At 40.0% G+C, this 72089-nt stretch overlaps 1 protein-coding gene and 1 long non-coding RNA gene across 5 annotated transcripts; one reads left to right on the plus strand and one right to left on the minus strand.

The window, feature by feature from the left end:
* The first annotated feature begins 1043 nt into the window (after positions 1–1043).
* Positions 1044–5108, plus strand: LOC136179275 (uncharacterized). Its single transcript, XR_010666450.1, has 2 exons — positions 1044–4380; positions 4641–5108. It is a non-coding gene; the product is annotated as an uncharacterized lncRNA (long non-coding RNA).
* Positions 5109–6642: 1534 nt separating this feature from the next.
* Positions 6643–47836, minus strand: klhdc8a (kelch domain containing 8A). Of its 4 annotated transcripts, XM_020632689.3 has the most exons (9): positions 47493–47836; positions 44594–44655; positions 27572–27998; positions 27010–27220; positions 23686–23850; positions 23322–23540; positions 13852–13953; positions 12709–12857; positions 6643–8368 (listed from the first exon to the last, which is right to left on the minus strand). In XM_020632689.3, exons 3-9 carry the CDS (start codon positions 27734–27736, stop codon positions 8315–8317), a joined length of 1065 nt encoding a protein of 354 aa, XP_020488345.2. In that variant the 5' UTR covers positions 27737–27998; positions 44594–44655; positions 47493–47836; the 3' UTR covers positions 6643–8314. The 4 variants fall into 4 exon arrangements, with proteins under 4 accessions (XP_020488345.2, XP_065811403.1, XP_065811402.1 ...); XM_065955331.1 differs by lacking the exon at positions 44594–44655; XM_065955330.1 differs by lacking the exons at positions 44594–44655; positions 47493–47836 and adding an exon at positions 29514–29734.
* Between the last annotated feature and the right edge of the window lie 24253 nt (positions 47837–72089).

Raw genomic sequence — 72089 nt, forward strand, 5'->3', positions numbered from 1 at the left:
AATGAACACCTCTAGAGCAATTGGCCTAAAAACACGAGCAAAATACATTAGGAGTGTTGCAAGAGAACTTGATGTAATCTACACTAGCTTGGTTTCATATAAAACCTGGAGCAAACTAAAACATACTGTGGACAATCCTGGATCTGAGGAAAAAGTCTGGATGTTTTTTAGAAATGTTTCTTAAGGTTCGCTGAGTATTTCTATTGCCAAATGTCATTCTTAGGTGGCCTAAACTTTTTTCTACAAATTAGATGTGTTTAATTTTAATGTTTGCCTCCTAACTACCAGTTGCTGACAACAGTTATTCAAACAATCATGAAAAGCCTAAACTGTTCACAAAGCATGCTGTACACTTCTCGTAGACAAACATCCACAGTTGACAAGCTCACTATTAGTTCAGCTTAAGTTGTGTTGTAGCACTACATTAGCTTGATAAGCTAAACCTGTAGTGGAAATGAGCAAAGAGGAGAGGGACTCAGTCGAGGATCTGAGCTGTCTATAAGTTCTCCCAGAAAGATAACCACTAAAACTTAAGTGGTTGGACAAGACCGGGGAAAACCAAAACTGTAACAAGCTTCAAACAAGCTAGCTCCCTAATTTTAATAACCAATGCTGCCGAGCAACTGACTACACAGGGAAACAATCGAAACTATTCAAAACCAAAACAAAATTGCCACCAGGCCAGCCATGAAAGAGAACCACGCAATGCTGGTTTAGCAAAGACATACTGTATATACATAGCACTGAAAAACTACATTCTGAGTTAAACTATAGGAAATGCTGAGCAGATCATGAAGACAGGTTCTTGTGTTGCTTCTGCGGATTTAAAATCCCTACACACTGAGCAAAACACTGAATGACCTCTCATTACCTCTGATGGTGAGGTAATGAGTCAGAGTGCTGGAACACAAGGATGAATATATAAGCTTCCTACACCTTGTCTTAATCAGTATTAGACACACACACCTGTGCCTGCACTGAGATGATTCCTTTACCAAACTCAATAAGAGGTAAGTGTAAGGCTGTGTCTAAAACCACATACATGCAGCCCACTACATACTCAAACAGTACACACTGTATAGTACACCTCATATTATCCTGACGGTTAGTTCAGTAACATACTAATGCGCGTTCTCTCTGCATCACACAACTTCATCAATCACAGATTTTTGTTCTGAGCAATGTTAAATAAGTTAGACACAGAAAAGTGTGACTACCAACATTTTCCAGAAATAAAGCTGAAATTGAAATTCAGAAAAAAGGACTCTAACTGATGACATCACTGGATTGGAGATAGAAGAAAACCTGTGTCTTTGAGAAATGTACTTAACTGTGTTGATGTGTGTAAGCCTGTCCTATAGTCTGTGGATGTGTGGACGTACAATGTAGTATGGGTTCCTTATGGTTAATGATCCTCCTGTCTCCTTTTCCAAACCAGGAAGTGAGGTGAGAACGGAAGACAAAACAGTGCTGGGCCCCGGCAACGTCTCAGCCGAGTGGATGTCCCTGGCAACGGCCGGGCGGTCTGTGCCAGTTTTTGGGCCACTTCTGTCCCAGGGCTTCTTTGAGGGTAGAAGAATGTCGGGGGGAGATTTGGAAACCTTCCCTCAGCTCAGGATGAATGGCTGTCCACCAAACACACTCCCCTGGTCTCTTTCTCCCTTCTTCTACTGCCGTCTTCCTACACACAGCTGAGGAGCAGAAAACTTGAACAAGTCTGAATTTGACACTTCTTCTCCTCGTTCTCAATTACAAGCGGTAGTGAGAGTGCTGCACCAACATCATCCAATCACGTCATCCCTGCTTAGAACAATGTTGATGAAAATCTTGAAAGTTTTTTGTTGATATTAGAAATTGAAAATTTAGGGGCCAGAAAATGTACTGTGTCTTGAATGAAATGTACTATCTTATTTAGTCATTATGTTTCATTTCAAGACACTCAAAAAGTACATTTTGCTTGCACCATTGCAGAGGGATGTAACTCTCCATGCCAGCAGGCGGGGGTAGTCTGTTGTTATGATTTGAACGGGAATAAAGTCTGATAAAAAGTTGAAAATGGTACTGGCGTTGTCAGCCCCTTTCAGTGGAAAAAGAAAAGAAGAGGAGGAGGCGACAAATAAGGAGAAACCGCACTAATGGGTGAAAGCATGGATACTACAGCGGCGTGCTCAAGGGGCTTTCCCGAACCTGTGTCGAGTGCTGGAGATAAATGAAACCTCCACCAAATGACATTCAGGATGTTTTTGCTGCCGTCAAATGTCAATATGGGTCAAATTTGACTAAAAAAACAGCATGTAAGAGACATGAAAGTAACAAAGAAGACAAAGCACCAGCCAGTGTGGTTTATTAGATTACACTTTACCAGCCAATAATGGTCAGTTGACAATAAGTATGTTGATAAATTAGCCGCTTGCCTGGCAGATTATGGCAGCCCAATCTTAGCATACACACACACTGACATGATGCTGCCTGATACTCTGACTGGTTGTGGGTTGTTCTTGGTTATATTGATGTTGTCAAGTTCCCATAAATCAGCAATTGCACTTTGGTGACAATATTATCAAACCAATGAAAAATATAAAGCTGAGAATAATCTGGTCGCACTTGTAACCAGAAATCTGTGAGATCATCATCTATTTACAAATTATCTTAATCTCCTTTATAATGTAAACCTTGTTTCTAGCTGTTTTCACACATGCACTCATGAATATTTCTAGAACTTAAAGAGCTCATATTATGCCCTTTTTGGGGTTCGTATATTTAATCTATGTATCTACTTTTGTGCGTTCACAATAGCTAAAGTCTGAAAAAAGTGTCCGTTTTCATGTACTGCTCCTCCTTGCTCCCTCTACGCTCTGAGTCCGTCAGCTGCACTCTGTTGAGCCCACACTGTTAGATTGGTCTGCCGATCCGCTCTGTCATTATTGGTCAGTTGCTCAGCACGCGTCTCGGAAATTTCAACATGAGCTGCAGGGCTTGCCACAACGAGCCAATGGGCTTAGATCAGTGATCTCACACTGACAATGACAGATTTTTATTGAGGGGGGCTAGAACCGAGCGTTACATGTGGCTAATGCTGCAGCTAACAGGAGGAGGTAGGAGAAGTCGCATTTCCGCAGACTTTTAATTTTTGCACATAGATGTTCCTAAACATGCACAGGACACTTGGAAAACACACTAAAGAGCATATAAAACCAGAAAAAGCAGAATATGGGACCTTTAAGAGTTGCTTATTCTCATATGTCCTGTACTTTCCCTGATTGACAGGCTTTTCCAGACTATCACCGCTGCAACAACACATCTGCTCACCACAACTTGTACCCAAAATGTAGCCATTTGGATTCCTGCGTGTTACTCAGCCCACACATTTTGAAAAAATTCACGAGTTTTGTGCATGTGTAAAAACACCTTTACTTACTGTTTGTAATTATAACCCTCAAAAACACATAGTACAGATGAAAAGTGGATGTTCTGACCTGTGACCCCTACAGGCTTCTTAAAATGAATAACCCTTGTACAGCCCAAATGTTCCATGTGGAAAGACATTACTGTCAAACATAGAATATATGATTGAAAAGGTAACTTATTCAGAAACTTTGCAGCATGGACAACCTGCTGTCAATGACAGAAAACTCAACTTGTGGGACGTTAGACTATAACACACAGCCATATCGATTAACTGCTCGTCATTATATGTGTACTGGCGGGACGGTGTGGGTATTTGTGTGCGTGTGTGTTGTATGAGTGGGTGAAGAGTAACTTCTCACTGGCAGCATATGGTTCACCCATTAAACACAGCAGACATCTAAACCACATCATGGAAAGAAAGAAAAAGTGGAATAGGAAGTCAAGAATAGTTTAGTTCAGGTTAGACAGTAGTGTTATAGAATGACCGGCCTTATGAAGCATCACACTGTGCATGTGTTAGCCTGTTAGCCAGACACTGCTAACCTCTGACAGAGTATTCAGTATAGTGTTACGATTAAAAATAGTGGTTTCCTGTAATGCCACTTGACGCAGGTGACTCATGATCTGTGTAATTCCTGCAAGTTTTATGTCAATTTAAATGTTGTGCTGATAAAGAAAGCATGGCAACATTATAACGATCTCTGAAATGAACTCAACCGGAGATTGATTTAAAGATTAAAGATGTGTTTTTTTTTTTGCATGTGCTTGTACTTATCTGTAGACTTTTTGTCAAACAGAAAAAAATGTTGAACCACCGCCATAGACTGTATACACATGGACGTAATCTCACTGACTTGACATGCTTTTTTTTTTTTTTTTTTTTTGCAGACTTCAACGAAATCACCATATTGGAAATGTTGTCTCAGACTATGTTTCAGTCAAACAAATAAAATGCAAAGAGGTGGAGCTAAGGTGAGTTTAGGACCCCTCACAAATGACTACAAAATACCCACCTGTCATTTAGATCAGTCACATCGCCTAATATGAATAACTCTTATACTTCATAAAACTAAAATGGCTGAGTTATAAAATAACTTCACAACCCGTACAGCGTGTTCTGATCACGAGATGTGCAATGCAGGCCGAGTTCTTTTCTTGATCCAAGCTGAAAACATGTTGATTTTTGCTGTAAATATGACCTTTTTTTGAATGAGTGTATATTTGACTTCCAGGGCTCTTTTACAGCCATCTCCCAGTGGACACTCGAGGAACTGCAGTCCACATTTGCTTCATCGGAGGTTGCAGCTTGACCACAGCATGAGTCTTCTGTTCCACTCATTTGTGAATATGTCCAATAATGCATAGCACGGCTATAAAGGCAAAAAATAGTCATAAAAGTGTTGGAGTCCCATTGTCCCTTCGTTGGCCAGCTTGGTTTTTCGCAGTGTCTTTTTTTAAGTCAGGTCTTGCCTCCTAAGAAAACCTCCCTCTCCCCTGCTCGATATAAAAGGACATATAAATAAGAAACACAGATTTCAGGGGGCAAGGCTCTCCTGTCATTTTATTGAAATGTCTCAGGAGTCCATGTGTGCGAACAACTCAATTCTAGTCTGCTGGTTGGCATCATCAGAGCGATACAACACGTTACCTATTGATATATTGTAGCTTGTATTCTAAATAAAAACGAAACGTGTATTTTTTATTTCATTTCGTTTTTCTGTTTTTACTGTAAAGCCCAAATTGTATGTCCCATAATTCTGCATATTGAGCTGTATGGATGATTCAAGACGCCCTGTGTGCTCTGTCAAACCAACAGTCATGCATACAGGTGCAGTGTAACGCTCCAAGAAAACATAGAAAAATGTGTAACTTAAAATGTCAAGAATGGGTTACTGGTGGTGGGGTGGTTGGTGCATCATGTGCGGAGACTGCAGTCCTCCAGACGGGCAGCCCAGGTTCCAGTCCAGCTTGGGTCACCTTTCCTGCATGTCATTCCCCACTCTCTCCCTGATTTCTGACTCTATCCACTGTCCTATTTCTACATAAAGGTCACAAATAGCCCCCCCCCCCCCAAAAAAACACGTCAAGAATGTATCATCCAAGAAATGTAACAAAAAGCTTTTTCCTCAAGATTAAAAAACTAGCTGATATTCACTACAAATATAGATTCGAATTAAACGTTTTTTCTTCAAAGTATAAGAATTAATTAAAACTGCGAGCGTCAACTTAAATCTTTATACTTTTGGATAAGTAACCTTAGATACAAAAATTACAGTCTGAATGTGAATGCAATGCATGAGGATGAGAAACCTCAATTTGTCATAAAATACCTTTCTCTTTGCATTTACTACTTTCTAACACAGAAAAGTTGTGTAGTAGTGAAGATCTTTATTTTTTATTTTTTACTTTAATGTTGAGTTTTTCAGTCCATAACTGTCCCCTGGCTCTGCAACTCTCTGCTGCTGTCCAGGGCCATTACTAGGACCGAGTTAATGTGGAAAAAAACACAGCGAGGAATAGAGTGGCCACAGAGAGCGGTCACAAACACTCAGACAACCTCACTCGAATGCAATAAAATCCTTTTTAGACTACACAGCGTCTAAACTTGGTGTCGGTATGTTTGTATGGGGGTGGGAGTCATTTATAGAGTAAATTACGATCTCTCAAAGGAAGGAGAAAAAGCCTCAAAGAGGAAGTGAGTTGAGATCAGAAATAATCAGAAAATAGCATTATCTTAAGATACATGTCAGTCATCACCAAAGCATTTTGAGTGCAGCAGTTATTGCTTTATTAGATTAACATTATCTAATTTTATACATTTCTGCAGCTTACTGCATAAATGTGTACAGATGCAGACTCATTCTGGTTATAGTTAGTGTGTATGGAGATAATGTTGCTTATAATACAATACAAATATACTGTAGCACATAGAGGACACAGGAGACTCAAAATCAAGGTTTTTTTTTTTTTGGTCCAGGTTTGGCTCTTGGCGTATCAGAGGTCCTGTTGTGAAGTCTCTTCAGGACTTCAGAGAAGGGCCAAGACTGATGCACAGACGCAATATCAAGATGTCCTACCTCGTACCTTTTTATTCTGTCAAGGCTTTAACACTGTGTGCCCTCATCTTCCCTACAGAGTCACTGTCCTTTTCAAATGTGATGTAAAAAAAAACACTGAAACTGTTAATATACATTAAAGTGATCACCAAAAGTACTGATAAAAGACTGCAAACGGTAATATCAATTCAGTCAGCTATAAACACAATAACACACGTAAACTGACCACTGCTTTATTAAAACCAAGATCACCACATGCTTAAACCCTGGGCTGCACATGTCTGTTGGCATACTGCTTTATTTTGTTTGTACAGTGAGTGGTACAAACACAACATCTTGAGTTGACCCTTGCATCCTATCCAAAAGGAAACTTGTGCTATGGTAGGCATAATGTGATAGTGTAAGATAAGGAGAATAAAACTAATGTTCCCCTGACAGCAGTTCTCATTAAAGTCACGGAAATGAACAAAAGTACAACTTTCAAAGATAGAAAAAAATGAATTTCTTTTTCTGTCTTTTTAAAGTAAAACAAATGTATGCAAGAATTAAAAGTCCTGATTTAAATAACATGCAATAACATTGAAATACTGTCAGTTTATCAGACATCACTGAAGAAGAAAAAGAAGCTCGAAGAACTGCCTCATCAGTATAAACACATGCCTGCAGTGGATTGATGTGTGATTGCTGCCATCTAGTGGCAAATAAGTGTAACACAAACAACAAATCAAATGTATTCCACTAGTTATGACTAATCACATACTTAATATATTAATAATATCAGAACATGATAGGGCTGATCAATGACTGAGAGGAACAAAAACGATGGTTTCACAGCTTGGTCACCTGGTGCACGACAGACAGAGCCAGACAGTTAACAGTTAAGACATTATCAATCGATCAACTCTCTCTGTCTTAAGAAAAAACAAAAAAATGAAAACCTGAGTGAGGTGTTATGAACTGATGATTATACAGCACAGCACATGTTGCACAAATGAAAGAGTGAAAAAAAAAAGAGAAGTCGTATATTGCTTGAAGAATAAAATGTGCTCATCATCAGAGTCGAACTGGATCCAAATGTTTACAAGAGCAGTTTGGCAACGACTTACACAAACAACCTGTTATCATTTATACACTTTCTATACATGTATGCATGAATCAAATCATACCTAACAGACCCACAGATGTTCACTATCACACTGCGGAAGAGTGATAGGACATCATTCTCAGTGTCATTTTTTACAAAAAATTATACATGAAATAATTGAAGGTTACACCGATCAGTGTAAATCTCTTAAGTGCAATATCTGTTAACAGTACAGTTTGTCAAACCTCCATAACCCAGCTTCAATGGTAATAAATAATACACAAATATTGCAGTCATGTTAAATTAATTTAAAATCTTACGTTTAAATCACTAAATCTACATATGCATTTTTTTAAGCAAGCTGAATACAAATAAACACACAACTTAAGACATTAAACCGCACATAAATTGCATAAATGCATTAAGTTAAGTCATCCATATTCTCTGTCCACATGACATTTAGGCTACAAAAAAGTTATTTCTCCGTGTATGCACTACAACGTACAACGCAGAAGTGTTGTCACATAGCAAAAGTATCAAGAAACATATTGTTGGTATAAAGAAAGAGCCAGCTCCTCCGTTGTGCTTCTGGGAGCTTACATGTGGCTCTCAGTGTCAGTAAAGCCCAGCAGGGGGCGGTGTTACATGTTCCATTACATCAGAAAGTCAGGGACTCAGGCTCCATCTCTACAGTCTGATTCAGGAAGGATTTGCAGAAGACGACGTGGAATCACTGATGTGCTGCATTCATCTGGTGTTGGTGTGGCTACAGATACTCTTCTTCCTTTACGTACAGAATCTCATTGGCTGAGCTGGGGACCTGAGAGACAGGGAGAGGAATCAAGGAAGAGTTTACCGTCAAAGGTTGGCGTCAAAGAACGCAGACTGTTAGGGGGCTGATTGGAGGAGGTGTTTATTACAGCTCACAGACAGGTTATGTATGGTGCTGTTGTTTGTTTGTCAGCAGTACCACACAAACACAAAGAAAAAAACAAATCTGCGTGCCTAATTTTCATTAAACTTGATGGAAAGGTGAAGCACGGGCCAGAGAAGAACTCATTAAAAATTTGGACCAGAACTGACTCACAAACAAGCAATTATTGTTGATCCAACTCATGAACGAGTCATTATGAAGACCAGATTGAGTACTCTGGTGTCTTAATAATAGTGTATCAGACTCACAAACAATTCATCCAGACATTTAAAGTGATTGCATTAATTTGCATATTGTGTAGACCAGACTCTCTGAGTTCACTTCTGGTTCAAACTTCTTATCAGGACACATCACAGCTTACATGATTCCTTATAAAAGTTATAATACTGTTCTAAATGAGTGGATATATTTGATACTTCTACTTAGTTATAAAAGACTTTAAAAACAATATTCAATAAAGATAAGATTATAGTTAAAGTAGAGATGCAGACCCTGGGATAAGCTGGACCTTTGAACTGAATGCTAAATGGACTTGAGCTTGTATAGTGGTTTCTAGTCTTCGGACTACTCTAAGCGATTTTACTCCGCAGAGTCCACCAGAAGTAACTAATCACATTCATACACATTCACTTGTGGTTAGGTGACTTGCCCAAGGACACATCGGACATGTGGCTGCAGGACCTGGGGATCAAACCCCCAATCTTCTGGTTGAGAGACGACCGACTCTACCAACTGAGCCACAGCCGCCGCCATGAATCATGACAAAAAGATGAAAATGCACAAAGAGGCTCCGGATGTTAAAAAAAAAGTTAGATTGTCTTGAAGGCAAATGTGTTGCTACTCATCGGGGAACACTTCAGCAATCATCACCTGTCATCGTCTGAATATAATAATGCCTCTGGAGACTGATTCTAAATTTTTGGGTGATTCCTGTGAAACCGGGGTCTGGCGTTTATCTTTCCCGTGTCATGTTCAGATGGCAGATCTTAAACGCTGTCATTTCTTGGTCCATACTACTGAGTAGGGCCTGTTCCTCTTTTGAGTTTCAGTTCAACAGTAGAATAAAAAGTTACGCAGCGACTTCACTCTGGCTCACTTCAGTGGTCTGAGCCCCAAAAAGAGACTGATTTTTAAAAATGTAAAAAGTCGATATGTAAGCTCCGTCGGGTCTTTCCTCAAGAGGAGAAGAAAACAACTTTTAAAATGTGTGTTTGTTGATTTGAGGTCGGATCGATCATTCTGATGAATTTCTGGCGGTCGGGGAATCTTAACACTGATTGGTTTTCACGGCAGATTTGTTGCACAAGTTTGATCCACAATGTGTTGTTGGCAGCACTTTTACGCAGATATCTGTTTAGAGAGACAGAATACTGTTGATGGGAGCTGGTCATGTGGATAATGTTCCACCTGTTTTTCTTCTGTCCACATGGACTCTTTCTCCTGCATACAACAAAGCCTGCTGAAACATAACTGGTCAATACAGCTCAGACTACAAATGTACAACAAACAGAAACCACAACACTTCCAATGCTAAAAATCAAGACCCCTGTGTATAAATTCGACATTTTTATGTAGAATCTGTGAATAAAGATACGTTGCTTCCTAGAGGTCTGGAAAGTTTATGAATAGTAAGAGGATTAAACTCAGAACCTGCAAGTTAACTCATGAGAAAGCTAAAGATCAGGGCCTAAAAAAACAAACTGGCAACCAAAGTTACATCGCTTTCCACATCTTTCGCCTCTAGGATAGGGCAGAGCTTGGCAGGATGAAATGCGGCTTCAGCTGGATTCAAACATAAACCAGTGCCAGCATGGTGGTGCTAAGAGAGGGAGGAATCTGTATACAGTCCCAAGCCAGATAAAGTATCAAATCTCCTGTTAAGAAGGCCAGGAAAAGTTCATAAGAGAGTGTTGAGAAGGCATTCTGATTAGATTCCCAAACCACCTTAGCAGGTTGCTTTTATTGTGAGAGTAAAGAGGTTTAATATTTTGGTCTCTTCTCAAAAAGCCCTGAATAAAGACGATGTTTTCAACACGAATTAAAGAGTCAATCAAAACCTTTTGCCTTCACGCTCAGCTTAATCTTCCTCTCAAAGGTGTGGTACAACGCCTGCATCACAAATCCAGTTGGCAGAGCCCAACACCCTCTGAGAATGTGTTGAACATCTTCTCACTTTGGTTACATAAGGACCAGACGGCTAAGGCACCCTTTACTCTCTTTGCTCCTATTGGACCTGAGGTTCGAAAACCATCAGAGCCTCCATCACCAAAACCAAAACCAAAACCAAAACCAAACATCACCCCCATAAAACACTACCCACATGACCTGCTTCATTATTATCATTACTAACATTGTATTATCATACTGTATTATTATTATTATTTAGCATCAATATATATATACATATATACTGTACATTCTATATATTTTATTATATTATTATACTAGTCTATATTATATAACATTTCATTATATTACACTATATTGTTCATATTGCACTACATTATATTATATAACTGCACTCTGCATTACTGTGGTACAACACTGTCTCTCTTCTCTGCTGTTTTACATTACTTGCTGCTATTTATCATACCAAGTCACTTTAATCACTTGTCACTTTATCTTGTCATTCTCTGCAAATACTGTCTCAATTCTCAATTCCCCCCTGTTAACTTCATCATTCATTTTGTGCTGTATATACCCCCTGTTTTTATTTTTATTTGTATTTTTATTTATCTTATCTATTCTGTTTAATGTATATTTTGAGCTTTCTTGTCTGTGCTGCCGTAACGCCTGAATTTCCCCTCTTGGGATCAATAAAGTATTATCCTATCCTATCACAGCAACGTGGCATATGCCTTCCCAGGGAGGCTGAGCAGTGTGACACACCAAAAATTGAAGCAAACCCTCCGAATCCCCATCAAACATGGGAACCACCACCCCATCTGCCATTTTAGAGCCCCAGTGCCTGAGACAGACGGCTGAAAAAATGATCACAAATTCAATCTCTGGAGTAAGGCGATCTATTCCCACGTATACGTTTGAATCAACATATGTTAAAATGTGGTGTTTTTATAGCTTATGTAGGGTCTGATCAGGTTGAAATCAGGTTTGTCATTCAGCCGCCCCCCTTGAGGTTTCTTCTGCCTTGCCCACTTCCCCCTGCAGAGTCCTTAATCAGCATCCTTTCCATGACCGCGCAAAGAGAAGCTTAAGATGAGTGGATACTTCCATCTGCTGTTCAGTCAGAGATTTCCTCTCAGTGACTCACAGCTGTCTAGAGACATCACTTTTCTGCTAAAGAGAGATCTCAAGTTCATGCACAAACTTGTCAGTTTCTCCAACATCTGTCTTTCACCTCACAGCCTGCGCAAGTCCAAAACAAGGACAGTCTAGCCTCTTTCCAGGTTTCAAACGAGCTCAGCTTACAAAACACTATTACTTCTAAGCATTTTGTGGGGGTAAATTATTTTTTTGCTGCAATTTATTTCATAAATCAATCTACTACTTCTACATCTACTTCTATTACTACTACTGCAATAATTCCAATCCCAATGCCTGTAATCCCTATAAATATTGGGTCAACAGGCCAGTGGATCCTTGTGTTTCATTTTGGGCTGTGCCTTACTACGCCTCACAGCTCCAAACCTCATCACCAGACACTTTCAAAAAAAAGCTCTCCTTCTCCAGGTTTGCTTTTGAAAAGGCACACCAGTGTCCCTGTGCTGCAGCTGCTTTTAGAGAGAGTCTTGGTGAGGTCAACAAATGGTCTCTCTAATTGGACAAAAGTGCCTTGGGAGACCCTACTTCGAGCTATTGTCTCTGACAACACAGCACCCTGCCCCTCTAGTCTGAAGACTAGAAAAGTGCTATATACAGTGAGTCCATTTACCATGAGTGACAATTCAAAATTACAGCGATGATCATTTTTTAACATATCATTTAGAAGAATAGTTACCATAGTATATTCACACTAGTCTAGTTGTTGTTATAATTTTTAACAGAACATATTTCAGCGTGATACTGTTCATAACTAGAAAGTAAAACCAACTGTCAAATAATTTCATTGTGCAAGGATGGGTCAGATTTGAACAGATGTTTTCTCACAATAAATCATGCAGTGAGCCAGTCAGTCAGTCAGTCAGTCAGTCAGTCAGCCAGTCAGTCATTGGTGAGACTTTCTACACTGGATACAAACAGATGTTTAGGTATGAGTTGATGTGTACCTGGTTGACTCCTCCCACCACCAGGAGGCGGTCTCTGATGATGATGTAGGTGGTGGAGCATCGAGGAAAGTTCATGGGAGCCAACCTCTCCCACTTCTTCTTCTGTGGATGAAAGGCGTCCACTGTGTCCAGTGCTGAGGGCTCATGACCTTAAAAAAAAAAAAAAAAAACACATACAAGCGGTGAGTTTATGTGGCTGGCGATCATATACTTTCCATCTCCATGCTGAGAAAAATTCCTCAATTGGGTTAAGGAATGGGGAGTAGGGGGAGAGGAACTCCATCAGCATCCTGTTGTGTGTCGCAAACCATTGCCTGATGATGTTGGAGCGATGGAAACGGACACTGTCCCAAACTATCACGTACTTTGGCAAGTCATCTCCAATCTGACCTCCTCCTTCCATTGTCAGACATTGTAACATTGTGTTGTGCTCCGGCTATATATATATATATACACACACACACACACACACACACACACACACACACACACACACACACACACACACACACACACACACACACACACACACACACACATATACTTGCCAGTTGATGGTTCATGAGATGCACCTTTGAGCTATTTCAGAAAACTGGTTAATCATTGCTTGATCTAATGCTTCACACATTTCCCTTTGTTAGAGAAAGTCAAGATTCACCTGGGAGCAATTTACCAATTCAGGACAGATTTAGAATAAAAGTCTAAAGGAAATGTATAGAAATATGCTTGACATATTATGACAACTTGTTCAACCATTTTGCATGTAAAGACTTATGCGATGAACTAATGCCTAAATGTTGTGGGGGGGTGAGACTATTCAACAGAGACCCATTATAATACATTTTGATCAACGTGACATAAGCAATTGATAATGTAGGAAACAGCAGAGAATTGTACATAATCACGTGCATGGATGTACCAAAGCGTTTGCAACTTGTTCAGAGAAATGAGAAACTGCTTTTTTGATGTGCACAAGTGACACAATGATGTGAAGAGTGAACAAGTAGTTTTGAGAATTCCAATTCTGATCTGAGACATGTACCAAAGCGACTGAGAAAAACTGTAATGGATACAGCAAAATTCATTCACAAACAAAATACAATGTGCAAACAAAATGTTTAGTTTTGAACGTGTCACTCTTACCCAGTCCTCCTGCTACTACCATTCTGCCACGCAGGTAAGCTGCGGCAAAGTCGGCTCGCTTAGTTTTCATGGGCACCGTCTCCTCTGACTTCAACCATGTTGCTACAGAAGAAAAAGAAGAAGAAGAAGAAGAAACAAGGTTTGAAGGGAGCAGATGTGTGTTTGCTTGTGCACAGGCTGAAGGTGAGGTTAGTGGCACTGTTGTCTTCCTCTGGCCGGACATGATGTTGCTGAGCTTGTTTTCAGAGTGTGACCTGAACACACAGGTCCCCCACAAACCACCTGAAGCCAGGACATGTACAGTGTATTTACACACAGACACACACACACACACACACACACACACACACACACACACACACACACACCTACTCCCAGACACACACGGCAAGGACAGACTAAGGTTATAACACATCCAGACTACAAATAAAGATAGAGAGGGGACAGGAAAGTTGGAGTAAGGGGTCAGACTACCACCAGGAAGAGAAAGCACTTCTGTTGTAAACTTGTCGGCTCATCATTTTCAAACTTTTTGAATTTTGGCTCGTATTTAAATGAGTAGATCCGAGGTCTGAGATGCCACTTTGACCTCTAAAGTTGGACAACGTTTGTTAACATAAACAGAATCAATCCTAGGTTGGACTTTAAACTTATATTCTAGGTAGATTTGAGTCTTTACAGTATTATTTTCCCACTTTCCTATGCTGCCTAAAGATATGTTTTGTTGAGGATTAGGGGGTGCAGTGAAGACACAAATGCAGATGAAAAAAAGGAAAATGACATTTTATTACTTGAAACCTGGGAAAAGCACATTCAGCGGAGACAGTGTTTGAAGTGTAGTTCTTCCAGAAGAAGACCCGATTCAGAAACTACAAATGTTTCCACAATTTCCAGTTTTGTGCTTTTTCTAAGATTCATTCTTTTAAACACACATCATTGTGCAATAATAAAGTTGAACCTTCAGATCCCACCTCTCTGCTCTGATAACCCGTCCAACCAGACGTGGTGTCTAGTGCTGAGGTGTTGACATGTTCCCTGAACAGTAATACTGTTACCGCCAATATAAAAGCCCCACTACAGGGAGCTGAACCCAGACACACACTGCTGCAGCCATTAGCACCTGCTATTCCCACAGTATCAGAAATGAAATTAAAAAAAAAAATCTGTCTAGCCGCATGTGTGGAAGGTATTATAATTAGAATCTAATCTCCCTAATAACATGACAGCAAACACTGATAAAGTGACAGTTTTCCACGCTTGTCTGCTCACTAATAGCTGAGGAACTCCTCAGAAAAAAAACCCCACATTTAAATCTTAAGAACATTTCTCTTCCCCCTCTGCAGAAGTTTTTGTGTTATTTTAGGTTTTGAGTTTTTTTTAAAGTCAAAGCAGGGGGCCTCATGACAGCCGAAGAAACATAACTTCATTAGAGGGGGAGAGAGGTTGAAACAAAGATAGAGTAAGAACAAGAAAGGTCTCGCTTCTTTACAGTATCTATCTAACCTGCCTCTGTTTCTTTTCTGCTCGATCCTTCTTTTTCTTTATCTTTTTCCATTTTTGTCTTCTATGTCTGCTCTCTTCCTCATTTTCCTTCTTATTACTTTCTTTTCATTCCCTCTCTCTGTGTTCCCGTTCCCATCGCCACTGCGTTCCCCATCTCTAACTCATTTATTCCCAGTGTTTTTCCTTAAACAAGAGGCAGAGACAACAAGGCTGAGACAAACACAGAGAGGCAGACAGAATGAAAGAAAGATAAGTAGCCAGATGGTGAGCCTTCCTGGATGTTGCAGCAGTGTGTAATGAAGAGCTGTGTTTTCATTTCCAGCCTGTTTGAATTACACAGAAGAGGACAGAGTAGAGATCACAGCTGGCTGTGCACTCTGCTGTGCTCTCCTACCAGAGAAGGAAATGTCCTGTCAGATGTTTCACACTGGTGTGACACATACATCTGGGGAGCACTATAAATATATCTAAATATTTAGATGTACTGGCAACCTTTTGTACAATATCATTTTATATTCACAGCCAAAAGGATTTCTGCACAGCAATGTGATCATGTGACATTCAAGATATGCCAACAGTCTGACATTTTGCATCAATTCCCATCATGTCATTCTCACCACAGCTTATGCAAATTGGCAAACCAGTATTTTTAGATGATTTAAGCACAGCCACAACCAAAATAGACCTGAGCTTGTATATTATGTATGCTTTACACCACATGTCATACCTACCCATTCACACACTGATGGCAGAGAGATGGCTATGTAGTGACCATCAGAAGTAACTAATCCCATTCATACACCGCAGACGAAGCAGGGCGAGCAATTTGGGGTAAAGTGTCTTGCCCAAGGACACATCAGACATGTGGCTGCAGGAGCTGGGGATCAAACCCCCAACCTTCAGGTTGATAGGTGACCAACTCTACCAACTGATCAACAACTGCAGCTGCCCTACTTACACAACTGATCTTAATAAAACACCAAACATGAGTGGTTGAACCTGCTGTGATCTAATGGTGTGGCTATAAGTGGGATATGTGTAAGGAGGATAAGAACAGCAATTTCAGCTTTTCCGTGTTAGTCCACCACCTTGGTTTGGACTAAATATCTTAACTATTGGAAAGATATATTTATTATATCATGCTATCATGCAAGATACAAATGGATGGATCAGCTATGGCTGGATTGCACGGCGATTTGGAAAACATGTATACATGTATCTGATGCTGAATTGTAAAAAAAGAAAAAAAGAAAGACAAGAAAGACTAAAGTGTGATGAACCCCTGAGTTTTCATCCAGTGCCATGATCAAGTCAGAACTGAAAAGTCTCCAAGTTCTTTGGTTTATTACCAAAGATCTGCAATAATAATCATTTACTCTTCATCCCTGGCTGGATTGTTTGGTCTAATTAATACATGTAAGCATGACAACACTGTTTTGGGGAACATAGTAAACATTACACCTGCCAAGCATCAGCAGGTTCCCAATGGCATTGTGAGCATATTAGCATGCTGACGATAGTATTTAGCTCAAGGCTGTGCCTAAAGCTTCACGGAGCTGCCAGCATGGTTGCATTCTCCTAGGTGTATTTAAACTTGCAAACAAAGAAAAGCAAAAGAACACATTCAAAATGAAACTGTCACCCCGTTTTAAGAAGACATGTCCTGGTCAATTGAGGCTGTCACCGGCTGATGAGTTAGAATTGTTGAGTTAGAGTGTTTGCTGTTGATACATAACATTTAAACTAGAGTTAATCTGATTTCCTAACCTTTATAGTTTCTCCCATAAATAACTCCCTACCAGACATGTGGTTATGCTGTGATGAAGTTTAGTTCTTTGAAAATAAAATGCAAACAAAGTGGGTGCAGAACACTGAAACACTTTTTTTTTTTCCTGAACAGTGCTTACTGTGTTTCAGGCAGGATTTACCTCCTTAAATTACAGTTGTGTCTACACATCACACCGCAGACTTATTGTCCCATCCTCCGAGGCTTCCTCTGAGTTTCAACTGCAGACCTTATTCCTATTTGCTTTGGAGGGGATTACACAAGTCTTTGAGCCAAGACTGTCTTTGTAGGATGCAGAAAAAAAACAACACCAGCGTGCATTATTCTTCTCTAGAGGGAGATGGAGGAGAAGAATAAAGAGATGGCGAAAGAGAGGGGGAATACATTGAGGGATAATATAGACAGAGAGAGAGAGAGAGAGTGACAATAGAAGGCGGGAGATTCACTGAAGACTGGCCTTTGTAGTTTGTGTGGGAGTCATTTGGTCCACAGCTCTCCTCTGTAATTGTCCATCCTGATTAAAATTAGAAATGGTGATTGGTTCTCAGCCTTTGATGGGTAGTCGGTATGTAACGTGTGATCGCTATGAGCACATTAGTGCCACACAAATGAACCTTTTCAACAAAATGCGACCATCATCTCAGGACATTTATTATAAATTCATATCAGCAAACAGTCACGAACAATTTTTTTTCTATTGTCATTTCTGCTTGATTTCATCCTCTTTGAAGTTCTTTGGATCTCAGACAGGACATAAATCAAATACAGACAACTTGAGGGTATGTTTGTTGTTAGTTGGCCTCGGGGGGGGGGGGGGGGGGGGGGGGCTGCATCATCTGTGTTGTTTTTATATTGCTGTCTTGGTCTACATGCTTCAGAGACGTTTCTGATGTAAGTGTTTCTTCTTTAAATGCAGCCAGAACAGTTGAATTCATATTTCAGAGATTTTAAAGGCACAGTTCACCTGAATAATATTAAATTATTTGGCCTGGCCGAATAGTTCCCGGCACTAAGAAGCGACAGGAGTCAAAGGTCTAGACGTGAATCGAGAACTCAAGATTCTGGTGTGCAAGCTTACATTTTCCCAACAAGTCTTTTCACCAACAAACTGGTGTGATGTTGAACTGATGTTGAACGACTGTGGCTGGATTTCACCACCACCTGAACACAGATGGAGCAAACTGTGAGCCCAAATCAATCTCAATTAGGCGAGACCAGCAGGTGAATCTGTGTCCATCGGGAAGGTAAGACTGTAGTCAGTGACTTCAGAGCAATTTAACTTGGAAAGGAACGCAGAGCAGAGAACATCAACATTACAAATCTAAGCCTATTTATATATTTGTATTTTTTCTTCCATTGTCATATTTGTGTATTTCTTTTGGATCATTCTATTTTACTTTTATTTCATATTTTCATATTAAATCTTCTCTGTGATTGTTAAAGATCTGCTTTAGTGATTTAAACATTTTAAATTTGTTTTTCTCTGGCTTGATGCTTTTGATGTCTTGTGTGAAGCTCTTTGGATTGCCTTGTTGCTGAAATGTGATATAAATAAACTTGACTTGACATTATTTGGAAAAACCAAAGAAATAAGGAAAATGTATCACAACAGATTTTTTTAAAAGTGCATTGAGAAGCATATTTTACACATGGATACTTTTTCTGCCTTAGTAGGCAAGCAGGTAATTTCCACTTTCCAGATGAGAGAATAGAAGAATTATTAAAAATAAATGCACATCTGAGTTGCCTTTGGTTATGACTGTGCACTAACAAATGAACCTTTATGAGCAGAAATAAACATGGACATTTCTTAGCTAGGTTTCTTCCTCTCAGGCTACACTGAGTGTCCTGAATCTTGTTGTTGGAAGTTGTTTGGGCCCGACAGGAAGACGACAGGTATTGTATTAAGCAGTGTATAATGGAGTGTGTGTGCTCATTGACAAGAAATGTGTTTTCATTAATCATTTTAATTTAAATGTATATTCTTCTAGTATAATAGAGATGATTTTTGATTATCATAGAGTCCTAGGTTTCTGTAAGTGGGCTGAAAGTTAATGTTGTGTGAGCGCATTAATAAGCCAGCAATTAAAATTGAATTTCTCATTATTTGTTATATTACAAAACCATTTATTTTCATTTTAGTATTCTGCTAAGTATGGAGTTTGCATCTACCTGAACTCAACAAAATGGCAAAAAAAAACAAACAAACTTGTTTCTCTTTTGAACTTTCTTGTGCTCTCGATCTAGACGGCTCTGCCCAGGATGGCACCAAGAATAGTTTCTTTTCTTTTTTTACAGGATGCGATAGCACAAAGAAGTTCTGTGGGTGGGTATGATTGGTGATGACAGCTCGTATGGATGAGGGGACACTGGTGCTAACAGTTGAGCCTTCCTAAAATGTTGTGGTCTAACTTTTTAAACACGCCAAGGAGGTTCTCCCTTTATGAACCTTATTGATGTGTTGGATCTTGTCTCCCGTCACGTTTAGGTTGTGGGGGCCATCGGGGCCTATTTGGTAGAGGAGATAATATCAGCTTTATCAATGCCTGGAGCTTGAGCATGAACGGAGCCTGGGTCTGTTTAAGTTAGCGATGCTGTGGTAGCCTCTAAAGGCCATGTGGTTTTAAGGCTGTCACAGTAACTGCAGCGATATTAACAAGACAACCGCTGAGCATCACCGCACGTGAATCACCTCACCCCACCTCGTGTTCAGATGGAAACAATAGCAGCTGCACTGGTACCTACATCGAATTATTCACAAACAAATTCGCTAAATTAATAAACATTGTGTGATGCGATAATACACTATTGAGCCAGCCTGAACCAACGCAAGGGAGAATTCCTTCATCCCTCCGTGGTCGATTATTTAGTGCATCAGTGGAATTAAACCATTGGGGTGAATAATGGGGGAGGTGTTCTTCTCTGAGCGCATATCCTTCAATTAGGGAGAAAAGTATGATTTGATTATTTTGAAGAAATACCAATACCAAGTTTGCACCGAGCAACCTTTCTTAGCAACATCTCTGCCACTGTGATATGGTGACGAAGTAATTGGAGAGCCTGGACAACCATCCCCATGAATGAATTATAATGAGAGGAAACAGAATTTATTTTATATTGTGTGTGAACTGATCCTTCATACAATTTCCAAAGGCAAGGTTTTTTTTTTTTTTTTTACTTGATAATTATCATTTTTTTAAGCTCGACTCTTTGGGCTTTCAGTCGGACTTGCCGCAGCTTGCCAACAGGACTGGAATCAACACCTAACAGGCGTGCATCGTAATAGCGCGATACGGAATGGAACTGTAATATAATATCACTCTGTGACAGCAGATTGCAGGACTGTGTGTTTGTGGAGAGATATTGCTGCGGATGGATAATAAAGCAATCTGTTTCAGGAATCTTGTAATTTAAAACGCTCCTCATCCCCCCCTCCCCACCCACAACCCCCTCCTTAGCTCATCTCCCATCTCATCTTCACCAAATTAGATCGGAGAAACGGGGTACGGCTGCCTTTCCCCCCCCCATGTGTGTGCATCCGTATACGCGCATGCAAGCTTGTGTTTGTGTGGTCAAAGTTGTTTTTCTCTCTTCTGTCTTCCTTTATCGCTCACACACAAGGCAAACTTTCTCCCCATTATCATACATTAACATAATCACTTGCATGTTCTCCTTTATTTGGCTTCCATTCAGCCAATCTCGAAGTGTGACCGTATATACAGCTGTCTAAAATGAATTATCGATTTTTTTCTTTCTCCCATTTCTCCCTCTGGCTGCTCGACAATTTGTTCACCTGTTACTCTGGGGTATCTTTTAGACAGCCCCGAGTATAGGATAGAGGGATATGTCATTTCGCTATGTTTGTGGGAAACGGTGTGTGCACGGAATCAAGACAGGGATAAGCTCAAGCCATATATCTTCATCGTGGGGTCAATGGTAATGAATGCTTTGTGTGACAGCTGAGTCAAATGAAGATGGATACTGATACTGAAGATAATGATACATTTACTTTTAGGAAACAAATACAAAATAATGGCTGCAAATACTTTATGCTGTTATGAAAATCTCTGCAACCTGAAAATAATGACTTCTTTTTGGACTGCAGAATGGATGGACAGCTCTTTATTTCATTTAAAAACCAGCAGCAGCTGTGGCTCAGCAGGTAGAGCAGCTTGTCAATTAATCATAGGGTTGGTGTTTCTATCCCCAGCTCATACTGCTCACATGTCCAAGTGTCCTTGGCCAAAACACTGAACTCCAAATTGCTCCCAGTGGTCACAACGATGCCTCAATGTCAACTTGCAGCCATCAATGTGTGAGTGTGCTGCGAATGGCCAAATAAGAGGCAATAATAGTAAAGGGCACTGTACGTCCATAATGCCATCATTTACCACTTTAAGCCATAGTGTTTTGTTATTTCTGAAAGTAAGATGCAGTAGATATCTGAGGTGTGGGCTGAAGTCAGGAGGTATTTCGCCAAGTTAACCATAAACTCTTAACTAACGCTAGCGACGCATTCAGAGTCAGCTTGGTTAAACCTATATCCAAAGTTCTAACTGGACTATTTTATCTACATCAGTGCTACTAATTCTGACTTATTTGGCATCTGTGGAAACTTCAGAATATCACAAAAGACAATTTAAAGAACCTGCTGTGTGTGCATTTATTTGAGTTATAATTAAAGGACTAGGGCTCAAGAGTTGGGGAGTTGAAAACGTGTTAGCTCTACAGCAGGGATGGGCAACTTTGGTCACAGCAAGGGCCACATTCAATTAACTCTCACTGCCAGAGGGCCAAATTGTAGTACACAAAAACGATTACAGTCAATTATGTCTCAAATTTAACTCAACACATACCAGTGATCTAATATTATTGTGAAAATTTTTCTGGTTTTCATGATTTCATGGCAGATTTTGTCATGTTTTCTTCATGTTTCTAATTAGTTGATATGTAAAAATTGACCTGAGGGCCACGTTGAGGGTTGATGGGGGGCCGCATGTTGCCCACCCCTGCTCTACAGGCTAGCCATTAGAAGCAACATTTAAAAAATACAGTTTTTTACTCAGTTGGAGTTTTACTTATCAGTGTTCCTGCAGAAGTTGTTACTGTGGGTAGGAGGAAGGGGGCATATTTGAATGTATCAGAATATTGGAAAGATATTGGGATATAGTATATAAAAAAATACCTAACAAGTAACTGAAAGAGTACATTACCTCAATAAAAACACATGAAGCGGTACAACAATCTGTTACTGTAGGGACACAATACGAGAGAACATCTCTCTATCTGTACCTCTTTGTTTTCCTGCAAAGCATTTGTTTATCTGTTTACTATGAGACAGGAAATATGGAGAGACAGAGTGGGGGATTACATGCACCAAAGAGCATCAGGACCAGGAGTCAATCCTGTGATGTAGACTGTCACCTCTGAACATGGGGGGGGGGGGGGGGGGGGTCTGCTCTACTAAGTAAGCTAAAGCAGTGTTTCCCCAGATCAGTATTCCCCTAAACATTCTCACATTGCTTGTATGTTTTTGTCATGAGAAATGAGCGTTATGTGTTTTTCAGGTTTTCCATTAAAATGAGTTTCCACACAATTCTTGTTAACACCATATCTCAGGAAAGTCCCAAGAGAATATCTTCAAATGTGGCTCGATCCTCGTGGGATCTGATTAGAATATTAAGGTCAAATGTTAAAAGGTCAAAGTCAATGTGATCTCTCAATCCCATTTCGGGCTTATGAGTTAAGAATTAACATGCTAATTAGGAAGAAGTTCCACACAATTGTCTAATAGGACAAAATTAAGAAATCATGACATTTATACCAAAATTGTCAAAGGTCAACTTTAACTTGAATCATAATGTCTTGGAAAATAAAATATTTCTGATATCTCAGGAGAGCCTGGAGGAAAAATCTTTAACTTTGGCAAAAACAGACATTTGGAGTCAAAAATGGGTTGATTGGAATTTGGTGGTTAAAGGACAAGGTCATGTTGGCCAAATTGTAATGATCACGTTCTCTCAGCAATGCCTTGAATTATAATTATTATTATTATCCATCTGGGAGACTACGTCCTTTGTAATCAATTTTATGGATAATCTCTCCTCGCCCTCTAAAAGCTGATCGATCAAATAAATCCCAACAATTGTCCAAAAAAGAAAAAGAAAAAGTGTTTGCATACCTTGGTTGGTGTCAAAAATGTTGACATTCTTGGTGAACTTGGAACTCTGGTGTCCTCCTCCCTGCCTCAGTCCTCCGAGCAGACACAACCTTCCATTTGGGTCCCATATGACACCCCCATACGAACGTTTACAAGGCATTGTGGGAAGTGTTGTCCAAGAACGTGTCTCTGCATCGTACACCTCAAAGGTCTTCACTGGTCTCTTACACTGACGACCACCTAAAGGGTTGTGTTCATGTAATGAGTTATAACTGTGCACATTCTTGTAGATTAACATTAAAGTCAGGAGATATTATTGCTGTTGTTCAACACACAAAGTAAAACTTCACATTACAAATGCACGCACACTGGTCTGTTTGTATACCTGCCACGTAGAGCTTGTTGGCCAACAGATGTGTGTTGGCATCGTAGCGAGGAGTCGGCATGGGAGGAAGAAGCGCCCACACGTCCTTTCGAAGGTCATACTGCTGCAGGATGCTGCGAGGGAGCAGGTCAGCACCCATTCCCCCCACAGCCAATGCACGGCCATCTGTGAACACACACAAACACACACATAGACACACACACACACACACACACACACACACACACACACACACAGAGAACACGGAGCATGATTAATAGAAGTCCAAAGTTCTTTTTAATATTCTATAAATCTCTTTTACCAAATAAAAAAATGGGGGTGGAGGGGGGAGGGGGGGGGGTAGCCTGTTGCTTTGTGTTTTTCAGCCTTTTATTGACATGATTTATGACATCATGAGTCACCTTCTCTGAGCTGTGCTGAATGAGAAGCTTGTGACGAGGCAGGAGACTGTAATAGACAAGTGAAGGACAGCGAGTACAGCAGCAGAATGTAAAATGCACGAGTCCGTGTCTGGCACTTTGGCATGACACCTCTTGCATGAGAATGGAAGTGGGTGGAAGTGTTTACAAAAGGGGAAAACAAGTCTTTACTGTAAGAGGAGAGATACAAAAAAGAGCTGCTGGGAAATCTGCATTTTTATTGCGTTTTTCTTAAATTGTTTTTCCTGTACACAGTAAAACATTAACCTAACCATACATCAGTGCATAAATACAATACAGGAAAAAGTTCTCCAAATACTTTGTAACCATTTAGAAAAAGCCCATTACCTGACATTTATTACCTCATTATTTATTACCTCATTTCTGGGAAATAAAGATTCTAAAATAGTCAATAAAAATGGCATCATTAAGTCAATTTGGTGACTGACTATCCATAAAGAAATACCATATTTGTTTTAATTTGGCCCTATGGATCATTTTTTGTCAGACCATTTGTCCTTTTTCAGCTCCTGAGGATGTGTATGGGGATTACCCTGCAGACAAAGGACTGGGGATTGAGGATTGGTCAGGGAGATGGAGAGGGCAGTGTGATGAAACCTATACACGACCAATAAGTCTGTGGGTACAGAGCATCAGTCTGCGTTCCCGCAGACACTGACGGATGATCCTCTGGGCTGAACACACACTCCTCTAGGGCTGGAGAGACGCTCCCTGAAAATATTGTTTATTGATAAAGACTGCTGGCCTGATCGTAGAAAGTGAGAATATATCTGAGTATCAGAGCCAAAATGACATCAAATGAGAAAACTCATTAAGGACTTAAGGAGTGTATTGAACTTTTGTTTAAACTGCTGTTCCAACTTTTCTGAACTTGACTCTGGAGAGCATTTGCTGTGATCATGTTCTCTACATTAACACACAGGTACTTATTGATACTATAACTTATTAATACTTAGAATTTGTCATTTGGTTTTGTTCTTATTTAAGAAGATATCCTTCATTAATCTCACAAGGGGAAATGACTTTTGCACTCTGTTATTGAGACATGATACACAAACATAGGTGCACAGACAGGAGCTTATGGACGTGCATTAATGGAGAGATGTCAGAGTGAGGAGCTGCACATGAAAGAACCCGGGGGTTTCGGTGCCTTGCTCAAGGGCACCTCTGCAGTGCTCAGGAAATGAACTGGCACCTCTCCAGCTAACAGACCAATTTCCAGACTGTTCGTGCCAGGAATTGAACCGTCTACATCCTGATTCCTGACCTAAGTCCCTAAAGAATGTTATATTCTTCATATTCTTCTTTTCAGTCGCTAATTCATCTTTCATTCATCTCTGTCTCTTTCCTGGCTGGCTTTGCTGATTTTGTGCGTTTTCTGCTTAAGAATAAACCAACAGGATTTCGTCACAACCTAAATCAACCAATCATCCTGCCCCAGTCAAACTTCAGATCTGTTCTTCTCTCTGCTGCTGTCAGTTTTCAATGTGGATCATCAAAAACCCTTCTCCAAACCAGCTGCTTCGTATCCATGTCATCAGTGCCCAGGTTAAGTTCTTCAGATTTCTGTCAAGCCCATTCATTGTCTATTGTGTTGCTCCGCGCAAGAGCGTATCTGTGCGCCGCAGAGTTGAGCGCAGCGCAGGGTCCTTGTACGCAGGGCGGAAGTAAAAACATTTTTAACTTTGGCAGCAGCGCTCTCTCTGACATCACCTCCGCGATCAGATCACACACACACATGCACACCACGTCCTACCTGAAAGACCATTAAGAATGAATAAACCTGTATTTAGTGTTGCACTTCCAAAATAAATTGGTGAATTCACAAGGGACATATTCTCAAAAGGGAGGGGGGGGTCAGTCAGCCGCAGGGGGAAAAAAATGACCTTGATGATGTCATCAGAAAGTGGTCAGACTGGGAAAAACATAAACCATGGAAACTGGCATGGAGAAGTCTAGACAGAACATACAGATGCTGCAATAGACTGTGTACTATGTGAGGCTATATGTTGTGTGAAAATGAACCTTAACTGGCTAAACACAGTATTGATAGCAGTGCTGTATCAAATTACTTTAATAATGTGTTGAAGGGATACAATAAAGTAGAACGTATACTCGACTAGGTGAGGTACTTTAGGCTCTTAGCAAACTCAGTTAAACTTATAGACATACCATAGAGTAGTACATTGCCCTTGAAATGATTTTTAATCGAACAAATGCTCCATATTTTGTGTTAGAACTAGATCATTTCATTATCATGCTTATTTCAGTGCATGAGGTCAGTAGTTTATATTAATTCATTTCTTCTCTCTGTTTCAGACACTCTCTGTCCTCACTTGTTTCCCTCCTGTGTGATTTTCTGTCCTGTCCTTGTTTGTGTCTGCTGCATTTGATGAGCCTTGCTTCCCTCAGTACAGAGTCTGTGTGTTTCTGTTCCCTCACTGTCACTTTCTCTTTGTCTCCGATGCTGTGTTCTTTATATCTACTGGTAATGATCTGGATTTTCTGGTTGCAGTTGTTTCCTGCCTCACTTCACTCGCTCTTTTTTGCTTTTCTAACAAACAAACCTATTTTGGAAAGCAAAGATTGATTTACTGCAGCAAGTTTTTTTTTTTCTCCAGTGTTGTGAATTTCAAGCCTGCCCTTTTTCCTCTGCGAGCAGATTTATCACATTATTCATGCTGACTTGCTAAATAACATTATACATTTGTTACTGCATGCATGAAACATAATCAATGCATTTCATGTTTGTGTCTGATTTTTTTCTGAACAACAAATTGGAGCTGGTAAAAGTCAGAAAAGGTCTCATTCATATGTTTGTGCTGTTTATTTTTGCAGAAGTAACACAACATGTTTTTATTATTATTAATAATATTGCCCCTACCCTTCACAGTGATGGATACACCCATCAAGGCCTCCCGCAGAGCGCTTCTTTTCCTCCATCGGCCTTCCTCTGTGTTGTACATCTCCACCACCTTCAGGGGGCTCTGGTCCTCTCCCACTCCTCCCACCACCAGGATTTGTTTTCCCAGCACTGCTACAGCTGCACCTGCTCGAGGGGTGGGCATGGGGGGCAAGCTTATCCAGCGGTCCCCCTGCAAACACGGACAAGCAGCTGCATTCAGGTAAAAAAGTTAGAGATCAACTCATAAATGATTAGAGACCGGTCAGGTTTCAAGATACAATTATTTTATATTAGGATATACTTTCAGGTAAATGTTAATATTCCCTCTCACATATTTCGACAGATGTTTTATTATGTTAAATTAAAATTTCTACAAATCAAAACTTGCATATTTATCAAACCACCATCTCACTGAAGTTTGTTTTGAATTTTTGATTAATATTTAATTAATTCTTTGTGTCTCTGACCTCACCACTTACAGCATTTTGTCAGTCATGTACAGTCTATTCGGCCTGGGGAATAAATGAGATGTGTTTTGTACCTCAGGGGAGTAGAGCTCCACAGTGGGACAGGGTCTCCCTGTAGCGTCACAGCCCCCCAGCATGTACATCTGTCCCCCCACCTCAGAAAGAGTGTGGTAGACGCGGCCGCTGGGCAGTCGTGCGAGGCTCTGCCAGTGAAACTCTTGGGCTGAAGGTACCGCCATGGCCCCAAAACCCCAGGGGAGAATCACTGAGGCAGAAAGGCAGGATGGAGCAGGAGGAGGGCCAGAGTCAGAGGAGTTCTGGGGGTGGATTTATCAGGTGGAGCTGAGAAGATAGAGGTCTAGGAGAGATGGGGAACCAGAGTCAGGGCCCCAGGGTGAGGGAGAGGGTTTTTTATTGGAGCTGTGAAGAGGTGGGATTGTCGGAGCAAGGCCAGGCTGAAGTCTCTTCTCCTGGGAATGGTCAGCTGCCCCACACAAGGCCCTGAAGAAGATGTGGAATACAATTGGATGTAGCAGTGCAATACACAGCAGAGCAGAGTGTGAATAAAGGCCATACATTTTTAAAAGCTTCATCAAAAAGCAGTGTGTGCTTTTTCTGATGAGTTACGGGACTGGTCAACATGTTAACACTCAGTGACATCTACAGCAGAGCAAAGATTGGGATGTAGGAAAACATCGCTCCAACAGAGTTCGAAAGAAAACTTCCTTTACTCAAGAACTTAAGTACAGAACTTTAGAGGTACGCCAACCTCCTATTAACCCTGACTTAACCACATCTCACAGGGAAACATTGTAGATGTAGATTTTACTGCATTTGATTCCGAAGACCTCCAATGTCAGGATTTCTTTCCTTCTGTTTTGAAATGTAGTAAACTGATTATCTTTAGGTTTTGGACTTCTTCAATAAACAAATCAAGTGAGAGATCACCTTTGACTCTGGGGATCATTTATTTTTATTTTCTGACATTTACTAGGCTAAACAATCAACAAATCAAAAAGTTGAAAAATGATAACTGGATCACTCAATAATGAAAATAACCAAGAGTTTCAGATCCATCTCACAGCTACAGTTACAAGCTGCTTTGCTAATTAAGGTCAAACATACAAAACAATGAAGAGATAACAGACTCAGTCACTTGACGTCACCGCTAGAGGCCAACCGATTAATCGGCCGATAGCGTATCAACTGATTATCGGTATTGTCTTATTTTAGATATGTGCAGATATTACTTGATTAGTTCACCAATCAAATGGCATTTCAATTGAACATCAATGTATGACACTAGCTGTTCTCTTTCTGGCTTTCACCAGCAGAATGTGCTATATGGTTTAAAACCAATCATGAGCGTACATGCGCAGCTACTTTCCAGTTGAGTAACCATCTTGTCTTCCTCCATATCGGTCAGGAGGATAACCACTGCCTGAACTCTCAAGTCACTCTTAACATCTAGGTTTCATTCACTCTGTAACTGACAAATATACATCCTAGGAAATAATGTAAATAACGTAACGAAACTACAGTACGCTTTTGTTTAGTGAGTCCTCAACCCTGTCCCCGCTGAGCACCTCCATGCCCTGTTGCAGAGTGGGGGACTACCGTGGTTCCCCCTCGTGAGGCCTGGCCTGATCCAGGTCCCATGTCTTTGGTCCGGCAGATACTCCTGAGCCTTCTGGTCGCCCTCCGGACCGGTTCTGCCTGTCAAGTTCGCCTTCTGCCTGGCCTCCCGAACTGTTCCAGACTCGTGCCCGACCTCCAGGTCATCCACTCGAAGGTCAATCCTACCCCTCTGCTCTTCCTCAATGCTGTCTGTCTGATGCTTCTGCACCCATCGTCCCCTTGGATGGTCTTTTTTTTTTTTTTTTTTACATTTAAAAATACTTCTATTTGTTCAGAGAAAATACTGGATTGTCGGGGCATAAAGTAAAAATCCAAATGTTATGCTTGTCATGACTTTCTACAAACATGACCACAGACTACAAATTTCAGTTTACCCACCTTTTCCTCCACACCACACATCACTCTGCCTGTGTGTTTCTGTGAATCAAAACATACTCCTCTTCCATGCTCAGATGTACGGCAGCTGTAGTCCAGGAGAAGTGAACTGACGGGTAGCCTCACATGTATAAGTTTCCTTCATTGGGAGGTCGGATGCCGCTGTTGTGTTTTTTTTCCCTGTGTCATCCCAGAGGAGCTTTCTTTTTCCTGTGTGTAACCCACTTCTGCTGCCTACGCTCACTTTCAAGCCAGGAAAGAGGGAGGAAGTCTGTCACCGATGTAGGAGGAAGCATCCAAAATAAACCCACGATGCACTGCAAACCTAATTCTTAGTACACCACAACCTACATCACCTTGAACGCATCCTGTATACTAAATGTTAAAGAGGCGATGGAGAGAAGATTTTAGATGAAATATAACCACTGTTGAATTACGGAGCTGCGATTTAACAAAGCATCTCAGCAAGTTGTATTTTAAAGCAACACATCCCCTCCCCCTTCCCCCCTTCATTTTACTGCAAGACCTTATCTACCTGCCGTACCTTTGATCGTCTCACAGACGGAGGGATAAAGGACATAGGGGAAAGATAAAGAGACGGCTGCCCTTAAATCTCCCCCATTTTAATGTGCAGATAGGTTACCATAGCAACAGTTAGGCTTTTCCCAAGAGGCGCACCTATTTTCTCTCCATTTTTTTTTTCTCACATGATTGCTTATCGCTTGGTTTGCTGTTAATAACACCAGCGAAAAAGGATGAAAAGACAAATAAAAGAGGTTGCTCTCCTATAGGCTGACCCTGGCAGGCGTCTGCTGGCTAACGAGGCAGGGTAGTTCTCTCCCAGCTTGACTAACAGAGTGCATTAATTGCAATCTGTAACCGATTTGGTTCGCCACGCCGTTTTTTTTTTTAATTAACTGCTTGAGCAGCTTGAGATCACCAGTAAGCCCACCAACATCATCTGAAGTCATTTACAATCAACGTGCCTCCAAGTTGAAACTTTTAATTAGATAGCGGGCTTGCGCTCCCTCAGCTCCCTCTGCAAAGGGACCGTCTCTAAATGTAAAGCCATTATGAGCTTCACTCATTAAATAAAACATAATGAAATACATGTTAATTTCATAATAGTCTCGTCATTGATTAGCATCGAGTCAACCTTCCATTCAAGTTTGAATGACAATAAACATCATTTATGATAAACAGGTTGTCGTGGAAGAGGAGCATCTGATCTCAGCTGTGAGGCATCGATGTGCAAATAGTCAGATTGCGAAAGCTTACCTGGAGCCAAGGCACAAATCCAGCCAGTAATAACATTTGATTCGACAAATTTGAATATTTTAGATGACTAAAGTGGATCCAGCATGTGAGTTAATCCATAATTAATCAGAACTGGAAGGAAGGAATCAAGCATTACTCCTCCTTAGGAAAAAAACTCACATTATGGAATCAGATTGAATCTAGTCTTATTAATTCCTTTCAGATGTTTTCAGATGAATACTGAATTACATTTTTCAAAGAATAAATCTTTTGTGGGTAAATCCAATTTAATTACTTCAAGATAGATTACCAGAAGGTAAAACTGTTTGTTGACTTTCCATTTAAAATTCTACAAACACACCCAACATAATGGATTTTATTAATTATTTGGCAACAGTTAATCAGTACCAAATCATCTTTGGTGGGCCATTAGCAGGAAGGAAAGGGGAACACCAAATATTTCCCAAACCAATATCTCTTAACAGGTGTCACGGAGAACAACTCTCAAATAGATAGTTCATTGTAAAAGGGGTTTTGCAGAGCTGTGGTAAAATATATGTCTCTAAATAATGTTTCACCAACACAGAGTGGGCGAGGCCATCACAAAAAAAACTCTTGGCCCTTACAAGGTATTCTTTTTGGGCTCCTCCCTTCATCCAGTATTTTCACTGCATCCTTCTCACACGAGGACTCTTCATACTTAGTCATTGTAAATGGACTTGAGCTTGTATAGCCCTTTTCTAGTCTTCTGACTACTCAAAGCACTTTTACACCGCAGGTCACACCCACCCATTCACACTCATTCACACATTGATGTCAGTGGTTGCTAAGTGACCATCAGAAGTAACTAATCCCATTCATTCCACATGCATATGTCGCTGCCAAAGCAGCCGGAGCAATTCGGGGTTAAGTTGCTGCAGGAGCTGGAGCTCTACCAACTGAGCCACAGCCGCCCCTTAGTCAAACTTTTAGCCCGAGTCCATCGCCCGCCTCTTGTTGGGTTGGACGAAAGAAAGCTCACCAAATATTTGGCTTCAGGATTCATGAGCCGCTAATCATATCACAAAAAATCCCTTAACATACATTAAACAAAGATCCTGCAGGTACAATTCCAGGGTATATGCATACTGGTGCTTCTGTAGCTGGTGGTCACAACAACAATTTCCCATATTCTTCTCATTTTGATGACTACACTACTTTTCTCAGCTTCTGAAAAGTTTAACAAAAATAAAACCTCCATGGATCAACAACAGTCGTGGACTTTCAGATGTCCAGTCGCAGCCAGTTTATTTTACAGAACTCTCCTTCGTAATGATGGTCAAAAGGGCAACAAACGTTCCCCCCCCCCTCCCCAATAGAGCCATGCCCAGGTCTTACTACCAAATCAATGCATCTCTGTGTAGATCTGTGGGCAATGTAATGATGTGTGGCACAAGCTTCTGACAAGAGAGACCTTTTGCAGTTTCACTTCATTAATATTTTTTAAACTTTTCAACCGGAGATAGAAAATGTAACAGGAATGCAACGCTACATTGGTGCAGTGCTCTTTAAATAAACACATACATGTTTAATGACTCTTAGCTGAAGCTCCTTTGAGGAGTTTTTAACCAGTTATGAAACATACTGAAATTATTTTTTGTTCAAGATCAACAAAAAATGAAAGTTCCTTACAGTAGCTCTCAGGGTTCTCTTTATCCAAACAACAGAATAAAAGATCAAAACTTTGGGAGAATACTGGCTTTGCAATTGACTTACATATGACTAGATGTTTCAATTTAGGTTTCAGTCAATCAGTTGAAGAGTAACACACTGGTTTTTACATAATCAATGCAGCATGATAGGCTCAATCTTCAGTGATGCGTCTGAACCACACTTTGACCACCACTTGGCACCACTTTTCATCTTTCTGTCTTTTGCTCATTGAGAATGCTGAACCATGATAATGCTGCTGCTGACCTCAATTGCAGCTCATTGATGGGGATGGTTATGATTACTCAAGTATACTTTGTTGACATCACTGCTGACTATCGCTATGTCACTCGCACCTGCACATGCATTGTTTTAGACCACATCCGTTAAATTCATGTAGCATTAAATGAACCATGTCAGCCGTGACCAGTAAAGTAAAGTGTGGCAGTACTTTGATGAATAAGATGACGATAATGTGCAGTGCAAGATATGTGACGTCAAACTTGCATCCATCCATCAATCCATTATCTTTACTGCTTTTCCCTCCGGTGTCGCAGGGGGGGCTGGAGCTGATCCCAGCTGTCATTGGGCGAGCGGCGAGGGTACACCCTGGACTGTAAGCCAGTCAATCACAGGGCTGACATATAGAGACAGACAACCAGCCACACTCACAATCACTACGACGGGCAATTTTAGAGTCACAAATCAGAATCAGAATATTTATGTATTGCCAAATACATTTACACATAAGGAATTTGACTTGGTGTTTGTGGTGCAAAACAATTAACAAAGAAAATATAAAAACAGCAGAGCACCTGCTGACAATTGACCTAAACGTCAAAGCGTTCAACTTGCATATTATAGAAACACTCGTAGAATGTTTAACCACATGCACAATCAGAAATCAGCAGAGAGACAAGCAGTATTTCAACTTTACTTATTTAAAACTTTACCATTCTGAACACTTTGGAAAACCAACAATAAGTGATAATACATAAATAATAAATAAATAATAGTGTATGATTTTGAGGTAGTGGTGGTGTACTATTGTGGCAGAAATACAACAATTATCAATTTGCATCATGCAGCATCCAACATGATAAAACCTATGGACAAAACAAGCACAACACGGCATGCAGTTCAGGGATGGTTTATCTCAATTATCTTGTTTTCATGAAAGTGAGAGGCCAAAACTGTAATTGAAACTGAAACTTGATTAATTGCCCAGCGAGTAATGAATTATTAAAAAAGGCCCATCCCTCATGTGAGATTACAATGACCTGTCAAGGATGGAGGCTTTGCAGCTGTATTGGTAAAGGTTACTTTCCACTTGCACAGTTTTTGCTGTCAGAAAGGAAACAGTATTTTCAAGACATCCATTCATCAGCTTGAGAATACTATAAGTCGACTATTACAATGTTGTTTTCCCACTCAGTTGTTCACGATTTTGCAAGCATGAGATCATTTTTATTGTTCAAAATGTGAACAAGCAAATCAATCATCACTAATTTGGAGGACTCCATGACAAGATAATACTGTAACATACACGGAGGAGACACATTCACATCTATATGAAAGCTTCTTATCATTCTATGTTGGAATGTCACACCTCCAGTTAGCATACATACACACATCTAGGCCGTTACCACAGCAACCACTGCAGAAAGATACAAGATGCCTGAAAAACAACTTGCTGAACACAGTCTGAGGGCTATAATTTCCCCCAACTGTGATGAAATACAATCTTCTGTAAAGACTCATGGTGCATGAAGGTGAGATCAAGTCAATTTTTCAAATGGAAAAACAACATGACAGATGTGGGCTTGGGCTCAGTCACTACACCTCCATTATAAACTAAGGGGGCAGTTTTGAATGATGTAAGATCTAACCAGGCATTAAAATCTATCATGTGGAGATGTTATTGCATTTCCATACTGGCATTACCTTACTAGGAGTATTCAGCATTTTGGAGACAGATATTAAGGTTGTCTTAGCTTCTTCTGTATTGACTCTGACCTGATTTTGTGTAACCTGTCCCCAGTTAATGTGGACTACTTACACCAAATGTTTTTACAACATATAAAAGGCTTTTGGGGATTGTTGAAAGGTCTCATAAGTGCCCCCCGTCAACTACATTAGCAGAAACCTATTATTTTCATGGTGGAAGTTGGTCTGAGTATGTGGAAACCCAATCTGTTGCCAAAAATTAAATAAAAAAAAGTGCCAAAACTGCTCTTCTCCCATGGCCAGATCTGCATTAACAGGTTTTTTAAGCTTGTTTTTAGAGGACTATCCTCCATGGGGTACATCACTCTGTATTGACAGATATCACAGGGTACCAAAAATACACAAAGGTTTCAGTCAAGGTTGAATAGATCATTGTCCTGTGTATTTCCCTGAATGCATTTCAGCTAAGATACATCAGCATTTAAGCAGCAGTGGTTTGAGCTGCTGGTATTTAAAAACAGCCTTTTCTGCTTTAATCCTCCTGTACCAGTGTAAATGGTTGGCCTGGGACTTAGGGAACAGCACCTCCTACACCAGGCTGCTTTTAGTTCAGAACCTATTTTTCATTGTTTAAAGGTGAGATAAAAGCCCCGTGCTTTACTCCACAGCTCTCTGTTCTCTGTTTTTCCTCAAGGTGCAGGCAGTACAGCACGGGATCATTTGTTTCCTGTTAAATTAGACTGCAGTATTCAAACAGCACATCTGTGCCGCAGTCTGTAGCTGACCTTAGTGCACTGCCAAAGCTGACAAAATGTGTTACTGGCTGCAAATGTGTGTGCACTTTCCTGGATGTATGTGTGTCAGATAGTATATAAAAATGCCAGAGAAGGTGTCTGAGATTTATCAGACTTTAACAGCTTCTCACACAAGCCTGCTTTTAACAATGCTGAATTTTGTCTCCCAGAGCTCCGTTAGCTGTTTCTCCTCCCCGAGTCTGATACCATCAGTTGTGTTTTGGCTCACAGAAGCCTTATCTGGTTAAGTTGAGCACAGGCCAGCTACTTCGAGATAATAACCTGCTACTGATACAGTTTCATTTCACGTAAGGAGAGAGGAAAAGTCTTTGAATGAAAGCTAGAGACAGAAATGTGAAGACACAGCACATCTTGTTTAACGCTGCCGGTTCGTGAGTAAATCAACTATAAGACATTTTCATGCAAATATATATTTTTAAATATAGTTATAATTAACCTGAGGTTCAAAGAGCTGTTTACATATTGTTTTCTGACAAGGTTCATTAGATCATATCCATGAATATAATTTGTCAACATGCAACCTCAGCTCAACTTTTGTTTTGCTTGTTTGAAGCAATCGTGCAACGAATCTAGCAGCTGCTGGCTTGTTCAACGTTATTCTAAATGAGTATAATTATACGTTCAGCCCCACAACAAGCCTCACTAATGTGACTAACTTTATCACTTTGTAACAGTAACATACTTTATTTCCTCACTTAAATAACTTGACTTGCCGTCGTTAATCATTTTGAGTCAGTTATTTGTCTGCTACACAACACTTTAAGCATTTCAAATGTTGTTGGTTATGGCCCTTGATTGATTTCAGATTTCAGCACAGCAGCTTTGATTAACCAGTTTTTTACATGTATTTTGTCTGCCAATTTTTAAAGAAGTCACAAGAGGATTTAATTAGGGCCCAACCGATATGGGATTTTTGAAGTAGCCGCTAGCAATATTTGGGAGAGAAAAAGTGATACCGATATATCGGCTGATATCTTTTTTAGATCTATGTTCTATCTGTAGTGATATAGATACACATATCTATAAAGCTGATCCTTCAAATGCAGTTAGCAAACACTTATGTAAAAGATATATAGTGTAGACAAGATGATCACTCAAATCGAAAGTAACTGAATGTACATGCATCACTGCTTGACACTCTGGAGAGTGATAATGCTTGTTATAATCCATATAGCGCCCTCTACTGGTGGAAGAAAACTGCTAGTGTAATACAATGAAACTCCAATTAAATGCTTTTTGACTATTAATATCGGCACATATCTGCAATAAAATTAACTGATACCAATAGTCACTGGATGTGCTAATATCGGCCTGCTGGTCGATTAATCGGTTGGGTTCTAATCAAATTTCACTCCTCTTAATTTGTCTGAAAACCGAAACCGAAACAAATATTCTGTAGAGCATCTGTATTTTAACAGAAGCTACAATAAAGCAGAGTGTAAGTTCATGGTTTCTATCTCTAATGCTTTAACTCTCCTCAAGGGATCACTAAAGCAGAAGCCCTTAGTTATAAAAGAAAAACAACAGGTCTTTGGCGTGGAATTCTCCTGCTATTAAAATGGTGCATTATTAAAGCAGTAAAATACCCATGCGCAGGAGGGTTCTCTATACACACATTCCCCTGCTTATTACAGATACACAGATACAGGGCAGTAGTCACATCTTAGGAAATAGCGCGTATATCGATCAATCAAATGAAGGCCATGATGAAGGGAGTGTGAGACTGCAAACTGTTTCCTGTCTCCTGGCATCATTATATTCCTTGTTATGGCATTATTACTCTTCTCCAAGCATTGCACGCATTGTGTACTCACAATGACTCACAATCTCTGAGGGGACAATAATAGCAGGAACAGACTTACTTAAAATTCGGCACACACTTGATGTATGCCTTGAGCATCGTGTTGGTGTATCTAAGTCGCAGAAAGGTTGCATGCATGTTTACATTACTGGCAGGAGGGGCACACTGGCTCTGAATGAGCAGGTCGTGTGAGGGTCTTAAATGATATCACACAAACTTTATTATAGAGTAAAATCTGCAAATAAGAAACTGCAAAGTTTTGGCTTTGCATCAAGTAACAAAAAAGTTGAAGGATGACATGTTTCAAGGTATTGCACGTCTTGCAATGTGAACAGCATGCGCACGTTGCAATTGTGATGGTGAAAGATACTGTACAGCTCTAACTTCAGGCCTATACCTTTGTACAATAAAGCAACCTAATCATACCTCTTAACGTTTTGCACCAGGATTGTGTGCCGTTTAGCAAAATGTAATCCTCGTCCTTCAAATTTCTTTGATCGTGGGTAGACCACAATTGTGACCACGGTTCAAATTCACTTCATTGTGCAGGTCAATATAACAGCATGACAAAATGAACAAAACCAGGTGTGAATGAGTCATATTCAGACTGAAGCAATACCAGAATACTAACCATTCCATAAGGACTTCATTAAATGCGCCAATATCTGGTGGTGATATCAGTCTCAATAATGAGACAAACAAGCCTGCATAGCACACAGGACAATGAGAAAGCATTTGCTGGGAAACACAAACAGCAGTTTTCCCAGCTAACCCATCCAAGAAAAGTTACCTGATGCTTCGAGGGACAGTTAGGGAGCTGCTTCAAGAGAAGATACAACTCCTAGCTGAGGATGAGCTCAAGAATATCAAGTCAAATTGTCTCCTGAGGAGATCCTACTCCACACAAAGCTCCAAGAGGTTTTGGCTTGTGAATGAACCGGGTATCATTTAAAGCCTTGATTGTCACACAACCACCAGATTCATCTTACCATATGCCACAAGATATCTGTTTTTATATAGATATAGATATCTGATTCTGAATTCTAAAATAACTTTTAAATCAATAACAGGTGCATCCTGTGAGAAAATAGACAATTAATCTTGATCTTTCCAATTATTGCTTTTGCCTGTTTACACACCGTTCTCACTCTGGTCCCTCTCTCTCTCTCTCTTACATGATACCAAATAATGCCCAAAGGTATCATCTCTTTCTGTAAATATTGTGTCTTGTCTGATTGAATAAAAAAAAACTTTTAATAGCAGTAAGACACAGCAGATACAACAGTAGACAGAAAAGAAGCACTAGCTGCACAGTTTCACTGACAGGTAATGTTTGGAAAGTGCAGAGAAGAGACATTACAGCCAAGGGAGTTGGGTGCTTAATATAGAGCCACTGTCAAGTAGGAATGTGTAGATTACTTTTCTATAGAACTTGCAGTACAGCAGTGTTCATTATCAGGTCCTGTGCTTCAGACCAACAGTATACTGTACAAGACAATTAGGAATTAAGGGTCGACTGACGACTGGCCTGGGCTGATATTCAGCATTTTGCTGATTATCTATAACAGCGTTTTATTTCACCGATAGTTTAAAAAGTGCGCTACTCTGACTCTGCTGAAGGTGTGTCTTTTCCTCTGGGTCTGTTTTCACTCACATAATGGCACCACCCACAACACTATCTGATTGGCTAGACATCATACGAGTAATGGCTAATCAACACTGAAGCCTGGGTGCCACTGACATGCACAGAGACGAGAACAGCCTGGGGCAGGAGGAGTCTCTGGGTGAGAATTTAAACAAATTCTGGTGCTGGAGTTTATAAGATTCTAGATTCTAAAAGTTGACAGAAATATTTTTATATATACTGTAAATATTGGTTCCAATTATTGTTTAATGGTCTCATGGACTCCTAATAATCTGTATGGCCCCTGAAAAAACACTATCGGTCGACTCCTACAAGAAATTTCCACACTCCCTAACCTATAATATCTCAAGCCTCCAGCGCTGTTCTTCACCATGTGAACATACAGCACCTTCCAGCGAGCACAGATCACCAGCTGAGCTCTTATCATCCTTATTCCTCTCCTTCCAACTGAATCAACACAGCGGCAGCTGCAGACATCCTGCAGTTGGTCAGCTTCAAGATAAGCTGAAGCCCTACCTATAGCTGCAGCTCCAGCTGATCTAATGGCCTGGGCAGGATTAGGTTAAAGTGCTGCCTTGACAGAGTGAGGCAGAAAGCTAAAATTTGAAGGTTTGTGAGTCCCTCAACCAAGACTCTTCTCTTGAGTCTGAACTGACCTCTGGATCGATGGGCCAGAGGGGGAGATGGCATCCCTTAGCCTCCAGAGAGCAAGCGGAGCCAATGTCTGCTCTCTCTGCTGATCGTATCTCTATTCTGTGCACACACGAACACACTGTGTGCTATCTTTAATAAATCACACTCAGCAGACAACAGACTCTTTGGTAAGGAGTAACAATGCAGCATGATAATGGTGTGGAAATCACCTGCTTCTGTCACTCCAGCTTCTTTCAAATCTGCTGCTGCTGGCCACCTCGCTGTGAATGTTGTCATTTACATATTCTACACAAGATTGAAATGGCAAACTGTTCCAGACCAGCTGTTCCTGTGTCCATGTTGGTGCTGATGAAGTGAATTAGCAGGCTGAATCTGGCAGCACAGGGTCCAGGTCCTGCGATGAGAGAGCTGAGATTAAATCAGTTGTGGCTGATTGTTGGCCGAGGCTGTTGTAGAGCAGTTGGTGTTTCTCTTATCTGCCTTTAAAAGGCAAACAACTCACTCTGCCCCCCCCCCCCGCCGCCCCCGGCTTGGCATAGCTGTCCCTGAGTGTTATTATGTGTATATTATTTGTGTGTGTATGTGCATGTGTCTGCGTTCAGCTGACAGATGCTGTAAAAAGTAAGCAGACTGTCACCGGGGCAACTCAAGTGAGCATCAAGAGGAAACAATAGAGAATCTTCTTCTTTCTCTGTCACTCTGTCTATCAGGCCGTAAAGGAGACGTTCCGCTGGGGAGCACACATAGAGGAGAAAGGAAGGGATTGAGGGAACCCAGACAATCCAGGTTTTACTGCCATTACTCCAAAAATTCAAAAGATGTGAATTTTGCATGTTAATGTAAGTACCTATAGGGTCTTAAAGATGCATAACAAATGAACAACGTTTTTTTTTCCCTTCCCTTTTTTAAGGGTTTTTGTACTCTTGCAATACCATCGTGCTATCATCAACCTTACAATTTGAATCCAAGGATGTTTTTTTGCACAGTTTGAACCCTTCCTTTTTTCCTTGCTTTTTGCAAACTTTTCCGGATATTATTCTTTCCTATCTGACATGAACGCGACAATGATTAACGTCCTGACGTCCACAGACTACCTCCATCTGTGGGTAAGGGTCAGGGTGACCGCGATTAACCCGAGCACTCATGCGTTCACTGTCAGACCAAAATGTGTTAAGTTGAACCCTGCCACCTTAATAATGGTGTTCGCACTCCAGAGCCGACACAGGGTCAGTCGCCAGATTTGTCTATATTTCATTATCGTAAGAGAAGAAGGATGATAGGCTGCCACAGACACCTATGTGAAACTGATGGGAGAAGGTGAAGACCCTCCTACATAAAACATCTTGACAGTAGGGAGGGGGGTAGTGAAAAGGAGCTGCAGCATGTCCGTGGGGCACAATGGGTACAGGGAGTGGATAATTAAAGTGCAACTAGGCAGTGACACTACGGGCTATAGTTAATATGGGGAAAAATTTGATTTCAGATGTTTTTTTTAACATCACATCCAGTTTAATATTTAAAATGATTCATGCCAGTAAAGTTACCTGAACTTTTAGGGGATATTTCAGGATGTCGCTGTCGCTGTCAAAAACGTCTCGGTATCAGATACTGAAATAAATTTGTGCTGCTGCTGCTGCTTTGAACTGGCACATATTTAAGGCAATCTTCATCGTGGATGGTGGTTTTCTCAAGGTCAGATGCTGCATAAGCAACTGCCAGACAGCGAATAAGTCATTTTAGGAAAACTCAGCACAACTGCAGAAGCTGCGGGGAAGCTGTGCTGGTTCCTTACCCTAATTAACCAAGTGCAAGTGAAGTCCATTTTCATTTTTAAACACTGACTGCCACTATAAATTAGAATTGATTGATAACACTTCAAAATCAATGGGGAGCACCAAATGGCAGGGAGTAAGCATGAGCTACAAATATTTTGAGAACTTAAAGCTGCAATAAAAAATGTGGGTTGAGTTGGTGTGTATGCTATTCTTATTAATACACTTTGGTCAAATACAGCTAATATCTCCACAAAGTCTGATAACTATCTATTCATTGAACATTTCAAATACACTTTTAATCCAGTTTTTGTATGAAGCCCTGGTTCTGTAAGACAAACAACATGTCTCAGTGCAAGTAAAAATAGAAATGTCAGCCTTTTCATCACTATAGGAACTGACTGTTCTGAGTATGGGTATGTTGTCTTCTGCATTTGTGTTAAGGACTAAGAGGAAATAGGATACTAAAATACTTTCCAGTGTAACTGATTAAAGAGTTATCACCTTTGTAAATATAAGAAACAGAATAGATCTACTTAATTACACTACACACACTCTTGCTCTTTGGTCCATAACATTTCAATACGATTTCATCTTAAGAGTTGGACGCGGTTGAAGCCGTCAAGAAGCTAATCGGGAAACGTCGCTGCATTTTGCATGTTGCTGGGCCACAAGCCGCGGAGACGGAACCAAAATAGACCCTGGCGCTTCAGAAATAGAAAACATTAGAAGACTTGAGAAAAAATTAAGCGTGATGTACGCACGGACATGACGTGATCGAGCCAAACGAGCATGCTTGGTTACGTAAGGACAATGTATATTCAATCTCTTCTGTGCTCTATTGAGTCCCTGAAGCAACGCCCCCCCCCCCCCTCCCATGCCCGACCACTCGTTTATTCAGGGCATAGTGGTTCTGCTCCCTTTCACTGACTGCTGTGTAGGAGTCAAATTAAGAGTGAGCTGATCCAGTGTGGCAGTGTTGTGAAGGCTTGAGTGGAGAAAAGAGCAGGGGAGGGAGAAGGAAAAGATGGAGGAGAGGCTGAGAGAGGAGGGGGAGTTACGGTGAGGGAGAAGTGGTGCTAAGTTAATGGATGGAGGATATTACATGGATGGGATAATGAGATGGGGGGGATGTATTAATGAAGGGGTTGATAGAAGCTGGGTAGCAAAACTAACGGGTTATATAGAGCAGGCTCTATTACAGAGGGGAGTTGGGGACATCTTAATCTCTGTGGCCTTATAAGTAATTACCATGTGATAGAGACAGAGAATGGTACGACCTATCTACTGTCAGCAGAATTGGAATTAACTCCCTAATGGTTCTTTCATTGCACCGTGCTTTCATGTGTGTAAGTGTGTGCTGCTGTACTTCTACCCTTTTAAGATTGCAGTGGTTGACTTTCAAAGTGAGTGTTTGTGTGCATTTTTCACTTCCATAGAACTGTTGGTTTAGGACGAAGGTGATGTGAAGTAAAGTAATCTATAGAGATTACCTCCTGTGATTGTGTGGCTCAAAAGACAGCAGGAGGTCTGGAAAGAGTATTATGCAGTGAGCTACTTTTTATCTACCTGTTCTACAGCACATGTTCAAAGTAAACCAGGCTGCTTGCTTTCAGTCTGCTGTGAAGTTTAACATCAGCATTGTGGGTCTTTGAAGATCACTGCAACTTGTGTTGGGTGAAGGCAAGGCTATTAGGCTATTCAATTAATTTCATTTGAATTATTTTTATTTGAACACATGTTCAGATTTAATAATTTCAGTGATTTTTTTAATTTTCTATTTTAATGTTTCTTTTCTTTCCTCTGTCATGATGCTTTTTGATGTCTTGTGTGAAGCACTTTGAATTGCCTTGTTGTTGAAATCTACGATATAAATAAACTTGCCTTGCCTTGCCTTTCCAAACTAACCTGAAGCAAATTAAAATAGTTTATATGTTTGTTATGAGCTGCAGCTGATCTGGCCAGGCCCAAATATGGACCAGAAATCCACATGTACTTCATTTTAAACCTGATTTCTATACAAAAACAATTACTGCATATTAAAATGGACAGCGCATCTGTCTCCTTCCGTTATTCAGGCAAACCCAAAATACCCCTACAATGGATACTGACATATTGTGAAATGATTAAATCTGTTTAAATATAGCGTTGCTAGTCAGCTGCTGTTGCTCCATCCATCCAACTTAACAGTCTACATACAGAGAATAGAAAAAGTGGACACAACCACTGTGACGTTATTCATTTGGTGTTTGGTTTTCTTGCTGGCATGTTCTCCCTTTAAAGATGCAGGAAGTGACAATATAAAGACAAGAGGGTGGATCCAATTTGTTGTCTTGCATGTGTTGCTCTGCACATGAGCGTATCTGCGCCCCACCGAGCTGAGCGCCGCGCAAAGGTCTCGCTTGCCGTTCTTGCGCGGAATTTAAAACATTTTTAACTCGGGTGCTCAGAGCTCTGTGACATCGGAGAAACATCTCATTTGAAAAGAAATGTCCAATGTTTGTGCGCACCAGGTGTGTTTTAAACAACAGCAGAAATGTGTGTCGTGCTTGTGAAGCGGCCGTTACAGAGCTGCAGCTCCTGGACGAGCCTAAACTTTCCCAAATCCTGTCGTGCCCTGAGGATTTAATGAACACACACCCTCTCCTTCTGTGCTGCTCGTCTCCTCCTCCTCCTCCTCCTCCTCAGCAGTAGAAAGATCAGAGCTTTCTGCTTAATAGTGGACAAAAAGTAGCTATTTTCCAGACTGTGATTTCGGTCACCTATCAACCTATCACTCTTCTGCTCTGCGCCCTACTCCGTGGCGAGAGCAGCACACATCGCGTCCTATCTGGAAGGCCCTTTTAAACTCAGCAGAGACTGTTTTCAAACAGCATAGTGATCATATGTAGTACATATTTTATGTTCATACTTTAACAGAAGCTGTGTCCCAATTCCTTATACACACAGAATTCACCAATGATCTAAAAAAAATTAAATAGTAATATTTCAGCTGTAAGTTTTGGTATTTGCTCATACTTATGCAAAAACTGTTTTGAATGTAAAATAAATGATATGGAGTCTGCATACCAGTTGTCAATCAAGCTGGGACTTTGTATCTATGCTGCCATTGCACAGTATGAAAGTGTCACTCATCCAGTCAGAAAGAGCTGGCCCAGCAACCCTTCAGCTGTGACAGACTGACAGACCTACGCTGTATCAATTTCGAACTTCCTTCTCACTTTGACAGGAAGTACTTCCATCCTGTTCATCTCACAAGCCAATGAGCAGGCTAATGTTACTGAGACCGGCATCGGATCACATCGATCTAACTCGGCACACTTTGCATAGCAATTAACTGAAATAGTATTTATGAGAGTGTAAGGAGGGAAGTAATCAATGCTCGCTGGAACAAGAACAGATGAGGACAGGAAGTATAGGTGGGGAAAATTGAGTGGGAAGGGAAGGATGAGGAGAGGAGGTGAGGCACTTCAACAAGAAGAAAAATAATCACACATCTGTACCTCCAGGCTGAAATCACAGACAGCAAGTCCTGGAAGATTCCTCAGCACTCCAATAGTGTTATCTGTGAAGTTGAGAAGATAACACTGTAACTTCTCAAAGGGTAATCACCTATTTGCAATTCCTAAATGTAAGTTGACCCATTCACGCTCCAGCAATCTCTCGATTATTTAAAAAAATGACGTTATTTAGATAATATAATGTAATGCTGGATTCAAATGTTTCACAGTTGGCGGTTGTTGATTTAAATCTGAGGCCAATTTGAGGCAAATCCACTGAGGAAAAACTCTTACACCAATGTTTTTTTCAGATTACATTAGAAGAGGTTTGTGAAAATACATGATTATATTTCCCAAATTTCAAAAAGGATTGTACTGGTATGGTGCCAACTTCAGGTAACACATTGACACTAGTAGATAATAACTCAAAACATGACCAGGTATCACTGTCAGTGTCAACTACATTTCCAGAAGTAGCAGGCGGCTATTTTAAGTTTAAAAGCCCTCATAAAACTAGAGTTCGCCGCCTGCACAGCACCCAACTGTGACTCACTGAGTTAACAGTTCCAAGCCAAAAGGCCAACACAAAGCCAAACATTTTACTCAGGAGTTGGTGGGGACAGAGAGAGTGTATCTTGGACTTGAATGCAACAGGTGGCCAGATTCTAGACACCAACTGTAAGCTTATTTTGCTTGTTTGTTCGGTGCATGTGTAGGAAGGCAATTAATGTCATCTTACTGCAGAGCAAGAGAGCCCAAGGTAAACCAGAATCTTAAACATGAGCAAACACATGGTTTAACCAGCATGTGAACAAATGTTGACATTATCGAGCGAACTCCAGGAAAAAAAACGTCAGCCTGCCATTTGTTATGCCCCGGGAACCGGTTCTAAACGATGTGCCTCGCTTAAATATAAATACCAATAGTATTGTCATCGTGGTAGAGATTAATACACGGTGAAGTCTGAATGAAAGAAAATGATAAATGTATCACCCCTGTGAATTGTGATTTTTTTTTTAATCAATAAGAGAAATGTTAACTTTGTTTTTTTTCTGATTGGATATTTACTTTTTGCAATTTAACTTGGGCTCTCTGCTTCTTACGTAGGATGGTTCTCTAGTCGTTTGTTAACATGTTGACCCCAACAACTGACTCTGTTTCTGTTGTCTTTATGTGGAATACAACCACCTTACATTGTTCAAAATTGTACTACAAACTAAGTAGACTTCATTCAATAATAACAATAATAATAATACATTGGATTTGTCATTGACACTTTAGTTATATAGTTGAACAGTAGGTTCCATTGAGCAACGTTTGGGTCTTTGTTTTGCCATGGATTTCTGATTAGCACCTCTTGAGCACACAAAGGTCAAAAATTAAATTGTTCCGCAAATGTAAGTTAAGTTGAGTATTTCAAACTATGGAATAAAGCGTGAAAGTGGAGGAGAGTGACAATCTCCCTCTGGGGACAAAGGAAGAGAAGGAAATGTCATTGTTCCTCATCTCGGCCTAGACGGTCTGAAGACAGGAAAATGTGGTGAATATTGAGCAAGTGACCTTTCAGATAAGGCCTGGATGGTCTTTATATTCACTGTCATTGTTGTCATGAGGACATTAACAAAAGATCCATCATCATCAATCATTCTTTCAATTGGCTTAGGGAGATGTTTTAAAAACTTCTTGAACTATGACAAATGATTTAAACAATCCAATGACATTCACAGTTACTTCAGCTAAGTTGTCAGTCTATGAGATGTATACAGTAGCTAAAACTATTGCACTTTAATGCAACATAAATCAATATTTATGACTTAATCAAGGCTATTATGTTTAGCTATTTGTGGATCTGTTTTAGGGAGCTGGTGATGCTGTTTAACTGAGAGGTGTTTTCTTATATTTTGGTCTTCCACTTATACGTATTTCATAATACATAATGATAGAAAACAGCTTTTCAAAGCTGCAGGAATGTTGTTTTTAGTGCATTGCTGCAGCTTGGTGTAGCCTAGTATTAATCTGGCAACTCAAGAGAACGCCATTGGCCCCTTATACATCACTTCACACTCCTCGGAGGAACTTTTGGTTTGTGTTGCTTTTGAAGCCCCCTGTGGACTAAGCTGTACCCCTCCTTCGCTGACCTTGTTCTGGAAGTAGTGTAAGTTATGTCTTCTGATGAAAATATCACCCTGCGTTCCTTCAACATTTAAAAAAAACGTAAACAAAGCCTGGTTTTGGAGGTTGCTGTGACTCACTTTGTCTGACACCTCACCAGCAGAGGATACAAACATTGAAATGAACAATGTTGTTGCTTATGCTGTTGTTTGTTTTTATACAGAGAGACACCATCATTAATTCCAGTGTGTTTCATAACCAAGGAGCTTTGATTGCTTGTTTGTGTCATTCACAAGAACTTACTTGAGAGCCTACTTTGCATAATATTTCCAAAAGACCATAGCTCAGGTAGTCTTATTTTTTCCCATCACATAGGAATTGTTGTTTTTGTAGGCTCTTGGTTTTGCAATAGTAGTCTACTAAACACTCAGACAACAAACTACAGCTTGTTTATCTATTTGCAATAGAGGCTATTCAGTGATTAATTGTAACAAGTGCAGAAATACACAAAGTCAATTAAATGAGCAGCAACATGAACTGCATGTGCACTGTGATGTGTTCAAGTGTCTGGCCAGATAATAGCCTGTTGTAAAGAGCAAGTGCACGAGTAGAAAACGTTAACTTTCTCGAGGTTTTCCTGACCGCCATACAGCCACATGTAACGAGTAACGAAACGCAGAAGTACCAGCTCCACTTTTCTACTGAGCCAGGAGTCACGTTAACCAAGTGTCTCGCCTCACAGTAACGCCGATAATATTTCCATTAAATGTCTGCCTCTCGAGGTACTTACTTTTTCTCCCCTTTTTCGTCGCCCTTCGCTCGGTGTGTGTGTGTGCGCGTCTCCTTCTCCCTCCTCTCCTCTCTCCTCTCTCCTCTTCCTGGATGCGAGGATGGAGAAGGGAGTCGGGATCCGGGCGGAGAAGAGGGAGGCGAGGCGCGCCGCGAACAACTCCCCGCCGCAGCGACAGCTCACCGCGGAGGAGCGGGCTGTAAACAACGACGGAGCTCCGCTTAGCGAGCCTCATATATCGCCATTATGTGGGTCACGAATGAAGTATTCATCTCCAGCTTTCTATTCGCACAAGTTCAAATGCATCCCCGCGATGGTACATCCCGGGGAGAGAGCGAGAGAGCTTGAGTGTCGCTGTAACCTATATTTGTTGAAGGGGAGCCCGCTGACACTGTTAAATCTTTACTAAAACGAAAAAGATTGGCTATGTTGGCCTTATGCATGATTTGAGGTGAAGATGAATATTTGATACGGGAAATGGTTCTAAGGAGCAAAAGCAACGTACGTTTGCAGCTTATCTTCTGACAGTGATATCTCTGTAGCTACACTAACATATAGAGTCATCTTTACATTATTTAGTTTCCATATGCCAAACAAAGGCATGCATGTATATAGGCCTAGGCATACATTTTAACATCAAAGCAGGTGTAAGTAGGCTATTTCAAATCCACTTTCCATTTAGGTAAAGCAGGTGCATGTACCTAATGTTTTTTCTCACTGGAAATGGTTCATGCAGTTCCACCTGAGCTTTACCTGACATGATGACACACACACATGGACCCCCCCCCCAAAAAAAATAATATATATATAAAAAATTAGAAAATTAAAGCAAAGTTTGTGTTGGCATTTGCATGATACCACAATACCACAATACACAAAGTCAGTGGTCAATCTAATCAATATATATTTCAAGAAATAAAAGTTAAATGATGATAAAGGTCAAATTGGCAGCTCTGCAGCCTCAGTATCTCGTGCCATGGTCAGACATTTTCATGCAGTAAAGCTAATTTTTAATCACATGTTTACATATATTCAAAAGAAGACTTTGAAAGTAGCTTGTTTGGTCAACTGCACCGTATAAATAAATGAAAACACACTTTGTTTACACATATTGCATTTCTCTATAGGCCTATCCCTTTCAAAGACTTTTTTCTTTGTTTCTTTTTTTATGAGAAGTAGGCTACGTCATATCAATTGAGTCTCAGCCTAATACAGGAAAAAGTTTAAGAATGTTTAATTGTCATACAGCTTGTATAAGAGGCTTGAACCTTCAGAAGTTGTCTTCACGTCGTTGTTTCACTCATTAACACTTTCTGCTTTGTTCGAGAGTAATGGCCACTCTCATCGTCGTGCATACACAATAATCCAAGTCTAGAATCTACACTCTGTCAATTAGGCAGATAGACAGCACAGCTTTTGGGCTACTGTCATTGCCTCCAGAAAATCAAGCCCCCCGATCTTTTTTTCTCTCACTCTCTCTTTTTTAGCTCTGGTCTGTGCCTCCACATCCTCTGCCCCCTCCTTGCAATTTTTTAACAGCCAGACAGAGGGACTATGGCCCAGAAATCCTGCTCTGAAGATGGGTACCAACTCACTGTCAGCACTGCTGTCTGCCCCTGTGGGACCTAGCCTGATTACAGCACCATCAGTCTTTCTCTTTTAGTTCTGGACATGCACACACACACACACACACACACACACACACACACACACACACACACACACACACACACACACACACACATGCACAGTTGTGCTCTCGAGTCACATCTGCACTTTGCAACTCATCGAATATGCCGTTTCAACTGCATTATTATGATCTGAAAGCCTGGAATTTGCGAGGCCTCCGGTTGCTTTGGTTTTCAGGGTCTGTGAAGTCTCAGAGTCTGAGACAGAGATGAATGAGGAGATATACTGTTGCCGATGACAACTGGCCAGTCATATAATTGGCTTTTCGACATGTCACTCTCTATCACTGATGTTTCCATTGGAGCAGAACAATGGTCTTTGGTAAAAAAAAAAAAAAAAAAATCCACTGCTACATCTATAACTAAACTGACACTCAAACTGTCCACAGCCAGCAGTTTTTACTTGGTAAAACTTACAGCTAAAGTGCTTTGCCCAGGTATAAATCTGCCAGGAACTGTTACTGCAGGATTTGTTTCATACCAGGTCAGTGCGAGCTGTAATTAGGCCAATGTGATTTTGTGTTAAGCTAAAAAAGTAACACTTTCTCCAAGGAAGATTCCTGTTGATTTTTGACAAAATGCTTTATTTGTTCTGGCAGTAAATGATGAGAACCGAAGAACCAAATCAATCCATCTGTGCTTGTCACTTCAGCAAACACTATACTGGGGGAGTGTGAACCAAAAGAACTGTCTACACCAGAGCTTCCAGTTCCATCATCTGGTACTCTTTGTTTGTCACCCTTTTCTGTGTGGCTGGTGTCTTCGGGTGAATGCTTCTGTTGTTGCTAGAAATAATGGCAGTTGTTCAAAATGGGAAGACAAATATTTCTTACTCTCTGACTTCCTTTTCTGCATTCCTTTTTTCACAACTATGATACTGTATCTTCCTTATTTTCATTTTAAATATAGCATACAAAGACATTTTTTTTATTGACATAAATAACCAATTTTAACAAGCAGGGAAGTGACTTTTCTGCAGCATATTTTTTATACATGCACAGTATAGCCGCTTCTATAGCCAACCATACTGTATAAATAATACAATCTGATCACCATGTGACCACACTATCCCTACACTGTGCACTCCCAGCAGATATTTATAGGCTGCAGCTTCCCACACAAAGAAGAAAAATGGGTTTAATAGATAAATTTCCTTCAACACAGGCACACAAAAGGTGAGGTCAACAGTATTTGTTACACAGAGGGCAGCAATAATGAAGAACTGTGCTAGATACTGAAAATAGATTCAGTGTCAAATGTCTCTTCCTTAAAACAATTGCTTTTTATGAAATCTATTAGCAACTAGAGGTTGCTGTATGCTTGCTCAGGACATTCAGTTTGATGCTCAACACTTCTTTTCTGAGCAGAATAAGCGAAACTCGAGGATCATATTCCAGCATGACAATCTATTATGATTATTTCAAGTATAGTCACAATAAAGGTTTTATTCTTTTTACTTCCATTTGGGCCTTTTTCTCATGGTTTCAAAAAGATTTGAATAGATTCCTTCGAATTAATGGATATGTTTGAACATTTCTTGACCAAAGTCGGATAAGCTCAGGCTCTGTCAGGCCAGTGCAAAATCAAAGCTATAGCGTCACGTGGTATCTATATTGAATAATAACTGTGGATCGTTCTCTAATTACTTTTACATTTTACACCATACACTTCAAACTGATCTCTGTTGGCATTGATCTGTTTGGATATGCAGGAACTGATTCTGTCAATACTGACATAATTGCTTTCAAAGTTGAATCTCAGACTTCCACCAGTGAAGGCTGCTTTTTCATCTTCATCAGTCTTGTCAGTTAGTCAGTCTTTTTTTAATTTTTTTATCTGACACATCGGAGGCCAAACTGGCAGGCTTGTCTTGCACAGGAAGCGCATGCTAATGCTACTTCTGCAAAATGGTCTTATAGAGTGCTAATGACAGAAAGAGACCAAGAGTAGCTGCTTTATCCATCATCAATAATCCATCATCAATTGTAACATTAGACCATACCCTGTTTTACCCTTAAATAGTCTTCATTACAAGTGTTTATCAAATAAATAAAAAACTGGGACAGCCTTGGATTGTGATTATATTTCCTCACCACTATCTAATGCAAATCGGGATAATATATCTGCAATTATTTATTGCAAGGTCATGTCAAATTAGCCCGGTAACTCGGAAACATTTTAGACTGTGGCTAATCTAATTTTGTCTGATATGGAGATCCAGTGATAAGCTTCTTAATGCAAAGATAATTTCAAAAAAAGAGTACAACTTTGCAATAATTAATGCTTTTGACACCAACATGGTTCTATAGATGATAATTTTTTTTAACACTTGTGCACGTGCTTATCTTAAGTTAGGTTTACCCATGACAGTTGGTGATATTTGATGATAAAACCACCAAATCTTACAAAATTAGATAAACTGGTACCTGTATGGCTGCTCAAACCTGAGTTTTCTCTTTGCACAATCTGCCACTTGCACAAACTGTTGCCTAAGAATGGTTGTCTCCACTATACCAATAATTCAGTGACAGCAACCAGACATCCAATTACCTCTTTCCAATAACATTTTTCTGCTCCACTTTGTGGGGAAACAGAAACATCCACTCTGCCTTCTACTTAGACCTGTGCAATAAAAAAGCATGTTTCTCAATATTCTGAAATCTTTTTTTGATCCAAACCCTCTTTTATGTTTTCAGTCACAGATTCCTCTGATACATATATGCTTTGTGATGGCATCAGTTATAGGTGATGACAGAAAGCTGAGCCTGTCAACAGCAAGTAAAGTTTTGTTGTTTCTGGACTCAGCAATTAAAGTTAATCGTTGATGAGTGAGTGTTTCCTACACCCACTTCTTCATTGATGCAGGCTATTTGATGTGTTCTGCAGCCCCTCAGTGGATCATCTCACCCCTGAGATGCTCTGTAACGGGTCCCCGGAGTACACTTCTCTCCTCCTCCAAATGTATTCAGAACTTCTCTTGGCTTTGATGCAATAATGTTACAGTGTCATTTCTAAGCCACTAAGCCTGCACTTGTCTTTGGTCTTCTTCACCTCAGTAAAGTTAGTTGTGTTAGCTGTCATAAACAATCTGTCCCCGGCTTTAATAGTGAGAATGCAGCTACAGTCGGGCAGCAATTACCTGAGTTTGGTTTGAGTGAAATAGACAGAAAAAATGAGTCTACTACCACTACAACATATGACAAAACCTCTATAGAGTTTAGAAACTGGCTATCTTTTTGGTGTATAGAAATAAAATAAATACAAATAAAAAAAAGTGTTCCTTCATTTGACTCCCAATAATGCATCAACATTTAAGTTTCACATTTTAGTTTTTATGCCTATTAAAACAGCAATACTTTACTTTCTCACCTTAGAATAGTTAAGGTGTCGATCTTTCAGCTAGGAGAATGGCTTCTATCCCATTTCCACAGAGCGACCCAGTTGCCTGTTTTCTGGTCTATGTAACTTTGGCGTCGGGTTGAGGTTTTCTTGGGAGAAGTGTTTATGGTTTTATGACACTACAAACCTTCATCTAAAAAGAAGCCAGTCATACCCTTCTCTGTATTTTTTGATATAACGGCAATGGCTCAAAGAAAGATCAGGATGGTGACAGATGAAGCTTGAAGAGAAGAGAAAGAAACCGGCGAGAAACCGGACTAAAGTAAACATTGGACCTTTAAAGTATTCAAAGCCAGGATAGATACTTTCTTTTTACTAAGCTAGGCTTAATGCTTCTTATATCTAGTCCTAAAACTAAAACAAAGAATTGATTGTGGTATTCATATTATTTTGTCTCTCTCTGTGTATATATCCCTCTAGCCTATGGGGATATCCAAAGGCAGACGACAATGCGACTCCTGTTATTCTACACATCTATGCTTTTTGACTTCTGGTTCAAAGATTGGCTAGGGGACAGTGGAGCGTGGACAGAACATATTGGCTATTTTAGATCGAGGCGTATACATGCACGAGTGAATCAATCCCCTAATGCATTATCTAGGTGTGGTATGACATTGAAAATGTAGGTTTCAGTCAGACTTACATGTTTATTAGAAAACTCATTTTATGAACTCAAACACCGTGATTATTGGGGTAAACTCCTCCTCCCCCTCCTTCTGCAGCCTCTACCAAAAACACTCCTCGTCTAAAACAAAACAGTATCTCCTGGAACTGAGAATACATCTGAATTGGACAGTCTCATATTAAGTGCGATATGCATTATAAAGAAACTTTTGAACATTTCTTGACCTAATTCTGCACACAGTGTCCCCATTTCATAAGATGAAAGAGCTGCAGTCTGTGATGGTAGACCTTTACTGGCCTTTACAGAGCCCTGACCTCAACCCCCTCCAAAACCTTTGGGACGAATTGGGACACAGAATGCCAGGCTTTATCATCCAGCATCAGTGCTGGACCTAACTGATGCTTTTATGGCTGAATGGTAGCAGATCCCTGTGGCCAGGATATGACAAAGCCTGAAAGCAGAAGAGTAGAAACTGTTACAGCAGCTTTTTATCATGATCATCATCGTCATCATCATCATCATCAACAACATCAACAACAACAACAACACCAACAACAACCTTTATTTACAATGACATCGAGTCATTTACAGAGTTAATGAAAAGACAGAAAATAAAGCATTAGAAAGTCAGAGGACAGATTGATAAAGCCTTCAGTCAACAAGCAGGGGGATTTCTGAAAGTGAAGACAATTTAAAGTAGTAATAAAATACAGGAGTGTAAGAAACAGCCCAAAATGTATTAGGATACTTAAGTGAACTCAATGATTGAACTGACAATAAATACAATAATGCAAGGCACAAATGATGTGCCACAGGGCTCAGTGTTAGGACCACTGTTATTAACACTTTATATCAACAGTATCGGTAACAATGTTCAAAATGTTAACTTACGTTTATGGGTGTTGGGATTTAGTCTGTATCATCTTATACCTTGGATTCTTAACTGATGAGTAGCTGTTTTTTAAGCGTCATATTCAGCATCTTGTAAAGAAGTTAAAGTAGTGGCTAGGATTTATGTTTCAAAAATAAGTCTTGTTCTTCTTTTGCTGCAAAAATGAAATGACTAGTTGCTAGTTTATGCCTCTGATCTTGCCTGCATCTCCTAAATTTCTTTAATCTTTGGATACTGTACTCCATTGAGTACTGGGATTCATTATAACTCACTCAAAAAACTCATCAATGTACTCTGTATGCTCAAGTTTGCTGGCATGCATTGTCTTCTCACAGACAAATTCATTGGCACATTCTTAATTACTGTACAGTATAAGGCCATACTTAACCTGCTTCCGTCACACTTGTGTGATTTTAATTACGTGAAAAGTACTGGGAGCTTAAGTCTTTGCTCTGGGACCCGTTCACAAGACGTATTGCTATCTGTCCCCAAAGTGTGTCTTGAAATGGGGAAAGGGATATCAAGTGCACTGCTTCTGCAGCTTGCAATCTGCTGCAGGAGGACTTGTGCCTGGGGGAGCTGGTCTCTTTAAGTCATTTTTAAAGTATACTAAAGGAATTCAATGACAATGCATCAGGTTATATAGATGCTCTGATTAATGATCTTCTGCTCAGTGAGCCATGATTGGCTGATCTATGTTTGTAATTGTTTTGTGTTCTATGCAACTTATTAAGTTGTGCTGTTGCCTGTCTTGGCCAAGACACACTTGTAGTAGATATTCTTGATCTCAAAGAGGCTTTCCTGGTTTAATACATTTTAATTAAAACAAGTTTAAAATTGTTTTTCTACCTGTTTAAAAGGCAAAGGTCCATTGTCCTCAAGGAGATTGTATCTTTTTCCACGTGTCAGGTGCAGAATAAGAAAAAGCAGAGGATCAGGATTGAAAGGATTAGATCAGTGTTGAATTCTCAGGCTGGTTTAGATTGTAGTTAGAACATGCTCAGGAGTTTGGTTTGAATTGGCATGTCATTACTTATTAAGTTAAGGGAGACCACATTTGACAGCGATAAGGAGGCTAAAACCATATTTTCAGTTAAGTTGCAGAAATGTAAAATGTTGAAAGATGTTACATCACATTTCGTTGTTCAATTGGAGCTACCAAAAATCTAAATCATGCCCTCTTTCTGCATTTTAGACACGTTTAGTAATGTGTCCACATATGAAGCACACATTATATTATTTGTCTGTGCATGCACATGCCAGTGAAAGTAAAACCATATTCAGCCCAGCAACCAAACATGATACAATTGGAGACAGAAAAAGCATGGAATATGTAAGCTCTGGTACCAGACTTGACTTGTATGTTCTGTATATTCTGTAGAGTAAAGGCTACCAGGCAGAGAAGTCTTTCCTCATGCTCAGAACAGAGAGAGCCTGCAGGCAGAGCTTCACTTCTGGGCCTGTCTCGCTAACTGCCTTCCGTCTTCCACTTTGATCACAGAGGCGAGCTGAGGAAATTCAGGAGAGCTCGACTTCAATCATCCAGCAGAGCTCCTTCTGTGAAGAGATTCAGCGTAGTGTAACGTCATGTGCTGGGAGACTTTTGTATGGTAATTTGTTATGGAGTTGGGGGGTAAGGGGTTGCTGTTTTTCAAAGGAACCCTTTGAAACTCTCCAGAAGTGTACATGGATGCATATCAAGATTAGAATATACGGGAGTAATTGTTCTGTGCCAGTCAGAGATGAAACAATGAATAAATTCTCCAGTTGTGACCTTCAAGTTTGAGTCAAACTGCTTTTGTGCCAGTCTGACTGAGAAAGCAATTTGACAGTTGAGACTGCTATGTGTTTCCTGTGAGGACTGGTACACACAGCAGGCTGAGATATGATGTCCTCCATTACACAGCTGCCACTGAGGTGTCTACACCTCTATCAGATAACAATCCTAGAGATTACATCTAACAAGACACCACAAGTTAAAATTGTGCTAAAAAGGCCACAAAATGGTGTTTTTAGACAATGATATCAGGAACACATTATTCAAACTGTATCGAATCAAGCAGCAAGTAAGACGATGAGTTTGTCACATTTTTATTTTTTTGCAGATGAAAGAAGAAAACTGTCCTCACAAAAGACAGCATTTTTGTTGCTCAAATGTCATTAACAACCTTCAGCCAGAAGGCAGGTATAATCAAATACCTGAAAATACAACAAATGTAGATGCTTCCACACAGGAGCTTACATCTAATTACATGATTACTACTTTTAGAGACTCTGAGACCAATTTTTGGCTTTTGAGTTCCCCTCCCTTGAGATATCATTGACTAACTAAGCAGGTGTTTCATTTGATTTGAAACAGCTACAGTATGGAGGCAGCATTGAACCACAGAATGATCAGTCATACATGATTATCATACTTTGATTTTGCTGCTAAACTACTTACATTATTACTGGCTTTATAGCTATACATCTTTTTTATTCCTCTTTGTTTTTGTTGCTCTGTTTGTCTTTGTCCGTCTCTCTCTTTCTGCATCTCCCTTTATCCCACTATATGCAAGCCAAATACAGTTTTGGTAGATGGCTGTTCAACATGACTCTGGTTCTGCTCGAGGTTTCTGCCTCTTAAAGGCTGTGTTTTCTTGACACTGTTACTTTGCTTAATGTTGCATAGTGCTGTGCTCATGATGGATTTATGTTGGGTCTGTGTAAATAATATAACAAAGAGAGCAATCAAGAACATGGTCTTTTTTTGTTAAATGTCTTGAACATTTAATACAAATCAGCAATAATCAAATAAATAGATAGATAGATAGATAGATAGATATGTTATGCTATGTTAATAAGAGGCATCAAATCCCAAAACCAGTTGATCACCTTGACATTTTATCTCATATTTTTGGACTGCTCTCTCCACTGTCATCCATCATCAAAACACCAGATGAGGAAATATCTTTTAAAAGAATGTTATTTCATCCTTCAGTCAGTCCTTAAGAGCTGTAGAGTCGACATCAAGGCTCTTTAAAGCTGCTCTCACCCCATCCTTTTAGATGTCTATTATGCATTATGATACTTTGAAAAGGCTTTGAAAAACGTAAAGACTAAATTGTGGCTCCCTTTTATACCTAAAGACATTTGAGTCACAGAACACAACATAGTTGTCTTTGATCTGCCATTATTTGAAGGTTTTGTAAGGTGTGGATGATTGAACTATGAAACATATTTCATGCTTCTTCTTATGAGTCTGATGCAACCTGATTTAAATTTGTGTGACTGATGATGATTTAAGATGTCCAGATGAGCCCAGCCTTATAGATCACATAACAAAGGAAAAACAATCAAAACTCCTTCCTTATAAGAAGCATTTACATTTAGACATTTAGATCTGAGTATCAAAATACAGTTCTTTAAATACAACTAAAATTGAAGGAAATCATCAAATATTTTGAAAAATTAGTGAATTAGGAATTCATATCTCATAATTCTTCCTGGTATTAGTCATTGAGGCACTAGTCCGTATTCTGTAATCGACAGAAGATATTGTAGGATGCAGTTTATTTTAAAGACTAAGCACAAAACATACAATGAAATAATATTTTATTGATCACATAACAAAGTCGTAATGCAACTTTTAAGACTTTTGATAATGACACAAACCAGGACCTGACTTAGAGTGAATATTTATCACAAACAGATAACAGTGATTGTGAAATAATTGATGAATAAATGAACATTATTAATGGTAACAATAATAAGATCTGCAGGTGGGGCACAAATGAAATAATGGAAAATAATAGCCTCCTCAAGAACATGAGTGATTAAATAATGAGATAACATGTAACGCTACAATGATGGAGCCATGGCTAGGAGGCTAAGGGATACCTTTGATTAAACTGGGGGGAAATAATCAGGTAGTCTGAAACGTAGGGGCTCTTTCACATCAACCCTTCATCACAGCTGCTGCAGTTAGAATATTCTTATTCTAAGAAAACTTCCTCCGTAGGGGCTAGCTGCTCACGCTTGCTCCTGAAAGTCAGGTTGGAACAGTTCACGTCGGGTTGGAAACTGAAAGCGAGGATTTGCATAATGGATTTGATAACAGTCAGGAGTCAAACTGTCTCTAAGACAGGAACGTGTATTCTGGTTTTCTGCATCAAGGCTGATGGAAGAGGGCTCTGGTGGATCTAGGAGGCTGATGCTTGCAAAGATAAACTTCTTTAAATACATTTTGAAGACCAATTAACATAATCCAAGAGGTAATTTAGGGGTAAAATAGACAAATTAAATGACAAAAGTGACAGTAAAAATTACAAAAGACATATTTATCAACAAAGAACTTAACAACGAGCAACTCACCGGATGGCTGTGTGCCAATGTGTTTTTAAGACCTTACAGCTGAAGGGGGGTTGTCATCTCAAGTTGAGGGCTGTTGCGACTCCACCTTGGACCTCTGGTTCAAGAAGGTCTCATTTTACTTAAGATCAAGGAAAATTTAATTTGGATATCATGCTAAACATTCATATTGCCTCACTATGAAAATGTGGATTAAGGATATTCATCTGAGTTTATCCAAACTCTTTCAGAAACAATTGAAAGTAAGGATCAGAACATTATATATGCAGATCATTACGTAGCCCCTCAACTCTGTTCAGCTGTGCATTTAAAGAAAAATATTCCTTCCTCTATTGGTTTGACTATCAAATAAACCCAAAACAACACTGTGTGTAGCATAAAAGTAAAAGTATCGTTATAAGAGGGGAGTTTTGCAGAAAGGTGGTCTCCTGTTAAAGTTTTTAATGAATCAGAATTTCAGATGGTTTTACTTTGGCACAATGTTCATCCCTTTCTGTTTTTCTGGAGAGCATGACTTCCATCACCTGTTGTTGTGTAACAGTTATTATCCATGCTGTTGGTCTTCTCTCAGTGGGTTACTATATAAGTGTCAATTAGAGGCAACGTCATCAAGTCCATGTATGTTAACAGCATGGCTCCATAGGAGTAAACAAGACGCTTCTTCACTAATCCTAATCAACACTGAGGCCATCCATAAGTACACTTCTTAGTGGGGCAGCTTGATTTAGTGCTGTTGATTGGTCTTCATCTGTAGTTGTGTCCTGGCCCTTCTTTCCTCAAAACAGATGGTTTAACCCGTGTACCTTTAGGCTGGTCAACATGGTTAGTGTTTTTAATTTCATCATTCAATTTAATGTGATCTGTGCTTCAACATTCTCTGTTAATGCTCAACAGGGCAAAACTATTGTGTAAAAAATTCATCATCTCAAAGAGGTGCTTCAACATAGAGTGTCCAATTGTGGCTGAATGATGTGCTATAAATTCACTCTGCTTGCCCAATTTGACTTTCTGATGTCAGGCAGGATCTCTTGTCTGCCCACATGCAGTGATGAGTCTCAGCTGGAGAGAAGAGTGGAAACAGCTTCACATAGCATGTGAATGTTTTGGAAGCTAAACTGATTTATTTGTAGATAGACTTTTTGATTGTTAGGCTTAGTTTAGTTTAGTTTAATCGTTTATTTGAATCAGGGACAGTGTACAAAAAAAAACCCATTAGTCTTTGAAGAGAAGAGATGCTTTGTACCAGATTTAGCTAGCTAGCTAATTTCCATCTGTTGTCCCTGGGCAGATGATAGGCTTGATAATGTCTTTGGTGAGATATTTATTTGACAAAACAGCGTTAAATATCCAAAGGTTAATGGTAATGTTCTTCCTCAGAGCTCTAATCAGAGCTAGAAAACGCAGAAAAGATCGTACTATTTTTACAAAACCATTTATCTCAGTTCATTTTTGAAGTGAATGTTCAGTGTTCTGTTTCCTTCATATTATCTTAAAGGTAGAGTCAGTAGCATTGTTCGTTGCTACTTGTAGACTCCTCGTCCTGGGCTCGTCGCCACAAGAAGTGCACGGACCACTGCAGGGTTAGCATGTACGTTTACTGCTTGTACCTACTCTGTAAGCTTCCTGAGAATAGGCACATTACATTTGTTGTTATGGAAAAGCAGATAATTTAGCACGTTAGCAACAAGCTAACTACCAGTGTTTGGCACCTTCCTGCCCAACAAGAGGCCAACTCTGCGTCTGCAGGTTGAAGTCAACCCAAAGTTCACAAGCGAGCATTAGCTGCTTGACTTTTCGCCACACTGTGATTATATTTTCGATTCATCCGGTCCATCAAATTCGCCGCATCGCGTCCAATTGCTGAACTGTATCCACTCCTAATCTCACCTGCATGCATGCTATCATTGGCTGTCGGAAACACATCCAACTTTCTTTTTTTCAAAAGTATTGAAATTATAGATTATCATTACATCTGGTTCAACTGCTATAACTTACTTATTAGTCCTCCCCATTTCATTGACATATAGTTGTTAATGTTAATATTATAATGATCTATTATCATACTCCATTATAATCAGGTGACACCTCAGGCAGCATTATTAAACTGATTAGTGATGAAAATGATTTTTATCGACACAGAAAACTATAAAGAACTGTGTATGTTCTTGTAAAAGAAAGCCTCTGTTTCATTCCGGTGCTGTATATTTCATTTTGAGAAGCAGTGAGGTGTACATCAGGGGAGCTCACTGCAGCTGCTCTCAGATGTGTTTCTGTAATCCTCAGTGTGCTGAGCAGAACAACATCAAGGGATTTCATGCTTCCTTCTCTCACCTCCTTGTTCCCTCATCCCCTCGCCTCCTCTCTCCTCTCATCAGATCTCTTCCTTACTTTCTTACCCGGGGTGCTTCCCCCATTTCCATCGGAAAGTGGTGGTGATGACCTTCCGCTTGTTTGGGGTCAGGCTAATCACTAAAACAAGTAAACAAGTGGGAAGGTGAGCGGAGAGCAGCACAATCAATAACGCTTCTGTGGTTGATTGGTGTGGAGTTGGCTTTTGCACACAACCATACACACATGCACACACACACGCACACACACACACACACACACACACACACACACACACACACACACACACACACACACACACACACACACACACACACACACACACACACACACACACACACACAGACACACATATTGGGTCATAGAGGTCATTCTGAACGGCACAATGAGGTGGTAGGATCAGTGTTAAATGGTGGTTGTATGACATTAACAAATGAACAGGAATCTCTCAAAGTAGGTCTGCACTCTCTCTGACCTCAATCTCTCATTTTCCTTGTCAGTACACACACGAACACACACACACACACACACACACACACACACACACACACACACACACACGCACAAGCATTGAAAAAACCCCACACATAAACAGTAAAATACTGTCTTTAACTGTCACTTACTTTCACATAAATGTACACTACATGACACACACCTACATACACACACACACACGCACACGCACACACACCCACACAAACACACATACAGTTATTAGCAGTTTTCCCCATTAGAGACTACAGCTGTTGCTTGTGAATTTAGGCCGCTTAACGTGATCAGTTAATGACACTTATTCCACAGAAAGAGCCTCCACCTGGCTCCTGTGCCACAGGAACAGCCTCTGATTCACAAGTTTAAATACCAGCTCTCTGATGATCTGTATTACTGCTGTGTTTTTAAACGTTTCGTCAGATTGGGATGGAAGAAGGTTTTTACATTTTTGAAGAAAGCATCTGCTAGTTTTGACTGAACGGCTCCCAAAGGGACGAGATGACTTGACTCGTCTTGGGGAAAAAATTCAAAGAAGTTGAAGTATGTGAACTTTCTGTCCTGACGAGCAAGAAAGACATATCTCCGTGAAGAGGGCACTACCAACGCTTCACATAACTACAACTGTATGCAATGTGCAACATCTTGTGCATTGTACCTGTTCACGAGGATTCTCCTGCTTTTTCAAGGTCACTTGCAACAATTCAGCGCATCTTCATTACTCCTGTGGGTCCTCTGTTGTTCCCATAGAAACCCTGCTGGGCTGACAGATGAGAGGCGCGGGAGTTGGCTTCCCACATAGTTGGAAAAACACACACATGCACACACACACATACTCACATTTAGACTATGCACATGCTAACTGCATCTGGGGAAGCATATCCCGCATGTTTTAAAATAAACCAGGCATTAGAGGCGAAGTGTTGGTGAGAGATTGTTGTACACAAATAGGCCATTATGGCAAAAATGGAACACAAGGAGTCTCCTATGACAACGGAGTGTTCTCTCTCTACTTCATGGCTTTCTCTTTTCCCTCCCTGCGTTTGTGTGTCTCTCCCTCTCTCTGTGGGCAGGCTGTGTGCGGCGCTATGCTCGTTATCAGAACAAACAGAGATGAGGATGGAAGAATGGGGTACACATCATGTACCAAAGAGAGGAGGATGAAAGAGTGAAAACAAGGAAAAATCAAACACACGGTACAAGGGCAGCACCAGGGAATACTTTCCATTGGTGCGCACCTGCTTCCATAGGGAGCTTTACCATTATAGTGCATTAAAGGCATACCACACCAGGATACACCAATGTGTGAGATAGTCAGCTCTTGCAAAAAAAAAAAAAAGTAATTCCAATTCCAGTCCATATCAGATGTACATTTCCCTTGAGGCTCCAAGAATGAAGAAATAAAAAAGCGGGCCTCTCCAAAGGCTGCAAGAGGCTTGTAATGAATAAGACATTGCATCAGAACTGGAAAGTCAGTGAAATCTCCTTCCTGTCTGCTTTCTGTGAGACAAGGCATGTATCTGTCTTTTTATGTCCTTGGATGTGTGAAACCGCACGGTAACGAGTGGTGAGGCATTCCAGCATAAATCTTGCAGGCACAGAGCTGAGATAAACAGCATTATAAAATTCAAATATCAGCTTTCTCCTCAGGCTGCGAACTAACTGAGGATGAGGTGTTAAGATGAATCTATCAGGTACAAATATCTCCATATGTGCATACTACAGAACCTTAAAAAAAGTCTTTGAGTGACTGTAGAACAGCGGCACTGTTTATGACGTTTTTTTTATGCGTGTGACTGTAAAAGTCTTTGTGACTCCTGTGATAATAAATCTTGCTGGTTGTTTGACGCCACCCTGTTCACATGAACCACTAATTGTGTAAACTAACTGTCCTGGACTATTACTTGCAAAAACATTTGAATTGCAATATAAATAAATGCAATATCCAAATTACAAGAACCAACCATGATTTGATAATGGTAAATGTGTCATAAAACTGCATTATAATGACATTTTGTGCTGCAGAGATTCTCTGGCCTACAGATTATGTTCCCCAGATGTAATAAAACGTGTTTGAGTGGTAAAGACACCAACAAACTGTCAAAACATCATGATTGTATCTGTTTGCCATGTCAAATTTAAAATTCTAATGCAAAATGTAACAATCGTCTCTAATTGTGAATTATATTGAAATCACTATATCTCTGAAAAAATTTGCAATATGAGTTTTTGAACATATCGAGCAGCACTTTGACATACTGAACAAAAAGCTGTCAATAATAATTTCTGGTCAGATATAGCACTTGAAAAATATATTGATCTTTGTTATTGTTCCCATTAATGTGTGATGCATTGATTAGCTGCAGGCTTCAGTATGTATGCAGTATGCAATTTCATTAGCTTATGCTTTATTTGGTTGAAAACCACTGCCCTTAGTGAAAAATGATCGCTCTGTTGCACTCATTATTGCTATGATTTAATTCCTCCACAGATTGATGTGCTCACTTTGTAAACTACAGAATGTTTTGTCACACTGTTGATAGCTACTTAGCTATGCTAGGTATATGTAGACTAACCTGGTCACTTATTGGTGAACATGTCACTTATTTTGAAACATTTCACTTGGTCTATTGAAGGGCCATTTATCTTTCTTATTCCCTCCTTCTTTGTTCCACCTTTCCTTTTCTTGTGACCGTCCATGTCACTTGGCGCTAATGTTGTCAATGGCTTTTTTTAAAACCGCCTACTATTACACTATGTTCGACAGTTGTATGTAAACAATTGTCAGTCGGTGGTTATTTTGCAGAATACCAGGCCTGGCTAAGCTAGTTTCCTGTCTTGGAATGTGGAATTAAACAACAGTCCGGCTGATGGCAAACGTCCCTACAGTGAAGAAACAACTCGGTCTGGAAAAAGCTGACAAAATTCATTTTGATTTTCATGATATTGGGAATCATAAAAGATAAAAGGTGGTACCTTGGTTTGGTTTGGTATACTGCATGCTTAGGATATTTTCAAACCTCCAAATCCTGACATTTTAATTTACGGCAAACCCTCATGTATAGATCCCACAGATCATTGACCTACACTGGTCACACAAGACGTCAGGCACAGGTGCCCTCCTTAGCAGCCTGTTTAAGTTGGTTGTCACCAGCGTTTGCCTCACTGAAGTAGATCATAACAGTGCTACTTCCAGCAAGAACCCACCGTTAGTGGAAAATGGACACTTGCAGACAGTGTGTAGTTAAAATAACATTTTTACTGCCTGGTACTTTTCCCAGGAAGCTGTTACTCTCCTGGAGCAACATGGACGCCTACAGAAGTTATTATGTTTTGTTAGCTAATACCAGATGTTAACAACACACTACGTGATAGTTTCTGACTGAAAACAACATGCACAGAGAGAACTTGCACAATATCAGTGTGATTGATTGATACACAACAAGACGACAAAGCTGCTAATACACACAACAGTTAAACATCCCTGTCTATGCACGTAGCAGCAATGTTGGATTTGAACTCGAGCTACTGAAGGTTCTCTGAGTTTCCGAGTTGGAATTCCAACTTTATGGGCGTTCCTGGTGACGTATCAGACCAGCAACTTGGAATTTCAGACTTCCTAGATCAAATGGAACACAGCACTAGCCTACCTGTAGTTAGAGACTTCCTGAAATACACTGTCAGTATTTTGGCGTAAACCTGAAACTCATGTATGTTGAAAAAAGGAAAGTAGTCTAAACTGAAAAAGGAATGAGTAGTTTCCAAAAAAAAGGCGAGCTAAAAATGTTTGCATTCCAGTCTCATTGGTTTAAATCTCCGTCTATGACTCCAGACAATTACGTTTTTGACCTTCAGCTTCATAGATGAAAAATGTCCTGCAGCCACAAGCCTAATCCACGGCTGGAAACTGTCTCAAACCATGCTGCGACGCAGTCACCCATCAAGCTCCATTATCTCCCGAGGGAAACGCTCTCTGTCCTGATGTCTGCATATCTACCTTACAACACTCTCTGTCCTAAAATCCCAAGAGACAGACACAGCCTGTGGAGAACAGGGTGAGGTCTGTCTGAAATCAGACTTGAGATAACATTAAAAGGCTCAGACAGCCTTTCAATCACACGGAGGAGAGAGTGATCAGAAGTTTGGACAAAGCGGGTTGCTTGTGTTGAGTAAGTGGATAAGCTGTAGTTGCTGTTTTATTAATAAAACCTGTGTCACAAAATTCGGCCTGAACGCATTAGTGTCAAAGTGGAATTCTTGTGTCTGAGGAAGTTGCAGTACTGCAAGCAGCCATTGGGTGTCCCTGTTCCACCAATAACATCAGCTGGTTGTTCATATGGACTCTGACGATGTTCTTCCTGCTCCCAAACCCAGAATGGGTGACTGGGGCTATAAGTCTACATAAAAAACCCAGCAGCACCTTTCTCTTTATTTTCCTGTCCTCCATATGTGCATGTTTTTGTTCTACAGTCATTATGAAGATTAAATACACCCATAAGGCAAAATTCTGCCATAACCAGACAACAAAATAGGTTGTTTGTGTCCAAAATGACCCTGAGTGTTTTGCTCAGCTGACACACCCATTTGTAGGATGAGGATAGAGGACTTCACTCAGTGAAAGCTCAGTATCTCCAAATGAACAATGAATGAACAATGACTGTGAGGGTATGCTCATAGTGCAGAGATTTATCTCTTGACTTTGCAGTGCTCTAATTCTTTGGAGCCTTTCAGCTTATTGATTTAGTTTCAGAGATGAATGAGAGATAAAGCTGCTCCACAAGTGTCACATTTCCATCATATTTGCTAACACTTCAGTCATTACAACTTGTTTGAAAGAATAATAAGAATGAGTTAATATTGTGTCAACAGCTATCCAAGGTGACAGAAGATGAGTACATGCTGGTTTAATATCAGAGGGGTTTTATGATGAAAAGAAATCAGCATTGGGTTTTTTCCAATCATAGACCAGACCGAATCTGTTTAATGGTTTCCTTTGGTCTTCGCAGAGGACGGTCATTATTATAAAGACTGCAGGATGTCACTTGTGGGGCAAAATATGTTGTTTTTCAGTGTTGAAACCAATGTCTAAGCCCTGTGTTCTGAAGCAGAGTCAAACAAGATTATAATCTTCAAGACCGGGCACTGGTGAGTTTTATGTGTCCTCTGTTGCAGCATCAGTAGTTCAGCTTAAAAAGAAACCCATTGGAATTGGTCGAATTGATTATTTTTGGAGTTGCAATCAATTCAAGATGTTGATACAAATACTTAAAATATCTTGTACTAAAATCTTGAACCCAAAACGATTGCACTCTGAGTCCATAACTCCAATATTCACCTCATTAACCTTTGTGTGTTCCTCATTTACAAACCTCAGGTTGCAGTGCAGTGATTTACTGGAAGGTTCATGCTGCTTTTATGTTTCCCTTGATCACTCCGTCATCCAATTTTAGAAAGCGATATTTACAAGATATGACAGATTGATGATGCATTATAATCTAGATGGACCGTTAAATTAACAGATGTCTCTGGTGAAGTTGGATACAAATGGTATCATCCTTGGTACAGGTTCAAATTACAACTCTTTGCACGTGTTGCTGCTGTAGGGAAAATTGCTTCATATGGAGGATAAAAGTTCTGTTATCTGGTTAGAGTAAGGGTGATTTTTTAATTTGAATTCAAATGTAGCTCCAAATGTTATTGTATTTCTTGACAATCTGAAAAAGAAAATGAGTAATTCATTAATTCAGTTCTGTTATGTAAATATTAGCTGCCTGGCAAATTAAGATAATTCTCTGAAATCATGAAACTGTTGCTGAAGAAGACGGTGCTTAATTAAAACAGCACCACACAGAAATCAAACGATAAAAAAAACAAAGGAAGTATTACATTTATGTTTGTTTCATGTATAAACTTGAGGATGGTTACAGTCTCTACATTGCTCCTCACAGATCAGACATTTTTGTCTACCAACGTTTTTTTTGTTTAAAGTTTCATGCTTCACATTCATCGTGTATACATTTCTAAGTCTTCATTGAAAGCTACATTTTGATTTAATGGTATATTTCTTTTTCACTTGCCAGGTCAAGCATACAAACTTTAATCCAAATTCATCAACTTCGAACAATTTTTTACTTTTTTAAATGCAAATTAAAATACTTGTGAAAAGGTGTCAACACATACTAGCTTGCATAGATCCAATCTTGTAGTTTGAGTTTCTGGTATGCAGTGATTGACAAGTTTTGTAAAGTAAGTAACTATTTACAGTTACTATCAAAACGTAAATGAGTGACTAACTGATGTTTAAGGGTTTTGTTAATTAGTTCTCAGATGGCAACAGACGAAACAGCTGGTCTGAAGCATGTTGTCAACAATACCCGTCTATCAGTCTGTTCACTTCTTCCTTATTTCTAGATCATGGAGCTGGTAGCGATTTAAAATCAAGCCTTGTGTGATTGAATGGAGGAGCTCCTCGTTGGTCTCCTGTGTTTGCAGCGTTTGGCTAGTTCAGTAGAAGCGTGTTGTTTAGCTCGGTGCTCGAGAACAGACCTAAAATTCTTGGCAGTGGACCAAGCTTTCCTTCCTACGCATGGATTACAACTCACCGCTTTAGTCTTGCCCTTTACCTAGAGAAACATATCCTCAGTATTTCCGAGACAGAAAGCTCTCGCCTGCATGATCGTCAGCCGTTATTTGTGTGTGTTAACTCCACTACTGATATTCTTTCTTCCAGGATGCTGCAGTGCTGACGCAGCTTAACCTCACCTGCTGAATCCATGTCAATAAACCTCAATCTTATGTAGTTGTCGGCTTTTTCATGGAAAGTAACACGTTAAGAGTTCTGTTATTTTTTCCCAACACCACTGCCAAAATAATTGCTCTCACCACATCCACCCTCACATTGCTGCACAGTGAGACCATCACACGCTTTGCAACCACAATAGAACAGGACATCACACTCATCAGCGATTCTAGAGTCTGTTAAGGTCCTATAAGCAAAAACCATTTGGGGGTCCCTCCAACCAGCTTTTTCTTCTGCTATAGACAAATAATTCCTCTACATCATAACAAAAGTTGACTTGCATTGACAAACTTTGGTTTTCACAGCAATAATGCATGCAATGCGTAGCGGGGCAACGAGAGTTATCGTGTAACATTTGGCCCCCTTAGGGAGGTTTCCTACTGTCATTACAAAATTTGCACATTTTGGGCCACTGCTTTGGTTTAAGTTTTAGACCCCTATACTGGTCTGGGGCCCCAAGCAGTTACCTGCATGGCCTGTTGACAAGCAGCTCCTCTGATCACACTCCAACCACATCAGCACCTTACTCTTCTGCCCTCTGTGTGTAGGTACAGAGCCCTGAGGTGCAGGAGGGCTCGCTTCAGGAAAAGTCTGATACCTGCAGCAATAACTGCCCTTAACAGTTAGGCCTGATGGAATTTCCTGCACTGTGTACTGTATAATGTAAATTGTTGCTTTTCTCTGTGCTGTCACTGTCATTAATGTTTCTAGTTTAGTTTTGTATTTTGGGCATTTCAGTGTTTAGATGTCCTTGTTTTAATTTCTCATTCTTCCCTAGTGTTGCTTAGTTGTCATTTTCTTACCTGATGATTGTCTGTTCTATGTGGCTTGTTTGCCTTGTGTGTTAATGTGTCCTCGTTTGGTCTTTAGTGTTTCCTGTTTTATTTTGTAATTTCTTATCCGTGTGTTTCTCTATGTTCTAGTGTGTATAATTATTGTTACATTATTGAGTTCTGTGTGTCTTCAGTGTTTCCTGATTTATAGTGTAGTTCTGGTCCTCAGTGTTTCTTGTCTTGTGTTCATTCCTGCCTCTGTGTGTGTGTGTGTGTGTGTGTGTGTGTGTGTGTGTTTTCCTCCAGTCCTGATTGCCCTGGTTGTCTTCACCTGTGTCATTAGTCTCACCTGTGTCCATTTAGCCCCATGTCTATTTAGCTGTTTTCGAAACCGCATACTATGCTACTAGTATGTACTGATTTGGCCAAAATGCAGTATGCCAAAAATACCAGGATGTCATACTGATTCAGGAAAAATGTACAGTATGCATCGGACCAGTCTACCTCGCGTACTCTTTCCCACAATGCAAAGTGTCAGGTCAGAGATCAAAATGCCGGAGCGCAACTGTTTGAACTCGTCGGTGGCGGTGACTGAATATCTTGCCACATTATGAACCAATAACAAATATGACATGTTCATATATTTATATGTCATACTACCTCAGATTTTCCTGCTTTGTAGACTGTACAGTGCATGTGCCACAGCTGCACAAGCATCTGCAATTACAGGGTCCTTGGCTTGCTCTATTACTACATATTATTCACAGCTGAGTAAAAGTTAAACCTGAATGTCTGAAAAGTATATTAAAAGTATATATTTTAATTATGTTAATTGCCTCCAGATGGGCTGTTGTTTACTTCCGCATTCCAGGACCGGAAACCAGTTTAACCGGGGCCAAGCATACTGCAAAATAACAACGACCGGCAGTCATACTACATACTACTTTTGAACGCTTTAGATAGTAGTATGTAGTATGCGGTTTCTGTTAGATGTTTCCAGTGTGAGTATTTCCTCGTGTTTCCTTGGGACTCTTGGTTTTCTCCCTGTGGATTTTTGGTTGGACTTTGGTGGATAGCGTTTTTTCATAGCGAGCTTAAAACTCCTCACAGGAGCTTTGCAATAAAATTTTATGAGTAGCACATTTCATTTTTATTTATTGGCTTGGGTAAGGTGTGCAGATTCTGGAGAAGAATAGTCCATGGGAAGTAACTGCAGGATAGCTACACAAACGTGTATTGACAAATTGTGACAAAAAGACAGACAGGAGGACCCACAGCTATAGAGAGAGAGTGACAGAGACTGAGACAACAGATTCCCCACTGCTCTTGTAACTCCTTTTCAACCCTTTGACATGTTTTCTCTTGACGTGAGCGAGCTATTTTTCTCACTGTTTCTCAGCTTCTGAAATGTCACACAAGTTCTTATGAAAGCTGCGGAGCTGCTGTGTCTCTAGTACGAGAGAAATGGGGAGAGTGTCACAGTAATTGTAGTATGAAGACTCTCTCCTCTTTCTGTGTTTGATTTTCGAGTCTGCAGAGACTTCAGGATGCTGAGGAGAAAATTCTTCTCTTCAATAAAAAAAAGAAAAATGTGTAAGTGGATCAAAGTGTGTTGGGGGCACGCTAACTTACACACATATACACACAATAATGTCATACATGCACAATTACACAAACATCAACATGTAGCTACCCTGCAGGTTCTATCAAGTTAATGGGAGCTGACAGTGAAATCACAGTCACAAACAGCGCTCTCTCTCTTTTATCTCATCTGTTTCATCTTCCTCCCACCTCCATCCTTACATTTTCTTTACTCTCCTCCATCGCCCATTATTATATTTCACTTTCCTGTTCTCCCACACTCTTCATCTTCATTTCTTCTCTTCTCTTTTCTTATTTTGTTTTTTTTTCTTAAACTAAATGACTGATTATGCCTCTTCCATATTTTCATAAAGAGACGCTTTAAGTACAACAATGAGAAGAACAGATGGACTGCTTATTTCCATTTGATTGATGTCAACACTGAGGAAAAAAAAAACATATGGCTGTGCTCAAAGTTTAAAAATAGACTTTGGAAAGCACATATTCATCACATTATACGCAAACACACTTGTCCTCCTATATGTAAAGATATGTGGTAATGCTTCATATGAAATTCGAGTCAAAGTTAGTTGTTGGATTTCAATTTTAAAGAAAATGTTATGGTAATTACTTCAAAGGTTATAATCCAAAAAACGCATTTCAACATCTTAATTTTAACATCTCTTTCTTCAGTGTTAGAATACAGGAAGACTAGAGGGGTTGTATCTGATTGATGGATAGGTTGGTGGGCAGTTGTGCTTTGACTGAAGTGGAACTCCATCATTTGCATCCCAAAGCATCATGCAGACAGGTATTAAAAAAGGGACAAAAGCGAGGAAATGCTGGGAGTGAGTGTGATGCAATTGGTGTAAAGCATGAATAAGTGACTAGGTGAGTTTGTTTACATTGTCAAAAATAACCAGTACAGGTTCCACAAAATGTTGCCTTCCTATGACTTTTTCTTGTTCCTTTCATTTTGGCTGCTCAGACTTTGAGTCATGTTAATTTTTTTCACTCACCACTTTTGTTTTATGCTAAATAAACTTTTATTGAAACGAGTCATTTCAGAACGTTGTTCATGATTCATTGCAATTTGAAGGCTAACCAGACAAGCTTGAAAACACAGAGATAAGTAGCTGTCACCCGTTGTGGACTGAATGTTGTGAGTTCAGTATCATGAAAGTGGCCGTCAATGTCTTTTGAGCCAAAGGTGATTTAGACAGAAGTCAGATCTTGACACTAATAATGGGTTGATAAATGTTTTCATATCCAAACGTTAATTCATAATCTGACTTGTTAGATACTGTAGTTATTGGTACAGTTTGCAGAGAGTAATTCTATTTAGGGTGGCAGCAATGGATGTACTGGGACAGAATTCAGAGATGGAGAGGCTTTAATATTAGGTCTGTTATTTTCATGGGAACGAGTATTTCATGAAATTCACCATTTGTAAACTCATGCAATTTCAGCACCACTCCACACATTACCATTGCTGCTGTTCTCTAATGCTGCCATTAAGTTTAACTTCTCATGACCAGTGGTACCAGTGGTCTTAACCATTTCTGGATCAGTCTTACTAAATCTAATCAGAACATGATAGCCTACCTAGCCCTGCACATCGCACCTCTAACTGCCAGTGTTTTTTTTTTCTT

This window comes from Labrus bergylta, chromosome 5 (genome assembly GCF_963930695.1).
Source record: "Labrus bergylta chromosome 5, fLabBer1.1, whole genome shotgun sequence".
Taxonomy (NCBI): Eukaryota; Metazoa; Chordata; class Actinopteri; order Labriformes; family Labridae; genus Labrus; species Labrus bergylta.

Coding starts and splice junctions, on each gene's coding strand:
- klhdc8a (XM_065955331.1), bottom strand. CDS start 27,736: ATGGCGGTACCTTCAGCCCAAGAGTTTCACTGGCAGAGCCTCGCACGA. Junction 27,221..27,571: donor TGGAGCTCTACTCCCCTGAG/GTACAAAACACA, acceptor CCGTGTTTGCAG/GGGGACCGCTGGATAAGCTT. Junction 23,541..23,685: donor CAACAAGCTCTACGTGGCAG/GTATACAAACAG, acceptor ACAACCCTTTAG/GTGGTCGTCAGTGTAAGAGA.